Source organism: Coffea arabica, chromosome 1e, assembly GCF_036785885.1.
Source record: "Coffea arabica cultivar ET-39 chromosome 1e, Coffea Arabica ET-39 HiFi, whole genome shotgun sequence".
In the NCBI taxonomy this organism is placed as follows: domain Eukaryota; kingdom Viridiplantae; phylum Streptophyta; class Magnoliopsida; order Gentianales; family Rubiaceae; genus Coffea; species Coffea arabica.
In genome coordinates, this window is record NC_092311.1 from 41,959,612 (window position 1) to 42,031,518 (window position 71,907).

Genomic DNA, 71,907 nt, shown 5'->3' on the forward strand with positions numbered 1-71,907 from the left:
ACTTTATCTTTAATTAGTCATTAGTAATCGTCTAGGCATTTCATTTTTTTTCTTATTAGTAAAGAGTAGTAATTCGTAATTGTTTTATTAATGATGCTATTAATAATGATGACATTTGTTGAATTAATAACAATGATTATGGCAAACTATTTTTAATGAAAAATTATGAATTTTGGTATACGTAGTATTATTTTGTGGATGTTTATGTGTATATATAATTAAATTTGCTTTCCTTGTTAAAATTTGCACTAATAAATTAATGTTTGTGTTGTTCAATTGTTGAGGAATCAATTTATATATAGTTAATGAAAATTAATAGTTGAAATAATTATTTTACGTAACTAATAGAAGCTGATTTTAAAATATTTATAAAATTAGGCAAAAATGTCAATGGACATCACATTGGTGATTCAGTTTTATTGAGAAGGTAAAATAGTAGAAACCAGAGGATTATTATGACCATCCGAGATTAGTGAAAGATAAAATAGCTATGATGAGTTAATGAATAGAGTATACACCTACATAGGGCTAGATCGGAATGTTTTCAATTTAAATCTATGATTTCAGAATTCTGTAACCCTAAGTATATTTGTTGAAGTGCGGTTGGAGTATGAAGATGACATTGACATGTTGTGCTATATGAAATTGATATCACTACAAATGACATGTGAGATACATGTGAAAGTGAAGCCACAAATCTACCATGAGCACAGTGATCGCAATACTAGGCAAACATTATTTGTCCAATGCGATTTTCAAGTAGAATTAGACAACATGCTTCCTATCCCTGCCTATGAAAGTAAAAGCATGCCAGCAAAATCAAAGTATGAAGGAATACTGCATGATAAGCCAAGTAGTAGGGAAGGCCGTATAAATCGAAAACTCGAACAAGGCAGAAGTAAAAGAATGCTTGACAATAGTTCCGTTGCTGAATTTCCTCTAATGAAAATTCACTCAATGTCCACCTTACCAAACATACAGGAAAGTGATGGCGTTGATATAGATCTTGACATAAAATCGAAACTTGATGGCAATGATTCTAACAATACTTGTTCAGAGCTAGATCGAGCCGATGAAGCAGACGTCAATCCGATTGGTAGGTTAGGTCCAAGTACATCTAGCTCATTCCATATAGCACTGCATCCACACGACCTCAAAGAAGTCAATACTTCACTGAAATTTGACCTAATTGACATGACAGTTGCAGAGAAATACAATGTGTGGGATAAGCTTACAAAGGAGTTTGGATTGGGAATGGTGTTTGAAACAAAGAAACGTATGCTGCGAGTATGGTTGTAATTGAACTGAGCTGCTCGCGAGTTGATTACGAGCAGAGTAGCTCAATAGAGCCAAACAAGTCGAGTTCGTATATCCAATAGCAAGACTTAAAAGCTCATCGAGCCTTATCAAATTTTTTAACTTTAAATTTTTAATATAGTATTATTATAAAATTACTCTTGTGCCCACAAGAGTCATTAAATTTACGAAATGTTTTAGGTTGTATGAAAATATTTGACGGGCAATAATGTCTTTTTGCTTAAAAATTGTCAAGAAAAATGAAAATTTCAAATCTTCCCGACTCAAGTTCGATAAGGTTCATTTTGACTCGAACCTATGCGAGTTGAATTCGAATTCTATGAGCAATACATTGAGCTTGAACTTGAACTCCAGCAATGCTACTCGTTCAAGTTCGAACTCGAGTTTCCTTCCTACAAGTTGAGTCGAGCGCTATACTAGAGATCGATTCGACTCGATTACATCCCAACAACAAATCATTAAATTGTGGGCAATTAATCACAATAGGAAGTACAACATGAGGAAAAATAAATCAATCATGTGATATATTCACTGCAAGTTCCACAATGCTTTTTCACTATATAATTGGTAATTCAGAACCACTTTGAAATGCACACATAATATATGAAAAATTGCAACATTTGTGAAAGAACACATATATGTAAAATGTCGAATATATTGGGAGGTTGTAGAATTTCATCTTCTCCAGGGGGTACTACGATAGTTTGGGATGCGTTAGCTGATAGCTGAGTATATTCACACAGACACAGAAAAGAAATTGCATCATTTATATCAATTAGGCCTTGCCGAGAAGAATTGGGTCTAGTAACTTAGTTATTGGATTCAATACTAGGAATGTCATGTTAAATCATATGTTCGAGACTATCGACCGAATTTGAACAGGTCTATGAATGAGTACATGACATAGTATCAAAATCGTATAGTCCACTACATTACACCTCTTGTTTCGCAATAGTCCTAACGTGACGGTCATCGAGAAGATGGGGAACAATTCAACTACTTGATAAATTATTACCTATTTATCTTTTCTTCTAACTATATGCTAATTTTTTGTAAAATAACATATAAAATGACTATAATATACAAAATTTTCTTCTTTTTTTTTCACAAGTTGATACTATATCTCGGATCGGATTGATCTGTAATAAGTACCTCGATCCCTTCAATCCTGAGCAATGTGTTTATCCCAATATTATATTTGTACGAGAGAAGACTTTTAGGACATTACAATACTTGAACTAAGGAATGCTAATAGCAATTGGTCCACCATTAATATATTGCCCTATCTATCTCTCGAACTGCCCCTTTCGAGATGCCTGTCGAGTATCTATCTAGACAAGTGTGTGGTAGGAATCAGGCAGGTAGGCGTCGCAAAAGGGTACTTTGACACATGATATTGATGTACTTGACACACAAGTTACGTAGGTTTCAACACATGTCAGATACGATCCATTTGTTGGCACTCAATTTTTTCACACCATAGTTTTCTTCACACCTTCTTGTGTTCCAACTTTCAGAGGTCATTTCATCGTTACACCTACTCCCATACCCGTATTCGGCTATACGTCTGCTACTGCATCATCCTTTGTTACACAATATATATCATTTCAACCCAATAATGAGTTCGAGGATAACCTCACTCATATCCATGACTTCCTAAGGATCTCGATAGACTTTTCACCTATTTTTCAGATGGACGCCAGCAATGTTCTCGTTCATGCTCCTTCCACGACGTCTACAGATCGTTCTTATCTCAAATGTGGTCAAACTCCCATGGTGGACCCGCGATTGATGATGAGGAGGACCAAATACATGAAGGAGTACATGCACTACTTCGAAGGTCTGAATGGTTACAGTTGCAACAAGATCTACCATACTGGGAGGGTACATTGGAAATTTGATTACTCTACCATTTCACATGATTAGGACAAGAGGCGCATTGGTGGATAATATTCAGATTTCAAGTTTTTTTCTTATCAAAACTCCTATTTAACTATCATAGAAGTTTTTATTTAGTTATTTTACATATTTAGTTTTGGATGCTACATTATTTATCATAGTTTAAATTAATTTTAAAACCAAAAAATTCAAAAAAGAATGGCTTAAGCATATTTTAATTTAATTTATTTCGTATTTAAAATTGGAACCTAAAAATCGTTTCTTACCATTTATCGATAACTAATCATCGGTTATGAAAGAAAAATAGCACAATTTTTAATGTAATTTTTGTTTTACATAATATTAGATTTTAGGGTTCAAGGGTTTATGGTTTAGGGTTATTATTTAGGGATTAGGGATACAAAAATTTAAAATATTTATTTAAAAACTAAAAAAAGGTCGTTGTATCTAGCTCGGATGCGACGATGACAATTTTTTAAAAAAATTTTGCCACATGTCATATGGCACGTCGCGAAACCTTTTCAAAAATTTTTTATTCTTTTTAGTTCCTCCAGCAGGAAAAAAAGAGACTTAAATCAATTTTTCGATGGCGCTTCAATTGCCAATTGCGTCGACCCTTATATTAGCACCTTAACTCAATAAACACCACTTTTGTGATGATTTCTTATTTGAACAATATCTAGAGAAATTCGCCCATTCTAATTGGTCAAGTTAGAAATATCACCAGAAAATGGAACTTGGTTTTTTTGGCTAGGAAATAAAATCCTATTTGAATGGGAAACATGTTTTCATTTGCTTCTTTCCACCTTTTGTTCCATTGCAACTGATGTACCCACTAGATGATTTTTGTGGAAAATTGTTCGGTCAAATTACAATGTAACTAATTACAAAGTAATCTTTATTTTTCCTATATTTTATGGCTTGCCCGAAATTCACTAGTGAATAATCGTCACGAATGGTGCGACTAATAATTATTTGCTGCTATAAAATGATGGTGTACCAATTAATTCACATCCCAATTATTTTTTTCCATTAATTAGGCAACAATCGAAAACCCCCCAAGCCCTAGGGAAAAAACCAAATGAATAAACAAGTTATGAATCAATAAAATCAAGAAGGAACAATTGTTTTCTGTTGATAACAAAATCGATATTGAGGTGTAATTCAAAGAATTTGAGAAAATATGAATAAATACTAGTGGTAGTGGGCACCTTGAGAGCAAGAATGCTGTAAACCTTTTTACGCATAGCATGGCATAGTGGTTCTAGTAGTGGTGGTGGTTGTTGACGGCAATGGTTGATACTACAATAGTAGGATGTAGTCGACAACAAAGGTTGCGATGGATGATCTGCTTTCGATTGTTGTCCAAGAGGAAGTTTCTATTGAGGCCAAGGTTTTTGCCATCATCCATTATATGTATGCCAGGATTTTGATTCAATTCAATTCATTAATCCACTGCTTATGTTCGCTGTCAAATGCCACTGCCATTATTTGTTGTCCTTACCGCTGTTATTATCACTAATAAATGGGCCTTTGGTTTTTGTTTTAAGTTTAGCTTCACTTGCAGTTTCATTTAGGGTTTGAAAGAAAAATTGATTGAATATTTGGGAGAAAAAATTGATTGAGTAGGTGTTTTCAGTTTTGTCTCTATTTGGAAAAGAGAAGATGGGAAAAAATAGGTCATTTACATTTGGGTCGATGCTATAATTGATTTACTGAATATACCCTTTAAATTTGGAGCACGTGGTGGATTCAAGCACATTCCGATTAAAATTTACCAAAAAGGTATTGAAGGGCAAAAAATCACTTTTTTTTTTATGTTAGGGACTAAAATCGCTCATCTATATATAAATATATATATATATACATATATATGAAACTAATTATTTTAATCAGAATTGTTTCTCACTCTTACATGGCATATCTAATTGAAGAGAATTAATGGATTACGGATTACTTGGGTTTTACCCATAGTAAATCTTATTTGGGTTATATTATATGTTTAAAAATTATCTCTAATTTGAAAATAACTTTAAAAAATAACTAATCTTAACTTAATGATATTGTTTTAAAAAGACAACTAATCTTATCTTAATGATTCTGCTTTCTATCAAATTATTACATATCGAACTATAGTAAAATCTTTTTCAAATCACAATTATTAAAATCTTACATATCCCAAATTAATTCTTTAATCATATTGAAATCTTACATATCCCAAATTACTTGCTTTTACCATCATATCGTTGATTAGTATTCAAGTTATTCATCATTTCTTCCTTCAATTTTAAATTAATTTAGTGTAAAAAAGAGAATTAATTATTACACCGATAGATTTATCAATATTATTGAAAACTAAATATTTATTGATGAAGAAAAATGAATTGCTGAATTTTTTTCTACTTAATTAAGTATGAATATATAGTTCTAGATTTATGGTCATTATAAAAATTTAAATTATCTAAATGAATATTTGGAGAAAAAGAATATCTATCAAAATTTTGATATGGGATACATGATTTGATGTATACTATCATATTATAGTGAAAGTATGTAAATAATTTTTAAAAATTAGAAAATAATTGAACTTTTAAAATACATTAATTTTTAAAAGTAAATATTAGATGAATATGTAGGATTGTTGTTAATTTTTGTATTTAAATTATTTATATTTATATAAATTCACAATAAATAAAAAAATACTATGTTAAGGCATAGGCAAATTCTAACTTACATTATTTATAGGATTGTTGTTAATTTTTGTATTTAAATTATTTATATTTATATAAATTCACAATAAATAAAAAAAATACTATGTTAAGGCAAAGGCAAATTCTAACTTACATTATGAGAGACTAAATTTTATCAAACACGATATATAGGGGATGATTTGTATAGTTTTCCCAAAAAAGTACCACTAAACATATATTAATGTGCCCCCGGGTGTAGAGCGGCTGGCCGAGGGATGTCCTCTTTAGGGCCTTTGGTTGTGTGGTCGACTCTCACCTTGTTAACAATCTCTGGTTCCTTGGTGGGGCGGGGGCCAGACCCAGTAGAGGACTAGTCGGTTGCCAATGCAGTAGGATATCCCACTGAAGGAAAAAAAAAACATATATTAATGTAAACAATGAAGAATTGAGACAAAAACAAATGATTCTGCAATTTGGATGAATATAATTATCATTTGTCAACCAAAAAACATGTAATAAAAGAAGTAAATCAAAATGCATTCTTTTTTAATTGGACACATTTTATGAAATTTTTTAAGTTAGGGTGCGTTTGATAAAATTGAAATTTGAAATCTGAAATTTGAAGTCTAAATTCATTAAGTTATTGAATTATTAAGTACTAAAGGTGCGTTTGATAAAATTGAAGTCTAAAATCTGAAATCTTAGGTCTGAATCCATTAAATTATTGAATTATTAAGTATTAAATGTAACAGCCCCACCTTCCCCTAAGGCGAACCAAAGGGGTTAGCGGACTGCCTGCCCAGCTCTCGCCAGGACTAACGAGCAATTACACGCGATCTAAAACGTTTCGGGAAAGTAAAAGCGCGCTCGAACAAGCCACAAGAACCAAAACAAAAAAAATAAAAATCGAAGCCGCGGATGAACAGTACCAGACACGTCAGAATCCGGAGTTCAACCAAACATCAATCAAACATATACATACATTGACATTCAATCATTTACAACCAAATGGCATGCCAAAAACCATTCATCATGGATACACATGTTCGGTTTGCCAATCAAAAGATGAACCCAATACACATTAGGTAGGGTTTCATTCAAAGAGCCATACAAAAGACATTTACACTAGCTCTACTTGGCAATCGACTATCCAATCCAATCCCAACAGTAATTACATTCCTGTAAGGAAAACAAATGGAACGGGGTGAGCTAAAGCTCAGTGAGCAACTATCACATAATCAACAAAGATCACTTAAGCATAACCGTTCATTTCAAGTATGCAAATAAGAAGCAAAACAAAACGGTAAAAGGATACGGACGGCTCTCAAGAGCCCATTTCCACGCTTATATTCTTGATCCAATCTCATTGACTCTCCGTCAACGTTTATGAGTACCAACCGTAGAACCCACTTCACTCCCATCCCTTCCACCAAACATACCCCAACCGGGCCCGCACTCCAATCAGTAGCTTTTGGTAATACTCGAGTATACCGGAACCAAGAGTCTCATTATTACAAGATTCCCTAGTACAGTCCCCGTGGCATGTCAATTTTCACGACCAAGCCCTCGCCGGCTCGATTCAATTGACTACCTACGGGGTTGAGCTCAGTAATACAGTAAGGCCGTTGGATATTCGTCCAAACGACACCAAATCAGTTTTCCATGAATGGAATTCAATATCTCATATAGCAAGTGCAGTATTTCAGTAAAACGGTAATCAGTCATTAACGGTATCACAAGGGGTGAGGGCGGTCAAGTACACCCTCACCTCAATCAATTCCAATAGCCAAATAAACCTTCAAGGCATCAAAATCACATATAGCAAAGCCACATTGTAACATTCAAGTGAGTAGTATACTCACCACTCACGTAGGTGAGGTTTCAAGCACCGTCGTTAAACGAACGTCGTGCACCACCGTCACTTCCTAGAACATGCAAACAAGTGCAATGAGACTCGATAACGAGTCATAAAGCAATGCCAATCACAATCCCAATAAGGTTTCATATGCATATATAAGCATTATAGCAAACCAGAAATTTCAGCAATGCACTAACTCGACCTTAACAAAAAACAGTTTTCGTCCTCCTTTTGCGGTAATGGCACAAAATGATCTACGCTTATCGGATGAGGGTGTAAGACCCACCATCTCGAAGCTAAAAGACAGGGCTACAACAATGTAGAAGGCCACTCAGTCCAAATCCTAGCACAACTAGGTCAAAAATGCAAAATACCAAACCAGAACCGTAATTGCAGGTTTACAAATCACACTATCCTGTAATTAGTCCAACTCAGTCTATACAGGTCCAAATGCATTGATTCCAAAGGCATACGGTAGCTAAGACATCAAGCTACATTTCATCAGAAGACACCAACATCCAAAACCAAAGAAATTCCAGTCAAAACAGACGATTACAAGCGCAGTTCGCACATTCTGATCAACCCAGAACAGCAACAGTAAAATCGACATATCTCATTCTACACTACTCCAATTTCCTTGAAATTTTACAGACACCTCAAATACATTAATACCTACAACTTTCATGTTTTAAGCAAAGGCCAATTCAGCCTCTAACCATATGATCCCAAAACCGGACAGAAAGGGGGTTATGAAACCCTAACTTTTCACATTTCCTTCCAAACCCAAAATTGGTTGCAATTACCAATCATTTACACCTACTAGAGTCATTAACCATCAATTCCCATCATCAAAGATATCCATAACATCACATTCATATTAAACCAGAAAATTCCTCAATAAATTGAAAACTTCATCATTTCATCCAAAAGCAAGAAATAACTCACAAATTTCAGCACTTTAGCCATCATTAGGCACAAATTAAACATCATTAAGTGTAGGAGGAAGTGTAATCACCACTTACCTAGTAAACAAGAGAAGAGGAGTTGTAGACCACCTTAGCTTACTTAGAAACTTCACCAAACAACTTACTAGCACCTAATGGAAGGATTTTATGGAGTAGAAACTAGTTTAGGCAATTGTTTTTGGAAGATTTGAGCTAGTTGGAAGCTTGAAAATTGGAGAAGTTTTCTTCCTTCTTGAGCTTAAGAGAGTCGGCCAACATAGAGAAAGAAATGGTGAATTTTGAGTCAATTTTGAGATATTTAATCCAAGGGTAAGAAAGGTCAAAACAATGAATAGTTGTCTTAAGCTTCCTCCAATGGCAATGTGACACTTGTCACCCCATTAAATGCATTTCTATCCTTTTGTTTCCTCTCACATCAATCACATCTCATTCTCTACTTATCTCCTAACACCCGATAAATTTTACACAGTATCCGAAACTTAACCTTATTGGCTGAATTTTTCCGAACTTTTCGCACTAGTGGGGCCCACGTCCATAATCTATCCATAATTTTTCAAAAACTACCCAATGCTAGAAAAATCATCTAAAAACTATAATTACTCATAAAATCCACCAAGAAAATTTTCCTAAGCTAGAAAATGCAGAAAACATGCAATTAAAGGAAATAAACCCTAGAAAAATTATTAGGGGATTTACGGGTTCTCACATTAAATCTAATATATTTGAGTATATATCATATTTAGTGATAAGTGAATAGTTTATCCTTTAATTTCGAGAGCAAGTTTTGACTAGAAAATTCAGTGCTATTTAATTAATTCAGATATTCAATTTTTTGTTATCAAACGATCTGAATATATTAAGATCATAATCCATTAAATTTAAGTGATTAATTGGGTTATCAAATAGGATTTAAATCTAATACATTTGATTATATATCACATTCAGGCTTCGTTTGGGGTTGTAGTAATTTTGGTAAAAAAATACTTTTTGGTGCTAAAAATGCTTTAAAAGTGTTTGGTAAATATCATTCCATAAAATTAGAAGTAGAGTTTTTTATGTTAAAAACACTTTTAACAAAAACTCAAATTTGGTACTTTTAGAGTACTTTTTGTGATTTAAAAAAAAACATCAAATTTAATCATCTTATCTAATATTATGAACCAAATAAAGAGATAAACACTTCTAAAATTTTTTAAATTACACATTATCCAATACAATAAATACTTATTGAATTATATCTCTCAATATATTTAAAATCACTTAAGTAGTTGATAAGTACTTTTATTAAAAACTCTATTAAATAAGTACTTTTTAATAAATTACCACAACCCCAAACGGGGTCTCAGTGATAAGTGAATAATTTATCGCTTAGGATGCGTTTGATAAAAATAAAGTTTGAAATCTGAAATTTGAAGTCTAAATCCATTAAATTATTGAATTTTTAAATTTAAATCTAATACATTTGAGTGCATATCACATTCAGTGATAAGTGAATAGTTTATCACTTAATTTTGGAAACAAATTTTACTTAGGAAATTCAGTGCCACTTAATTAATTCATATGTTCAATTTTTTGTTATCAAATAGTCTGAATATATTAAACTCTGAATCCATTAAATTTAAATGCTAAACTAGATTATCAAACAGGGCCATAATTTTGGAAGCAAGTTTTGCATAAAAAATTCAGTATTACTTAATTAATTCAGATGTTGAACTTTTGATTATCAAATTGTGAATATGTTAAGATCTGATTTCATTAAATTTAAGTGATGATTTGGGTTATTAAACAGGACTCTAATGTCAAAATTCAATGATGCATATAGTCATAAAAATAATTGTAAAAAAATACCAAACTCGTAACTTTCATTTTTCCACCCCTTTAACGGAAAACATTCATTCATTTCTATCATTCTTTTTTTCTTTTGTAATTTTCTTGTAAGTGGGAGGTCTCAAAATTGAAACTTTTTACTTACATTATTTCCCCTAATATCACCCAAACCATTCTTTCCTCTATTAATCTCGTCACTCAATAAACCTATTTTTGGGATTTTTTTTCTTTCTATTTTCCCACCTTTTTTGGATGGCCTTATATATATATATATATGAAGAAAGAAATATTAGAGTAAAATATGAAGAAGAAGAAGAAGATATAGAAACAGTTAGTATAAATTCTCATAAAGAATTAATGGAAGCAGAAAGTAGTAATCCAGGAGAAGGAACTAGCAGAGAAAATTATAATCCAGGACAAATACCTAGAATACCTTATGGAGAATATAGAGAACCAACTGATAAAATAGCACCAAGAGGTAAAAGACAACCATTAGAATCAATAATAAAAGAAAAAACTATAGATGAAGGTAAAACCTTAATATTAATATCCTATGACCCACAATTAACAGATGATGTTATAGGAGATTGGAAGTCCAAAGTAGTTAGAGATTATATTAAAAAAGGATTTGATCATAGTGTAGAAAATATGTATACATATTTGGAAACATACTTAGGAGAAGTAGCAGCTGCAGCATGGGAAGCCTTTAAACAGATTGATTCCTTGGCTGTGCTTATTTTTAAATTTGGGTTTAAAAGTTCTAATTTACAAATTATTTTATCTTTTTCCCAATGTAGAGTAGGATTTTCCCCAAATATTTCTAATTTTTCTAATTTACTAATTAATTGGTCTATTTCATAATATCCTGTTTCTAACAAGTTATAGACCTGACTGTTTTCTAAAAAGTTTATGCATATTTCCAAGGTGTTATAATCATCTAATTCTATATTTAAGCATTGATAATCATTTTTATTATTACAATTACAATATTCTTCTGAAAGATCTCCTTTGATTATGTTATGAGTTTGTGCATTAATAAACTTATCATCTTTTATTTCTTTATACCAAGGATCGTTAAGGCTATGTTGTTCTATGTCTAAATTTGCTAAACACTGTTCTACTGAGTTTATTTGGTCTAATCTGTAATAAAAACTATAATATCCTTCGGGACTTTTGACAGTTTCAAAAGCTAACCAATATGCGTGCTCTGGTGTGCTTGTATAATTATATGGTGGTTGGTTATCAAAATTCATAAAATTATTCAAAAATATTCAATCTATTATATGAGGATTTGGTACTTTAAGAGAAATTTTTGAAATTATACCTTCCTTGTTGAGCTTTTTCTTAAAAAATCTCCGATTCTTTAGAGTTGCGAATCCTTTGACAAAGTTTTGCCTCACCCGATCTTCCCGAATGCCTTTAAACGCCTTCAACAGCTAACATGGCTTGAGTGGTACTACACGGTCTATTGGACTTTTTGGATTTCTCCCTTTGTCTAAGGGTATCTTCGCTCAGGGTATTTCTCTAAGTTTTAAGATTAAGCTTTCTAGGGTTGGCTGCAACTAATTTCTATTCTCTTGTTTCCCTTTCCTCTCTATTTTGATCAAGGATATATGAGAAAGATGTGCAGAAAAGTATATGTATTCACAAGAATTTACAAGATGATTTTCTTATGCTCAGGTTTCTCACAAGAATTCATCGTGTCTGATGAATGAGAACTCTGAGATATTTATAGCCTACTTCCGGACTTGAAATTCCAGACTTATGTTTCTATCTATACGGATTTCAATTATGTTGAATCCGTAAAATAATATGGCCGACAAAAGAAAAGATGCCAATCTATTCAACCAACGGATTTCAAATTTTTGAGTTCCGAAAAAGTGCTTCCCAGCGGTTTATTGATAAAGCCTGGTGTTTGTGTCTCACCTGTGTCTTTCTTCTTATCCTTCCATCTGATTTTCTAAATTATGGATTTCTTCTGGTCCCATGCTTTTAAAATAATGAGTTGTATCATAATCTTCTGGATCAAAAGAATCTTCTGGAGTGTTGTATGCCAAATAATCTTCTAAATATCCCTGGAATAATTCTTCATCCATCGTTGTCTCTTCAAAATCTTTTTATAGAAAATAAACATTTGGAATATAAATTTTTTAAATCCTATTTTCTGATGCTAACTTATAATGATTCCATTCTGCTTTGAAATGTTTATATGCTAGATTTAGCATTCTGCTTCTTTTAAGCTGTTCTTTTAATAATAAGGGACATTCAACAATATTTGCCTTTAATCTCTGTACTTTTTCTGTAGTTAATCTCCCTAGATGACAATTGCTGACTGTTAACCTTATTCTATGAACTGTTGGTGCCATGTCTAATAGTCCAATCCATTCTGCTGGGGCTGATATGATTTCAATCCTTACCCATTCTCCAAAGTCAAGTAATCTTCGGGCAAAATATCCGAGATGGGTCCCCAATCTGTATGTGTCTTCTGGATCATTTATCCAGATATTTTCAAGGAATCCACAGTCTAGTAGAAATTGAGGGGTGAAGACTATTCTTTCTTCATTGACATATAATACCGAAGAACTATGTATATCTATGTAATGTTAAAGAGGCTTTTAAGAAATAAAAATCAAGGGTATGAACACAATGATTATTTATTTTGCTATGGTTACATGGTTTTGGGTTATTTGGACAAAATTTGTGTGGGTTAATCCAATAAGAAGGGCTAAAACGGATTCTACTTGTTGGGCTATAACTTGTGGCTAGGTTCAAAAAATGATTTTGTACTGCTTGTATTTTTGAAAAATGTTGGGCTTGGACTTTTTGTCCAATTATTTCTACGATTGGATAAGGAAAAGGTTCTAAAATTGTGTAGGGTTTGAAAAATAATCTGGGCTTAAGAAAGCTTAAAGGCCTTTCATATTCAGGCTTTTCAAAATTGGGCCGGAGGAAGAACTGGCCATATGAGATGTTATCTGTGATAACCTTCCTTTTAGCTCTCCCAATTCTGATATTTGTGAGAAAATAGTGCCGCTTTGTGACCCTACAATCCCATGCATTTCTTTGAGTTGTTTTGTCAAGGAATCAATCTGAGTTTTTTGGGACTTAATCTCATCCTCGTAAACCCTGCATTTCTCATTTATTCTTCTAAAATTATTTACCATGCTATCACAATGCCTGCAGAATTGTAAATTTCTACTTTTATCAAATTCTACTGCATCTAAATAACTACTGCTACTTCCAGGGGTTTTAGAGGGTCCTGGTATTTTTGTACTATCCATGCTGGCTTTAGTATCCACATGAAATGATATGCCAATATTTTTTCTAGCAAATTCTAATGCTTCATGAATGTTATGAAAAGCTTTCAAAAGAGGGTTTTGAAAATTTTTAATTTGTTCTACTACTGAAATCCACTTAGAGTAAATTCCAGGTGTTCTTCCTTGTACTACTACATAATATGAAAAACTTTGTTTTGGAAGATTGCTAAAATAAAATGCTAAGGTATTTAACATTCTAATTTTTTGTGCTACATTAGTGCTATTCATGTTCCAGAGGTTATTTAAGATATCCTACTGGATTTCTTCTAGATTACCTTCTTCAGTGCTACGGAAATATACACTGGTACCTTTGGGATACTTTGTCAGTTCCCATTGTCCGAGCTTTATCCTGCTACCTTGTGCCATATTGTTTCTGAAAATCACAGGATTTATGATAATTGTCGGGATAAAAAATCAGCTAAGCTATTATTACTACCTTTAATATGTTCGAATTGTACTTTATACCCATTTCCAATTATTCTATCTGTAAAATTTAACCATCTCCTAGTACTACTTCTTTTTTCATTATAAGTATCATAAAACTTTTTTATAGCTTCACAATCTGTTCTAATAGTTATTTCTGGTTTATTTATAATAAAAAGTTTGAAGTTATCCAAGGCATATGCTACTGCTAATAATTCGGCATCAATGCTACTTATATTACCTTTTTCTCTATAGTTTCCGCTAGCATGTCTACAAATTTGTTCTTCTTCTTTTTTGCTATATTTGTGCGGTTTTGCTAATAAGATTGCCCCCCATCCTTTATTACTTCCATCACATTCAATAATTAAATAGTCTGTATCTAATGGTAATATTAAATCTGGTAGTTTATTAACAACATTTTTTATTTCTTGTACTAATTTTATATCTTCTTTATTAAAGAATTTTTGTCCTTTTAAAGATGTTTTACTGTATAATGGTGCTACTAAATTATTTAAATTTTTAATAAAGGGTCTAGCATAATTTAGTAACCTTAGAAATTTTTGTAACTTTTTTGTTTCTTCTATTTTATCTGGAAATTCTAAGACTTTTTTACAAATATGTGATTGTAATTTGATTTTACCTTGTCCAATTTCTGTTCCTAGAAATTCTATGTTTTTTTCTGAAAAACTGAGCTTTCCTTGAGCTAGTTACTATACCATGCTTAATGAATTCTGCAAATACTAATTTTAAATGACTTACATGTTCTTCTTTATTTTTAGAGAATACTAATATATCATCTATATAAACAATTACAAAACTATTATATTTTCTAAAAATATCATCCATTTTATGTTGAAATAGTGCTGGTGCATTTTTTAATCCAAAAGGCATTACTAACCATTCAAAATGACCTAAGGGACAAGTAAAAGCTGTCCATTCTATACTATTAGAATGCATTTTAACCTGCTAGAATCCTGATTTGCAGTCAAATTTACTGAAAATATATCTATATTAAATTCTATTTATTAATTCATTTTTATCTGGTATGTCATAACTGTCTTCTTAGTGTTATCATTTAATCTTTTATAATTTATTATCATTATACTCTTTCCTCTAACAATTTCACTATGTTTCTTAACTATAAATGCTGCACTTCTATGAGGGCTTTCACTTCTTCTAATTATTTTTAATTTGTTTAAGTCTGCTATATGCATTTCAAATTCTTTTATATCTTCATTACTAGCTTCTATTTTGGTTGTGCTTATTTTTAAATTTGGGTTTAAAAGTTCTAATTTACAAATTGTTTTATCTTTTTCCCAATGTAAAGTAGGATTTTCCCCAAATATTTCTAATATTTCTAATTTACTAATTAATTGGTCTATTTCATAATATCCTGTTTCTAACAAGTTATAGACCTGACTATTTTCTAAAAAGTCTATGCATATTTCCAAGGTGTTATAATCATCTAATTCTATATTTAAGCATTGACAATCATTTTTATTATTACAATTACAATATTCTTCTGAAAGATCTCCTTTGATTATGTTATGAGTTTGTGTATTAATAAACTTATCATCTTTTATTTCTTTATACCTAGGATCATTTAATGGTTCACCACGCTTTTGTGCAAACTCTGATAGATAAGGTGTAAATGATAAAGATGCTTCTCTGAGAAATTGTAAATTATTACGAGTAAGAATCATACCATAATAAGATTGTAAAATAAATGCTAATCCAATAATAAGATTAAAAGGAAATGTTCGAAGATAAATTTCTTCTACAAAATAAGGATGTGAAAAATTGTAATTTTCTTGTTGAAAAGACATATATATATTTTGTATAGATTTGTTATATTCAAAAGTTGTACCATCCATTTGTCTAGCTATTCTAATTCTTCTGGCTTTTTTATGATATTGTTGTGGTATTAATAATTCATTTATTATTATATTACTAGCTCCTGTATCTATTATTGTTAGAATATGTATATCAAAGTCTCCTATAATAATTCTAACCATTAATTCTACTGATGTAATCTTATTATATGTATTTAGTATTTCTGTATCATAATTATGTTTTAATATTTCTGAAGATATTTCTAAATCTGTATTTTCTATATCAATATTCTTTCTTTTTTCTGTATGGAATGTGAGAAGTTGTTCTTCTAAATTTTGTATTTTTTGTTGTAAGACTTCCTGTTTATTTTCTAAAATTCGTATTCTTCTTTCTCGATGATGTTCAACAGGTTCATCATTTTTATGTTTTTCTGGAGTTTCTATATTAATATGTGTAATATGGAAAATTTTTTCTAAACAGTATTTACAAATTTCTAAATAACACTTTTTACATTGAAATCTCAAATTTAAAGATGGATATTTGAAACAATTAAAACAAGGTTTATTATAGTTTCCTTTATTATGCTGCCAATCATGATTGCATTTAATTGTTTCTATTTCTACTAAATCAAAATTTTCTATTTCATCTAATTTCTGCCAGTCATTTTCTAAATCATCTAAATATATATTTTTTTCTGATTTTCCTAATATTTCATCTACAAATTCAGTATCCCCTTCTTCTATTTCTTTCTGATAATCTAGATCTTCTATTGTTGTTATACTATATATGCTTTCTGTTTCTGAGATATCATTATCTACATTTATTAAATCTTCTGCTAACTGTTCTATTAAATGAGCTTGTTTGTTAAACTTATTATTTTTATTTGGGCAATTAGTTGCCAAATGATTAGGCTGATTACAAATAAAACATGTTAATCTATTACCATAAGTCCTTTCTGGCCTATATCTTCTAACATGGTGTTCTTTTTTTAAGAATGGTTTTCTAGCCTGACTTTTTCTAAGATAATATATTTTTCTAGGATAACCTATTCTTTTCTTGTTATAATTATATTTTTTCTTCTTTTTATATTCTTTTTCTCCATATTTCTGTGGTGTATATATTTCTGAACAAAAACTATATTCTCCTTTTAACTGTTTTTGTATTTTAATAAATGTGCATTCTTCTACTAATCTTGCTATTATAAATCTTATTGCCATACTAACATTTTTTAATGTTGGATGAAATGTTAATGCTTTATATCCTTCATATATCTTTTTTCCTAAGTCATCTGGTAATTTAGCAAATAATTTTTCTATTATTCCTTCATCATAAAAACTTCCTGATAAGCATGCATAATATAAATAATCTTGTAAGAATGGTTTTATATACTTCCAATTTCTAATAGATAACTGTTCTAATTTTCTTATTGATTCTAATTGTTTCATTACACCTCCCCTATTCGGACTTTGTGCTAATGATAATTCTTCTACCCTGTTTACAAAGTTCATTGGATTTAATCCGTGGGACATATCTTCTCTTAGTTCATTTGGAAATTTCTGTTTAAAGGCTTCCCATGCTGCAGCAGCTACTCCTCCTAAGTATGTTTCCAAATATGTATACATATCTTCTACACTATGATCAAATCCTTTTTTAATATAATCTCTAACTACTTTGGACTTCCAATCTCCTATAACATCATCTGTTAATTGTGGGTCATAAGATGTTAATATTAAGGTTTTACCTTCATCTATAGTTTTTTCTTTTATTATTGATTCTAATGGTTGTCTTTTACCTCTTGGTGCTATTTTATCAGTTGGTTCTCTATATTCTCCATAAGGTATTCTAGGTATTTGTCCTGGATTATAATTTCCTCTGCTAGTTCCTTCTTCTGGATTATTACTTTCTGCTTCCATTAATTCTTTATGAGAATTTATACTAACTGTTTCTATATCTTCTAAGTTATCTTCTTCTTCTTCTTCATATTTTACTCTAATATTTCTTTCTTCATCATAGTATAAAATTTGTGTTATTTCTATGATTCCTTCTGATTCTAATTTTCTTTCTAATTCAAATAATTCATTATTAGTTAAATCCCTTTCTAATTCTTTAGGATATATAATTCTATCTATAATTTTTTCTCTTCCTTCCATAATTTATAATCCTATTAATTATGTGTCTATTTCATCATTATCACTTTCTATCCCTATATTTGTTTGTTCATAATTATGAAATCTAATACTAGTTTCCCCTTTACTATTATTACATATTATATTATTTTTTCGTATTATAGGAGTTTTTTTTCTACTAATTTACTAAGATTCCATTCTTCTCTTGCCAATATAGTTGGATCTATGGCTATTGGTTTTAATAATTTAATTCCACTGCTATGCATTGCTTCTATTATTGATTCTACATTAATTTTATATTTTGTATTACTACCTGTTGTTGTTCTTCCTAAAAATCCTATATTTATCATGAAATTTTCTCCTGTAAATTGTTCATAACCTTTAGTTTGTATTCCTACTTCTATTTGGTTTAAATCACTAATTGTTATTTGATAATCTGGTGAACAATAAAATAAACCTCTATTAGTGGTCATGTCTACTTCTATAGTTGCTATAAGTGCTTTTTTAACATCTGTCCATCTTTTATCTAAAAGTGTAATTAATACTTTAGTTCCTAATCCTGGTCTTGTTAGTCCTTTAATCCTTACTACTATTAATCCTAAATGCATATAATTATGTTCTCTTTTTATTTGCCTAATACTTTCTTTAGTTACTAATTTTAAAGTCCTTGTTCTGTAGTAGCTTTTATTGATTCTTCTCTATTACTTCTAAATAATCCTGTTCTGTTGTTAATCTATCCTGTTCTATACAAAGTTCTAGGATTTAATAAGTTAATCTGTTGATTTCTGTATATTTCCAAATCAATGTTTACATCTATAAGTTCTTCTAAATTATGATTTCTGTTTCTACCATTTGAACTTCTAATTCGATTTAAAATATTATTATTTTCTATTATAGTCCTACTGGGTCCTGAAAAAGAATTTCTACTTGCCATACCAATTCTGGGGTTGTAGATTTTTACCAAAAATCGTACTTCTTGTTCCTGCTTCCTTACTTTCCTTTCTTTCTACTGGGATATTTTTAAATTTTCGAGTTATTTCTTCCAAATCTTGCTCAAATTTAGATGCTTCTAATTTTTCTATTCTAGTGTGGATGTCATCTATTTTTTGGTGTAATTTTATTAGTAAGGCTATAATTGTATTATTTTGTTTGGGATATGTTTTATCTGATACTGATGATCCCCAATATTTTGTTAATCCTTCAGTTTCTGTATGATAATATTGTAATTCTTTTAAAATCTTTTGATAATCTGAGTAGAATTCAATTCTGGGTGCATTACTGGTCATTAACTAAGGATTATTTTTTCTATTTTTTCTAATAATCTTTCTACTTGTTTATAAGATTCTTTTAATTCTAAGGATCTTTCTTTAATTTCTTCTAATATTTTCTTATTTACTTTTTCTATATATACTTTTTGTTCTTTTCTAATATTTTTTAGTTCTTCAAGATGTTTAAAATTTTCTAATATTTTATTATTTTGTTCTTTTATATAATCTTGATTTTCTGCTAGTTTTTTAATTATTTTATTTTTCTCTCCTATACTGTTGATTATTAATTCTTTTATTCGAATATCACTTTCTTTATGCTTTTCCAAATTTTCTCCTAAAGATATAATTAAGTCTACCAGGCTGTTATAATTTTTATCTTCTATACTATGTAAGTGATGTTTATAAATATTATTAAAGTAACAAATATGTCTATGTTTATCTAATGTTACTATATTTCTAGATTTATTAGATATTTCTAAATTTAAGTATTCTAAATTTTTATCTATATTTTCTATTTATCAGGCCAACCAGATCGGTCAGCTTTGATGTACACAGCCAAAAAAGGTTATTCTTATTTTCATTACAAAAAAAAGGTTAATCTTCCATATGTTATCTATATTATATATGAATGGGGAACATTAAGTTTGATGTAAAATTTGTTGTCACTTTTTGAATTTTCAACTTTACCCTCACAATGACTAAATTATACTTTTACCATCCGATTGCATGTTGCCTGTATTATCAATCAATGTAATTACAACTAATTTGCACTCATAATTACCCATAATTGTAACCACCAAATTAATTAAAATTCTATTAAAAAACTTTTAAAAGATCAAAGTTTAATTTTTCATTTATGAAAATTTTATACTAAATTCTTTGGTATAAAATGTGATTGTTCCTCAATTGCAATTGCACGTACATTAGCTGTACCCTTATCACTAGTTATTCATTCCATAAATAGCACCGTCACACTTGAAGCACTCTTGAAACTTGACAAAGTAATACACATGTATAGAAACCAAAAAATGCAGCCCAATTTGGTAAGGCCCAAGCCCATGCTCAATGGCAACTGACTAAAACCCTAACCAGCGTAGAGCTCCTCCATTATATACTTTCAAGCTTTCTCTACTAATTCTAGGGTTTGTTTCATCGGCCGCTCATAGACGCCTCTGATTTCTCCTCCGATCCTCCTTTCCCGACACCGGCCGGCCAGCCATCGATCAATTCGTCCAAAATGGTCACCACCAAAAAAACCGTAAGAATTCCTACATTAATTTTGGTAATTGATTTTGATATTTTTGAAGAAAATATGATTGAATTCTCTGTGATGGTAATGAATTGCAGAAGAAGACTCATGAGAGTATTAACAATAGGCTGGCTCTGGTGATGAAGAGCGGCAAGTATACCTTGGGGTATAAGACTGTTCTCAAGTCTCTCAGAAGCTCCAAAGGTGAAATAAAAACTCTGTTATTTTGGTTCTAATTTGCAGTATATTTTTAGTATGAAATGATAGGATAGAAGTGATTTGGTTATATATGTAGGTGAGTTTGAGTTTTTATAGTTGTAGTGAATTTGGTTTTGGTTGGATCTGTTGGTTTTTTACTGGCTCGTGTGATGTACTGGTGCTAATGTTAAAGAACGAATGAGCAACTGTTGGTTGAAATTTGAGGGATTGAAGTAAATTTGAGATGTGTTTCTCTGTGGTTAGGTGTGGATTTGTGTATTCGTTGGCCAATAGTTTAATGAGTTTCATTTTCACCTTCGTGAGCTGAGATTTTAGTTATGAGAGATGAGTGAGGGGATTGTAGGTATACAGAATTCGATCTGATTTGAAGATGAAAAATGTTTTCCTGGTACTTGTTTGTTGACTAGGTATCAATATAGTTATGTGCATTTAGCAAGTCATTGTGTTTATTGAGGGCAACTTTAACATGTTTTTTGGTGTTTGTTTGACAGGGAAGCTGATTATTATTGCAAACAACTGCCCTCCTCTTAGGAAGTCCGAGATAGAGTACTATGCTATGTTGGCGAAGGTTGGAGTCCACCATTACAATGGGAGTAAGTACCACTCCGTTTAATGCCTTTTTTCTTGTACAAGGTTGTAATCAACTGTTCTTTCTGTTATTTGGTGCTCTTAACCTTCATGTCTATTGGCAGAAGTACTTGTAGTCTTGTATTTGTTACATCTTGGCTCACTGGATTGAATATTATCTCCTCTTCTAATTTTGTCATGTCTTCTTTTGTAATGTATGTCGCCGCATTATGACATTCTGCTAGTTAACGTGTGTGTGGTTTGTCAGTAACTTTTTCCAAAGATATATTTAGTTAGTAATCTTTCCCCACAAGTACCTGTATGTTGTGGGGCTTCGCTATCTGGTCGGCAGGATCAATTTGTTTCTGATCGACTCGTTCCCTTGAAGCAAAATTGAGTGTGCTGCTCTTTCTTAATCTCTCCTCCATCACCTTGCACATTGTGTTTGGAGAACACAGGCGCAGCTATACTCATTTGACATTATATATATATATGAAATCTTTCCCCACAAGTACCTGTATGTTGTGGGGCTTCGCTATCTGGTCGGCAGGATCAATTTGTTTCTGATCGACTCGTTCCCTTGAAGCAAAATTGAGTGTGCTGCTCTTTCTTAATCTCTCCTCCATCACCTTGCACATTGTGTTTGGAGAACACAGGCGCAGCTATACTCATTTGACATTATATATATATATATATGAACATAAGATATAGATTTCAGGTTAATAAGCTTAATAAATTTGTATTCAATTAAGTCTTATTTTTGGCTTTTTATTCTTTGCTGTTGGGGGTACTGAATAACAATGATGAGCTCTACAGACCTGTAATGATTTGCGAATATGATCGCAGTTCTATTTTTGAACATCTAAGGGACTGAGTTGTTTATCATCTATACCCTCCCTGAGAAGAGATAGAAATGACTGAATACAGTGCAATCATTCATTCGAAGTAGTCAACCATTTCAGTTGGTTGGGGGTTCCGAGGTGGGGGTGTGGGGTTGGAAGCACTTTCTCTGGCTGTATATGCTGCTGCCTTTACTTTCACTGCCACATTGTCTCACTTGGTCTGGAAATCTGTATTTGTAGTTTTTATTTCTGATAGTCTTATTTTGTGTGCTCAATATTCTTTTGTTCAGACAATGTCGATTTGGGGACTGCTTGTGGTAAATATTTCAGGGTGTGCTGCCTCAGCATTATTGATCCAGGTATACATTTGTTTACTTTTACAAGTGTTGTCTGTTATTTTATCCAACAATCTTCTGATATGTTCCAATTCATGATCATTTCAGGTGATTCCGATATCATTAAGAGCATGCCTGGTGACCAATGAGAAAGTTCTAGTGGGTAAAAGATATCACCAAGATAGGCAGTTGTCGGATTCTTTTGACACATTTTATATTTTTCTCTGATGGAAAAGCATTGCAGTGTAGATGTGGTTTGCCTCTTTTTAAGATGACCTCTGAGAAAGTTTTGATGTTAATGAGAACATGTTCCCTATGATGTTAAAACTGAAAAACTGAAATTTTGGTTATTTGTGATGCTTTGTGGACCGTCAGTTTTTCATTTGGCATTTAATTTTGGCCACGAACTTTCAAAGTGTTCAACATTAGTATATTCGTCTCAGCTGTCAAATGTCGACTTCCTGCGCATTGATTTAGGCGTCCCAAAGAATTGTTAATGCATTTTCACTCGCCTTCAAGGAGCGGTGATAGTTTGATTTTGAGGCAGCTGCTTCACGATCATAACAAAATGTTTAACGTGGAAAGAATTGCTGTTGCGCCCCATTGTTAAAAATAAAATTATTTTATAATAGAAAAAATGTATTTATTGATTTTAGAAAAAATGGATTTTGATTAATTAATATTTTATTTTAGAGGATAAATAAAAAGAAAGGATCTAAAAATGGGATTTAAAATATGTGACGGTTTTAGCTCAAAATAATCGTTTAAAAAGAATTTTATTTATTTAAAAAATGTACTTTGGGTGATTGGTACACTTTAATGCAACAATAAGTGGCGACTTATTTTTTACTTCAAGCCTCGACTGATTCGTGTTTAATTAGATCTATATGCATAAAAGCACAATATTTACTGGCTTTTGTTGTGCGATCCTGATTTTGGATGAAGTAAACGAAAATTTTTCATTTTATCCAAATCCCAGGCACATGTTCCAAATATTCGAAACTTCATACCAAATTGAATCGAGAATCTGAAGACAGCTTAATTATACCCGTACTCCCCATTTGAGAAAATGGGATATGTATTTAATTTTGGGGTTAATTCCACTTTGTCCCCCCAAACTTTGGACGATTACTCACTTTAATCCCTAAACTTTAAAATGAGATACTTAAGTCCCTATAACTTATAAATACCTCCCAATTAAGGAAATTTGTTAACAGAATCTTGAATGCCGTGGTGGTCGAAGTGTCCCATTTTATAAGGGTTTAGGGATTTAAGTGTCCCATTTTATAAGTTTAGGGACTTAAGTGTCTCAATTTATAAGTTTTAGGAATTTAAGTGTCCTATTTTAAAGTTTAGCGACTAAAGTGGGTAATCGTCCAAAGTTTGCGGGACAAAGTGAAATTAACCCTTAATTTTGTGAAGGATGGATGAAGATGAACATGGGATGGTAATTTTACCCCTACTCCCTGTTTGAATAAACTTCCGAAAAAGGGTTTGTTTTGTTGTACTCTTTATTTATATTTATATTTATACAACACAGCATAAGAGAGACCTTCAAAATTACCTATCAGACCGTCAACTGTCAAGATCCTCCGGCACTGTATAGATACTTCGTTAAGAAGGATCGAGCCTAGAACATAAAAACCAGCACTGCTGAATTAAAAGTTGAATTATTTTAAGATTTAATTTAGAATGTTGTTTAAAACTTTTAGACATGATTAGCATTTTGTTCGATATAAATCATTTTAACAACACACAGTTTGGTCTTACCATGAATTCCTTCGTTGTTACAGTCACAAAATTAACTTAGACTCATTTAGTGTAATATAATCTGTGGGTGAATCTAATTTAGTGCCTCAAGTATTACTATTTTGAAGAGTTTTGAGTACTCAAAGGGTTTGTGTACCTGCAACAGCAAGTCAGCAGCCATTGGCTACCTCAGCAAACCATCTCCAGCGACATCTCATCCCCGTTCCTGCAACAGCACCTCCAACAAGGGTGAAGACTCCTTTAAGTATTTCCAGAGGTATGATGGTCTTTTATTAGTTTTTTTCCCTCCCTTTTCCTTTGAAAAATTGTCTAGAATTACTGGTGTAGATTCTTGAAGTTGGATTTGAATGAATTTTTCTGGGTTGCTTTTGTTTTAGTTTGTTCTTACCTGATTAGGGTTACATTTGATATGATTGATGCTAATGAATTAATTTGGCTGCTGAGTATTAGGGGTTTTATGATTCTTGGAATCTGATTATTAATCTTAGCGCTTTTGTCTCGACCCTCTAACTTGCTCGGAATCCGGGTAGGGTAGGGTAGTGTTTTTCTTATAATCTGGTGGGACCATTTGTAAAAGTTTTAGTGAATTCATTTGAGTTTGTGAAGCCACGGGCTGATTCTTGCCATAGCTGCTTGATTGAAAAGGGAATATAAGCGTGGAAACACAGAAGGCTTTGGATATATTCCCAAATCAATGAATGTTTTGACATAGCAGCAAGCGAATCACCCAATGGCAATGACGACTCTGTCGTAAAATGATCACTCAGGTTTGTCGTCTTGGCAAATACAAGAAACCACAAATAAGTACTTTAATGAAGAAGATGCGGCCAGAAGTAAAACTGGACTTACACAGGACATAGTCTATATACATCATGGGGAACTGGGGACAAAATTACCAAAACAGAAAAAAGGTACTTGCTGGGTTTATCTTGTTGGGTTGTTAAGCAATGCTAGCTTCTATAAGGGCTGCACAAATCTTTTATTTATAGCAGTACTTATCAGCGTTTAATTTCAGATAGACTCATGAATTCCTTTGGTCCTTTTCTCGAGCAACAAATATATTGATGGAGTTCTTGTTGGTTGGCGAATTTCATAGTCTTCATTCACCGTCAAGGCCTGGCTTAGTAGTTCTCTAAAACGTCTAGATGATTTGGAAATGTTGCAGCACCTTTCCCTGTTTCTGATGATATCTCCATCTGTCCTAAATCATTTAATCTTATCATTTATCACATGTATCCTGCTTGCTCCATCACTTGACCTTATTTCCAAGTGCCAATTTCCAACTTCTAAAATAACGAGAAAAAACCTTATTCTGGTCCCATTTTGGCATTTTCAAGTTAAAAGTTTTTGTTTTTCTAAGGAGTAATACTTGTACACATTTAGCTGGGGTTATGTCCCTAATTTTAGAAGCATGTAAATCTAAAGTCACATTGTTTAGACATTTAAAATAATAAGTCTAAAACTTTTAGACCTGGACAAACAATGAGAGAGAGCACTTGATATTCCAGTGACATCAGGAAACACTAGCTTTCAGATGTTCTTTTCACATTGTGGGAAACTGGAACAGAGCCAGGTTCTAATTTCTATCTGCAGGGCTTTCATGCCCGAATGGATTTATCTTCATAGATAGTTGCTCTGATGCAAAAGCCTGCTGTAATTAAAGCTTCAAAAGAACTCTACATGCTACATGTTGTTATATAGGTCTAAACCAGTTTTTGCTTGACAAAATCTTACATCTTTTGTGTACAGAAAATGAGTTCTAGAACGCTAGAATTAGATGGGCTGTCACACTATTCTTTTGGTTCATCCAACAGGGACATTACTTGGGAGGATGAGTAACCAAGGAGACGGGCTGTTTTTTTTTTTTTTTTTAACTATATAAAGTACATGTATATGTATCAAATTAAATTCTTGTTACCAGTGGTCCTAAACAGTGCTGATTAATCTAGTACCAATGCAATTGGTCCAAGGGAGATGTCAGCAAATTAGGGGTCTCTATCACATAAGAGAGAGAGAGAGAGATAAAATGAAAGAATATAGTAGATGCTTTCTTTAGAAAAAGCAAGATATGGAGGTGTCTACTTTAATTTTTGACTGTTGTTACACATGGTATGCTACATATGAATGATATTTTGCCTGTTTTCTTGCGTGGGCTGTGACCAAATAAGGAGTAGTTACTCTTGAACTTGCAGCCACAAAGTCCTCTCTCTTTATGTTTGTCCACCAAACCCCAACCCCCCTTGGTTTTCATTTACCAAAAGCTTTAATTATTTCTAGTTCCTCCCGTAATGGACTACTGGTAGCTTCTTGCTTTCTCATTGGTTCTGGCCTCATTCTAATATCAAATATCAATTCAAAGTCCAACGCTCCGGCCCCCTCCCCACCCCCACTACATTTGACTTGCCTACTCGTACATGTGTATTTATGAATTTGTGTACTGGTGGTAATTTTCAAATTTGACATTTGATTGGCTCTTGACCATTATTGAATTTGTGTAGTTGGGTGCGATTGTGTGCGTATGTGTTTTTGTGTGTGTGTGTGCATGCGTGATTGTGTGCGATTGGGTCTTGACCATTAGATGGGCTGTCACATTATTCTTTTGGTTCATCCTTCAAATACCTTGCAATATGATTATAATGGATAGAAACTAAAAATAACTTGTAATGAGATGAATGATTTGAGAATAGAAAAACATTTGCAACATATCAACAAACACTAAAAAAAGGAAGTCAGAAAATATTTTCATTGACAAACCAAACACCGGAAAATTATGAAAAAAGGAATTTGGAAAATATTTTCACTAAATAACCAAACACTAGAAAATTATGGAGAAGGAAGTGATTTTCCAAGTAAATGACTTTGATGGAAAATATTTTCCTCCGTCCAACCAAACAGACCCTACATTTCCTTAAAAAATATTCTTAGTGCAACCAAACAGACCCTAATTACATAATAAAACACCTTCTGACTAACATTATTGTTAACAGGACAGTAGTGATACTGACAAGCTAAAACACTGACTGGTGTCAACTCTACTGGAATAGGACTGAACAGTAAAGCTTCTGCTCGCTTCACACTAGTGTACTGCTATGGCGGCCAATGCTCTTTTCTCTCAATTGCCCTCTATTGAATCAACAAGGGACCCATCATCGCTCTCATCAGCTTCCTCTTTCTATCCCTCCGGTCAATCTCTCCAACTCACTGGCGTTTCCCCGGTTAGCTTTCCATCAATTCGTCAACGAGTCTTCTGCCAAGCCAACTTTTCTGCTATTTCTTCACCTTCGTCTTCAGTGAACGGGAAAGGTCAGGCCCCATCGTTCGGATTCTGTAAAGATCATGTCTTCTTTTATGTTATTTAAAATTTGTGGGTTCTTCTCTGTTTGTAGAATATTTGGCTGGTTTTTCCTTTTGACTTGTATTTGAATACATTTCAAGCAATGGGATGAGGAGGAGACTTATTGCTCTTGATTGTAAGTAATGGGGTTTAAAGGTTTCTTTTCATTTTTTTTAAGATTTTAAAAAAAGGAAAGAAATCTTTTTTGCTCTTTAAGTGTGTCTGATGAATTTAGCCTATTAGCGTTTGGAGTTTTGAGTACATTCCTGAAAGCGTAGATTATTTAGTCGATGCTTTCATCCTTTTATTTCAGAATTAGTAGAGTTTATCCCCTCTAATTCAAAATCTTTATGCTTATGTAGTATGCTTCTTAACGTTACTTACCTGTAAAAATATTGTGGATAAATTCAATTAGCATGAATTTTTTAGTTCAGTTAACTCATTAGGAAGCATCGATAAATCATGAGTCCTCTAGAGTCTCAAAGTCTGTTTTGTTTACCTCCTGCTTTTGTACATTTGGACTTGGAAGCCTTCTATTTCTTTCCTCTTATGTCATTTTTATTGTTGAGTGAAAATCTAGAAAGATTTATGAACTTAATATGCTTGTTATTCTAAGCACCATCAGTTGGCCAATTCTCATTTCAAGCAGATTGTTCATTTTGTAGTAGGCCTTTACAAATTTTTATAAAAATCATAACTAAATTGATAGCACGTGATACACTACATTCTCTGAAATTGGATTTTCAAATGTTTAGAAACGTCCTAAAGTGAGTTAGATTGATGCTGCTAATCATGTCTTGACATAGATCTGTCTCACATTCAAAATTTGTCCAAATGATGGTCCAAAATTTTCATAGTTGTGTTCTTTTTGATATTCTGCTGTTCCAGCTAATTCAGGTCTGAAAGATTTTCTACACATTAATGATTTTGAGAAAGCCACAATTTTGAATATTTTGGAACGGGCAAAAGAGATCAAGGCACTGATAAAATCAGGGGAGAGGACATATCTTCCATTTAAGGGTAAAACAATGGCTATGATTTTTGCCAAGCCATCCATGAGGACAAGAGTTTCATTTGAGACAGGGTTTAACTTGCTTGGTGGTCATGCTGTATACTTGGGACCAGATGATATCCAGATGGGTAAGCGGGAGGAAACCCGTGATGTTGCTCGTGTTCTGTCTGGCTATAATGATGTCATTATGGCTCGTGTGTTTGCTCATCAGGTATGCTGGTGAGACACCTCTCCAAATTTTTTAGATTGTATGAGAATCTTCAATTTTCTCTGCATGTGGGAATTTTAAAGAAAAGAAAATCTTGCTCCACATATATGATAGGCATTTCGAATGACCCTTATGATCCTGCAGTAGTTGTTTTTTCTTTACATTGCTACTCCCATCTTCATCGAATGAAATTACTTGTTGAGCCAATTCTGTTGAAAATATGCAGACAGGAGATTGTATGTTCCTTTTTTTTTTTTTTATGTAAGTGGTAGGTCTCAAACCTGGGACCAGTCACTTGCACTCCCCCCCCCCCGGGGGGTACCACCCAACCCACTCCTCGCCCCTAGACTGTATGTCTATTTGACAACTCATAAGTTGATTTTCATCATCTTCCATAATATTTTGTCCATTTGTTGTGTGAATTTACTTTGAGGGTGCTAGTTCTGCTTAGTCTAAAATAATGTTTATCTTTTATACCCACATGAAAAGTTAAAAGTAAAAAGTCCGAACCAACTACATTCCCCCATATGTAGGAGCTCCTGGAAGACAGTGCAAAATTTTGAATTGGGTGATGTACAAAGCTTCAGTTCACTTATTTAGAAGGGCAATGTTGATTTCTGAATTCAATTATATACATTTACCTGAGTTTAATCACTCTGACTTCAGGATATTCTTGATCTGGCTAAGTATGCAACTGTTCCGGTTATCAATGGCCTGACAGATTATAATCATCCTTGTCAAATTATGGCTGATGCACTGACCATTATTGAGCACATCGGTCAGCTGGAAGGGACTAAGGTGTGCCTCTTCTATATGCTCTTTTACCTGGGCACTTATTTGGTTGTCAAATTAAATTTCTCAATAATCACTCATTTTGTTGGATAATTGAATATTCCAGGTTGTTTATGTTGGAGACGGAAACAACATTGTGCATTCTTGGCTGTTGTTGGCATCAATTGTTCCTTTTCATTTTGTCTGTGCCTGCCCTAAAGGTTTTGAACCAGATCAGGAGACAGTTAAGAAAGCACAACAGACTGGAGTCAGCAAGATTGAGATAATTCATGATCCCAAAGAAGCTGTTATAGGAGCTGATGTTGTGTATTCAGACGTTTGGGCTAGCATGGGTCAAAAAGAAGAAGCTGCATATCGCCATCAAGTATTTCAAGGATTCCAGGTATATAATCATGATTACTTACTGCATGACCTGTAAAGCCTGACAAGTGGACCACATTAGACCACAATATGAAGCCTTGCTACCATTTTAAGGCATGTTTTAAGACGTGATTGACTATAAGACTAGTCAAATTCCTAACTACCACCTGCAGGTGTCCATTCTTCTCAGATAAATGAGTTCTATGTTTTTGGCTTTAGGGAAAACATTAATTTAAGTACAGCCACATGGCAGAACTGAATAACTGGGAAAATATATTGCTAACTTAAAGTTATACAAATTTTTGAACTCTATGGCTTGGATGGCATTAACTGTTAGGGTTGCCAGGTAGCGGCTAAACTTTTCAGACGATACGATGCTAGGATGAGCTACTTAAGATAACAAATATGCGCTACTTGAGAGTGATGAGTGTCTTTTGCGACTGTATCTCAAAAAACAGCCACAGAAGCTCTTACAAATGCATGTGCATGAGGACTATGCAGCAGAATTGTTTTTGTATTTATCAGTCAAATGAGATGATGTTGATAAAACATATTGGCATAGTTAAATTAGTAATGTTGTTCGCCAGCATGTTTATATGATGGTCTTTCTGCAATGGCAGAGCTGCTGCCCTGCAGTCAGTGTGGTTGCCAAATCAACAGGGTCAATGTCACATGATTTAAGTTTTGATTATTACAAACTAAACAAAAGTGTGCACAAATATTACATTAATTTTGTTTGTTTCTAGATTTGAAGTTGTTGAAATTGTTTCTTGTTCAAGTGGTATTTTTACTTTTCAAATATGGTCGTGGTACTAGTTTTATATATTTATGGGTGGCAATGTGTGAGTAGGTTGGAATTTTACAAAATTTTTGTTGGTGCAAATGTGAGGCAAAATGAAGAGCTTTGAAAATTTACAAGCCTAATATTTTTGTGTGTGTGTGTGTGTGTTTTTCCCTGTGGGTGAGGGGGAGCAGGGGGTGTCGAGGATGCGAGGCGTATCCTCAACACAATGTGGCTTTGCATTTCTCTGTAGCAACTTATACTTGCAGCAAACACAGAAAAGGTAATGAAGATTGGACTAATCAGAAAACTAGCAACATGGATATTTCCAGCATTCCATTAAACAAGGGATTGTGTTATATTACTTTCGATAATGGTTGCTGTGAAACGGAAATAATCGGAAGAACACAGGAAGCATTTGAACACAAACATATACTTCATGCTTTTTCTGAAGTGAGCGAATCCAATGCAATGTACTTATTTTTGACGAGATATCTACTCGCAGGTGGATGAGGAACTGATGAAAGTAGCTGGGCCAAAGGCTTATTTTATGCATTGTTTACCGGCAGAAAGAGGTGTAGAGGTCACGGATGGTGTTATTGAAGCTCCAAACTCCATTGTCTTCCCCCAAGCTGAGAACCGGATGCATGCACAAAATGCCATCATGCTTCATGTGCTTGGAGTATGAATTTTTTTCTTAGTCAAGGGACTTCAATTGATCCATATCATTTAGTCGACCCTTTTTCCTGGTTCTTTCTTGGTGCAATTGGAAAACTTAGCCATGATGAGTTAGGGTGGTCATCTGCGGTTAGAGATTTTAGCTAACAATCGTGACACTTTTTCTTTTTTTCCTGGTTAAACTTTTCTGTAACCATATTTTATTGCTTGGATGATGAAATTTAGGGATCTTCCGATGTTGATTGTTGAGACCAAGAAGGTTAGATAACAAAAAGGGTTTCTTATTCACAAACGAAGTTGTGAATATATTTTAACCTATTAAAATTCATCTCCACGGTCCATCAATATTACTATGCATTGAAAAAAAAATCTAAACATTATTTGAAAAAATTACATAAAAACGTTTTTCAACTATCATTTTAATCTTTTCAATTAACTTTTTCTATCTCATATACTCCCTCCGTCCCATTGTTAATGTCATGTTTTCACTTTTTTGTTGTCCCAAAATAAGAGTATCATGGCAAAAGTCAAACAACTTTCACTACTACTTTCCTTTTATACCCTTAGTAATAATGACAAGATTTCATCAATTAATAATAAACAATTACATATGGCCCACCACAACACATGCACACTTTCACCATTTCTGTGACCTTTTATTTTTAGCTGGCTATTTCCGTGTGTCAGACAAGGAGTAAAACTGGAAGAATATGAAAAGTGCAGTCCACCATTTTACTGTGCATAAAAAGTGCTACTCCCGAAAAACGTCCCAAATTTTGGGACGGAGGGAGTACATTATAAAAAACCAACAATTTCTTGAGCCATTGGGAGATCTAGAGTTCAATTCTTATTTTATTATATAATTGCTATTTAATTGTGGCTGTCATTTTAAGTGGTTTTCTCTGTTAGTCCCTTCGTCCTATAAATTAAGTTAAAGTAGGTTATATAAATGTTATTATTGCGGCAAAAAAATGAGTTAAAAATAGAAAAGCCTCATGTGGTATAACTATTATACAGAAAAGTCTCCTGTGGTTTCATATCATACGTGTCGGTACCCTATGGTTTGAATTATTCTGAAAAGTCGATGGAAATCATCAAATATAAAGCGTTTGTATTAAACGCACTAGAAAAGCGCGTGTTTCTTGCGAAAAATAATTTTTTATCACAAACTTTCACCAGATATACCTATTGTACCCTTCACACTTTAATAAAAGGTCATGTTGCTAGGTTGTTCGGCCAAAAGCATTTGCAAGCCGACAGGAAATAAAATTCTGAGTAATCAACCAGAGGTTGCAAGCTAGCAAAGGAATTGTAGGAAACAAAGCCTTTGTACAAAATTGTACTTCTTCAACCTGAGCTTGCAAGCCTGCAAAGCATTTGCAGGAAACAAAATTGTACTTCGTACTTCTTCTCTCTGTATATATTTTGCCCCCAAAAAGAAGATGAAGGGCGCTTGATTTTTTTGCCCCTAAATTGATCAAAGACAAATAGCCAAACGAGAATTGCGGATGGCACCCACCATGAAGAGGTGATTTTTGACCAGACGAGTTGCTCCGGATATTTGGAGTGTACACCGGATTGGGGGAGTAGCTAATCGAGGATCACCTGCTGGGATGGTTAGATACGAGACTAGGTCCCCCAGTCTTCCTCTAAAGATTAAGTTAGTTCGGAGTAATGTATTAATGTGGGAGTAATTCTAGAGGGATTAGGCTTTTTACCAGAGATTCATCCTCCTCCTTAGTGGGATATTCTGCTATTTATAGGGGACAATTTGGAGGGAAGGACTATGGGATCCAGGTTCCTAGAAATTGGATTGAGACAGCATATCATCTTGATCTGACCACTCTGGGCAGTGGGCAGTATGTCAAAGCAGTGGACAGAGTGTTAGAGGTCACATCTACTACTATTCGGTTGTCAGATTCTTGGATAGGACCTCGGGTGTAGTACATCATAACACTGTCCCGACATGACAGTGGGATGGCAGGCACACCTCCGTCATCGAGATGTTGGGCAAGGCCCACGTGGTCGAGATGGATGGGACCATTATTCTGGACTAGGATGCGGCCTCGGTTTATCCGAGTTGGAATGACCATCCTCACACCACATCATTGTCTTGTCAGTGGTCCAATTTCTCTTGCTGACTACTCATCAGCAACTGTCTCCAGCTCCGCCTTCCACGGCTGTTTACACCATCGCCTAAGGCAGCGGCGATTCTCATTTTAACACTTTCAAATTCAGATTTCTGACAAGGAATTTGTATTCCACTGGGATGATCAAATCCATGAACCTTTTCAGCCTCCCTTAATAAGTCAGCAAACAGAGATTGATTAAAATAAATCACGGGCACAAGAACTCTGCACGTCTCATCATCATCTTGCCCCACGTACACAGCCAAATGCCCTTTGGGTATATTCATTGAATTCTTCGACTGAGATAACGAGTTCTTGACAGCTCTTATGTTGCCCTTATTGGATTTGGGGCAGGGACGGTCATACTGATGACCATCCCTGCACGGTTTAGGGCCAAGATTTGCCCTCAAAATTTTGTGCGGCTGAGATTACACCATGTAACTCGATTTCCTCGCCAAGTGTGGGGCCCACCACTATCTGTTCTGAAAATACATTCTGTGAAAAAAAAGTTACATCGTGTTTAACCAATGTTACGCGCAGTGCAAAATGAGGACAACCGGCACAAACGGTTGCACCTGCAACCGTTTATGCCCCGTATCCTGCCCTTATTGGTAAGGATAAGGAAAGAGGACTTCAACAACAGCAACAGCGGCCAAGGAATGAAAGTGCTAAATTACTTTGGCTATTTTCGCTTATATTATTAGGGTATTTTCGTCTTTTCACTCAGCTCTCTGTTTTAATGATTTCCGTCAACTTTTTAGAATAATTCAAATCATGAGGTACCGACGTGTATGATATGAAACCACATGGGACTTTTCTGTATGATAGCTATACCACAGGGCTTTTTTGTTTTTAATCAAAAAAAAAATACATATACATCACAAGAAGTACTTCAAAAATATTATTATAAAATTTTAACCCATCAAAATCTCCTGCCCTTTTCCCAACCTACTCTTCTTCGATTTGCTAACTGTATATCAACTCAACACTCAGAATAATGCCAATCCACTAACCACCAGAGAGCCGGAATCAAACATCCCTCAGCTCTTATTTACAGTTCACCTTCAAAGAGAACCAAAAAAAATCCCAGAAAAAGCGACATAAAAAATGGAAAAAGGCAGCTTTAGTGCGGAAGATCTATCAACAATTGGAGGGATTGCAACAGTCTCATTGCTTCACTCATTCATTCCGACCCATTGGCTCCCTTTCTCCATTGTTGGCCGTGCCCAGAAATGGACCCTTTCTAGGACCATTCTCGTCAGTGAGTTCTTATATTTCCATTTATGTTTCAGTTTTATAATGTGCGGATCTTTCTCGGATAATGCTGAAATTTGTTTTTTTTTTCCAGGATTGAATCTTTTTAGTACTGATGATAATGGGCTGTTCTTGATTTTTCCTATTTTTCAGCTTGGGGATATTATGGGAAGAGTAAAAAATGTGAGTTTCTTGCTTGGTGAGGAAATGGGGCATAGGGGTACGGAGAAATTTGATGTGGATTTTGAGATTTCAGAAATTTTCTATTGATTTAATGGGGTTTTATCGCTTTCAATTAAATGTTAAATTACGTGTAGAAAGGATGCTTGGTTTTGGTTTTTGTCCTTAAACTTAATTGTTTAGTTATTTTCAAGGTTTTTCAGATTCACGAGCTGCAAAAAAATGGATCTTGTCAAGGGCTAGGCATTTTTATCAGCAGAATAGCAAACAAGTTCTTATTATCAGTAAAGCTTTTTTTTTTTTTTCTGTATGAAAAAGTTCTTACCGTATTATCACTGATTCAAGTTGGCAAAAGCTCCTTAAGAATCAATTCTCTCACTTTATGGTTTTGTTCTAGGGGTAGCTGGATTGTGTTTGTTTTTCCCTAATCGCCCTGTTGATCAATGGTGCATGTTTGTACGTGCATTTTGCTTCATCCATGTTAGATTTACTGTTCTATCGCAATTTGATGCATGCGACATGTTTGAAATATGGTTGCAATCATTACAAGCTAATTTCGAAGAAAAATGTTATGTATTGATGTTTGGAAAATATGGGACAAGTCATGGATTGCATGAACTATTCATTGCTTCTTGTGGGAATAGATGTAGTAGCATGTTTATCTGCTTCTGGAATTCCAACAGAAGAACACTAGTGAATGCTTTGTATATTACCTTTCTTTTTGGTGGGTGATCAATTAACTTTAGAGGCAGTTTGGTTAAGCCAGATGAATAGTTCGCCGTATGAATCTTCTTGTAGAGCATTTGTAATTCTTGCAACTTTTTAGGGTGGTTTCACATACTTTTTCAATTGTTTTTAGGATGGTTTGACTAATTCTTACAAATTTTTAGGGCAGTTTCACGTAATTATTTATGGGATATCTAGTTACTGGAGAAAGTAATTATGACTTTGCTTCAATAATTGGGTGGCATCAAAGCTGCTTCTTCCACGTAATCTAGTATAATGGTGTATTTGAATTGATCTCTCTCAGGAAAAATCTTCGCAACGCATTTGAAGGGCAAGAATCAAAATAAATCCTGATATAGAATTGTTTCTGTACAAACAATTTTTTGAAGCACTTTTCTGGTTTAATTCTGAATTGCCAAAGCTATTAAAAGGTCAGAAAGTAAATTACAAATGAAAAACTGAGTTGTTCTTTGTAGCATTTTGAATTTTAAGCACTAGTTAACTTTGGCCACAAGTAATTTCTTCATTTTCAATTTGACAGGGCTTTAAATTTTTCCACTCTGAGTGAATTTCAACCATATTATAAGCCTTAAATGTTTAATGATTTATTTTACATAGGGGAAGTTTTGCTTGGTCTATTTTTAGGTAGCTGGAGTCCATGTTGAAGTTACACTGTCATATGTTTTATTTGGCTAGTACTTAGACATATGATTCTTTGGAATAGGGAAAACTTAAAATCATGTAGGATGACTACTTGCAACATTTTTTCTGGGTTTCAAATCAGTCCCTTGTTTGATGGTTGGGATTATTCAAAAAAAGTAATAAAAATGACAAATGAAGAAACAGCAAATCTGCTTTCTTTATGAAAATATACCCACAAGTCAACCACGAAAGGCACACTGATCAGATATCTAGTTTTATGAGCCTGTATCTGTGTTTTTCTACTTCTTATTGGTAATGGTGTTTTTTATTGCCTGTATCTTTGTTTTTCTATTTCTTATTGGTAATGGTGTTTTTTTATGAGTCATCTGTGTTTTATGGTTGAGTGGTATTATTGTTGAACATGGCCGTCGGTGGACGGTTTGATTTTACCTCAGATAAAAGCAAGATAGCCAGAGTATGTAGTGATAACATTAGGAGTTGAATGGTACTTGTCTACTTTATTTTGGTTTTGGGAATTGCAAGATATAGTTAGGATGTGTTAAAGAAAATTAATTCTTCATTATTTGATTGTTTCTATCATAACTAAACACTCTTGGCAGTTTTTTTCCCATTTTTTTATTGGAATGGGTTCTTGAGGTATAAAGGAAGCTTTTGGTGTTATTTTTATTGAGTTTGGAGGTCATCTGCCATTTTCCAGTCAGATTGGGTTGAATTTGGATGGATAAGATTTGGACAAAAACATTTGTGGGTAATGGTTGTCAGTGGCGATTAGTGGAAGTTACTGCATGTTTTCTGGTGGGGTTAGTTGGTAGACTGGAGAAATAAGGGAGTAAAAAGAAACAGGAAACAGAAAGAGAAAGGAAGAACAGCTATTTGATAACTTGTCCCAGAGTATTGTGAAATGGCATGGGGAGTGATATTAACACCCATTTCGAATGTTAAGCAAACATCATCTGTGATTTGTGAAATTCCATGTAAATTCCCTAGCACGTCATCTCTTCTTTATGCCATCTTCAGTAAGCAAATATGATTCAGTGGGCCATTGGACTAATTTGGATGAAGGTAGAGCAAGTGGAACTATCCTACAGTTGGGTTTTTTGACAGAGGATGTAGAAGCAATGTTTTTCAAGGCAGTTCATATTTGCTTTCTAATCAGCATATCATGCATCTTTTTGCAAATTTTCGCCTGTAATTTGGATGAAGGTTGAGGAAGAGGGACTATCCTGCAGTTGGTTATTTGACAGAGGATGTAGTAGGAACCTTTCCAAGGCAGTGGATATTTGCTCTCTAGTGAGCATACCATGCATCTTCTTGCAAATTTTGGCCTGTAATTTTTATGAGCTCAATTTATAAGTATTGATCTCTATATTGGATGCATACCCGAGACCCAGTCTTTGATTATATTTAAGTTTCAAAATTCTTATCTTTAATTGGATGACTTTAGTATGGTGCAGAGATTTGAGAAGAAATGCGTATGTTCATGTAGTTTCTTATTATGGTCTACTACTTTATTTATGCAGCTGCATTTGGCGCAGTTCTGCATGTAGTGTCCACATCCCTTCTTGGCATAACAGCAGTTACCATATCCAACACCATTGCTGGAGAAGAAACTGTTCACAAACTTGCTTCGCTCTTGCTCATATTTCTTGGTGGTAGCTATGTCATCCTCTTCCTAACTGGGAAGGGTGGTCACAGCCATTCCCATAATCAACCCATGGAGAAAATGGCTGTTGCTGGGCTTGTCCTGGTTCCTGCATTATCTCCTTGTGCAACCACTCTTCCAGTTTTTCTTGCTGTTGGGAACTCATCCTCCATGATGGTACTTGCTATCATTGTTCTGCTTTTCAGGTATTTGTTTGCTCAGTTATTTTTCTTGAGATTTTCTCACAATTGGGGTGCTTTCATCCTGGTACAAATTGATTTATAGTTTGCTTGAAAAGCTATTTCTTTACTTGCCTCCTGCATTGTGCATACTGGATCTTGTGGCTATCTATAGTTTGGCTTCTGTGGGCCAACTAAAATGAATGAAGCAACTTGCCTTAATGAGGCTTTTGTGGACCCTCAATTCTCTGAACAAGTGGAAACATGTAACTGGAAAAGCAGGTGAAAGCAGAAAATTAATAATGGCTTAAATCTTTGATATAGCCTATAAGAAGCTCTTTCTTAAGAGCTGTCGCTTTAAATATCCTTTTAGAGTCTTGGATACTTTGTGATTAAGGAAACAGATAGCTATTTTGATTTATGATGTTATTTATCATAAGAATTGCTTGTGATGATGTCCGTGTTGGCTAACTGAATTTTTGGATCTAAGAATGAATCATGGCTTGAACGGTTCCCTGCCTTTACATTTGTAACAACCATAAGTACCTTTGAATTTGAATGCTTGTTTTTACAATCATGTGGTCTCACGTAAGGTGATCGTGTTGAATGTGCAGTACCATAACCGTGATGACCTCCCTGGTGGCTCTCTCATTCTATGGTGCAAGTCAGCTGAAGTTCCATTGGGTGGAACGCTATGACAAGCTCCTTGTAGGTTCAGTGCTTTGCTTAGTTGGAATGTTGACTCTCATTTTCCATGATCATCATCATGATGGAGATTTAGTGTCAGGAGGAGTCCATGACAGAAAACTGATTGTTTTATAAGAATTTCCTTTAAATCTGTAGGTTTTTTTACCGCGAGTTAAAAATTTCACATTGCTTGCTTATCTGTATCTAGTCAAGAAATGGCAAACTTATGTTCATTGTGCCATTTATGAGCATTGATCTCTGATGCCTACCACTGCTTGTGGCCCCTTTGGTCATTTCCTCCTTGTACAGAACAGCAACATTCTGGGGATATAATTGTTTTGGCTTCCATGATGATAGGGCTTCTGTGTTCTTGGTCTACTTATTGTACAATTAGTCTTCCTAACATTTGAATGTTCTTCAGGTACTTCCAAGTTACATACAGCTGAGTCAAGATATTCTTTAATATGACAAAAATAAGAAACAAGAGATAAAAGGGAATGAATCAAGTAAAAATGACCCTGTGGGGTTTCTATCCCACATCGATTGGGGGGGTTTGGGTGTTGGGTTTATAAGTCTCCTCAGTACCCTCACTAGTTACCATGGCTTTTGAGGTGTACTGTGGTCTTAGGTTTGTAAAGTCAATAGTCAAGTTTCTTGAAGTTGACAAAAAAGACAGAAACTCTATTCCAGGGAGGGCTTGGGGTCTCTTTAGGTCTTAGCAGCAGGGCACCCTGTGGGGTTTCTATCCCACATCGATTGGGGGGGTTTGGGTGTTGGGTTTATAAGTCTCCTCAGTACCCTCACTAGTTACCATGGCTTTTGAGGTGTACTGTGGACTTAGGTTTGTAAAGTCAATAGTCAAGTTTCTTGAAGTTGACAAAAAAAAAAAAAAAAGTAAAAATGAATTTTGTTCAACACCTCTTTATACAGGAGTTGGCAATGGATTTACAATAAAAGAGATCTGTGGGGAGTCAAGCCAATGGACTGAAAGCTGGAAAGATTATGCAGTTCAAGACTCCCGAGCTTGCACTTCAGATGCCAAATCTGTTGCTTTTGAGAACCATCAATCTATAGAATGGATTCTTACATAACTTCCTGACGTGTTTTACTTCTACAATCCATTTACTGGTAACAAGAGAGAAGATAATATCTGTTTCTGCAGCCACTGAGGATTGACTGAATTTTGTGGAACTTTTTTTTTTCCGAGACGATAATTGTTGTATAATCTATTCTATCTTATACTAAGGAAAGGAGGCGGGCCTAAAGAGGTCGAAGGGTAATCCAGAGGGGATTAAATTACCACCGGACCAGATAAGTGCACAATTTTTTAAGCAGAGTCATTTAATGTGGCAATTGATAGGAGGTAAGGTTTGAATGCTTGACCTCCTCCCACCCCATCAAATTTTAATGCTTTGATGGTGGTCATCAGCCCAAAGGCTGGTGGTTGAATTTTGTAGAAGTTGACTTTCCTAAGAAGTATTAAAATTTACAGACAAGGAGCCAAAAAGAAAGGTTGGGGGCCCCTTTTGCCAAGTGCAGCCGACTCAATTCCTGATGGAAGGCAAACGAGCCCAAACCAACCGTCCAGGATGCACAATCTCCTACACGGCCAAGCCCCATCACCACCATATTTATTCATTTTCTTCTCAGTGTCACCCTTGAATCCTTGTTTGAATTGTGATTTTTTGCAGAAAATTTTTTATATTTTTTGTGAATTTTTTTCAATCATATTTTTATTTCATATGCATCAAATTGTTATAGTATATGTTTCTACAACAACTCCTAAAAATAGCAATCTAAACGGGTAGCTTCAAACTCTCCTTTATGCTTGAAGATTGTCATCAGTCTTTCTCTTATTTTTGAACCAAAAAAGAAAGAAAGATGAAAAAAGGGAAACAAAATGATGCTAAGCAAAGTCACAAAACCAAAAAGAATCACCAGGGTTAATCCCAAATCTTGTAGTACCTGTCATATTCATCATTTGCAAGGTTTAGAAAATAATTTAACTCATTTTTGACTATGGAAGTTGATTTCGGAGCAAGAAAGTAAAGTTTGCATGCCTATAATTTTGAATGTTTATTTGAATACTTGTATAAAACCATAGTAATGGGTCTTAATCACCAAGATCCTCAAATGTGAGAATAATTTTCACTATATTTTTTGACAAACACTGTACAAGGAAGGTAAATATATTTATTAATGCAAAATAAATAAATAAATAAACGGAGTGGGTTAAAACCTGATCTCCACGAATGAGGAAAAGTAAACTAGGAGTAGTAATTTCTTACACTTGTCACTCTAATGGACGGGTAATTTAATCTATCTCAAGAAATAAATTTCTTAGTTTTAAGAGGCAATTTGCTTAAGAAAAAAAAAAAAACAAATGTTGACCAGCAAGGCAAAGGGAGGAAGAAGTAAAAGAGTCAGCAACCGCAAGAGGTGTCAAAATGGGTGACTTGGGCGGGTTTGGGTTGGGTAAAATGGGTAATGGGTATAAATGATTCAACCCATTTATACCCATTTAATTAGATGGGTATAAATGGGTAAGTCAAAAAATGAATTGGGTAACCCAATTACCCATTTATAACTCATTTATTTTAATTTTTTGTAAATTTATTTAAATTCATTTTTGCAAACTAAGTTAACAATTTATACCGCTCTTTGTACCCATCATTAGTTTTAAATATTTACTTATAATGTTCAATAAGCTTAATTACCAAATTTTTTTCATTTATACTCTATTTCACAAAATTACATATTATTTAATAATTGAATAATAAGAATATAAAAATTTGAACTAAGTACTATAAAAGTTAATATAAAAATTTAATCCAAAAATTTTTAACCCCTAACATTTTTTCCATATATAAATTTAAAATTTCATTTTAGAAAGATAAGAAAAGAGGCTCAAATTTATCATAAATTGGTAATGCCAAAAAATGAGCAAGTTAACAAACTAAGAGAAAACAAAATAATAAAATAAAACCAACAAATAATAATAATAATGAAACAAAAGTAGTTAATATTATGACAAAATGAAAAATCTGAAAAAAAAAGTGGGTGGGGAAAAGAAGAGATTTAGGGAAAGAGAATTTTAAATGGGTTAATTGGGTTTGATGGGTTACCCAATAATACCCATTTATTAAATGGGTATTATTGGGTAACCTATTTATATCCATATACAAAAATTTAAGATACCTATACCCATCTATTCATGGGCAGGTATGGGTAAATTTATTTAAGTGGGTTGATTTGCCACCTCCGCATCTGCCTCACCATACTCGTGACTAATGAAGCATGAATCTCATGAAGGAAAGTCCGAATCCTCCTGAATACGTAACAAAGTGAGAGTAATTCACTTAACTAGTACAGATGGGAAAAAAAAAAGGGAACAAAAAATGGATTCAATTTATTTCATTTTCACGTTGAAATTTTGGCATTTGTCTGGATTGCAGTTTTCCAAAGAAAAATTTTGTACATTTTTCGTGACTATATTTTCCGGTTACTACTTTTTTTACTTTACATGCATTAAGTCGTAACATTTTATTCTTTTACAAAAAAAAAAAAAAAACTTCAAAAAATAGCAATTCAGACGAGTTTGAAGTTATATATTTCCAAACTTATAGTCAAATGCTGATAACATTCTCTTACAAAATGTTTTGCTGACTCCTTGGATTCTTGTTTACAATTTCGTAAGACATCCCATGTGTGACGGTCGATTGTTATCCGCATATAGTAATTATAGTATCAAAACTTTAGAAAATAGCAATTTTTTTTTTATCGAAATCGATAAATAACACACACACACACGTCCATCTAATTTAAACAAACGCAGGAGTTAATCGAAGAACGGCCCTAAATCAATCTAAAGGGGACCCACAAAGAACCACTATTCAGCCAATTGGTTAGAAAATAGCAATTCAGACGAGTCTGAAGTTGTATATTTCCAAAATTTCCCGTTTGACAAGTGAGTTTTTTGGGTATTTGTCTAAAATTTTATTGTAGCTTACTGTAGAAGTTTTTTAAAAAAATTTTGAAGTGTGTTTTTTTTTTTGAATATTTTGAAGTGTATAGTTCAAAAACTTTGAGAAATTTTTTGAGGTTACTGTAGTTAAAGTTTTTAAAAAACTTGTAGCAGATAAACTTGACAAAAAACTTGTCTGACAAACAAGGCCATAGTCACGTGCCGATAGCATTTTCTCTTCCAAAATGTTTTGCTGACTCCTTGGATTCTTGTTTACTAGTATTTTGTAAGACGTCCCATGTGTGACAGAGTCATTGTGATCCGCATACAGTAATTACAGCACCAAAGGTCCAATTTATTACAAAACAGAAGGACGAAAATCATTTCTTATCTGACCATTGTTAAGTGATAAAGCTCACGACTTAGTGGTGATTTGAAAGATGTCGGCTACATTAGTCAAGATTGGAATTATTCCAAACAGGTGGATAGAAAATTTTGCACTTGAAATTTGGACTTAATCTTTTGCTTCAATAGGTATATTTTGCAGAAGCTTTTAGAATACATATAGCCTTATAGGACTAATTTTGATTGAACGTTGATCAATTTAAGCTTTGTTTACTTTGTAGGCGGTGAATTCCTTTGAAATATATACATTATTTTCAGTTATTTATGCTCGAAAAAATGTGAAAAAGACTTAAATCTATAGATGATTCATAGCTCTAGGTAATGTGTCAATTAATTTAAACTTTTTCATTTTTTTTAGGCAATCAATTGAAACTCAATTGATGTGGATTATATACCCTTAAAAAAAATTCGCCAAACAAAATCTTTAAAGCTCAATATTTCACACAAACTTAACAATTTTATGTTAATCCATTGATTATTTTTGTGATCATTTTTGTTTAGTTTGTACAGTAAATTTCATATCCAAAATTTTTCTAAGGACAAGAGTAGCTTTCAAGTGAGAAAAAAAAATGCACATTATGGCCAACCCTCCACATCTTGGCTCATGCAAATGCTCATCAAGAAACTTCTTTATTCCATGTGAGTGAGAGAAAGTGACATAACATGCAAACAAGAAGGTCTCCTTCATTTTTCTAATGTTTATGTGCTTTCTAACAAATCCATTAGATGCTTCCTTGGATGCATTTTAAATTTTTTTATTTGGAAAATTACATACCCAATTTAATATAGGAGAAAAGAAACAAAAGAGGGGTGGCTTAGAGCCTTAAAGAATTCTTTGGCAATGGCCAGTCATGTGGTCTTGGGGATCTTCCAACGCTGATATGAAGTCATAATCTAGAAAGTTTCTATATTAAAAAAAAAAGTGTCATTGGAAGAAACTTTTTTTATTACTAGACATGTATGGATGTTCAACTAAAATTTATAGTTTTTTCTTGTTGAATTTAGAATTCTGACAAGCTTTCGAATCTTGAACATGGATCCATGCATGAATGGATTTGTAAAGAGAGTCTAAAATCGAAGAGGGTTTTCTCTCTTTTTTTTTTTCAATTTTTTACTGCAAAATTAGGTAATGTTCACCAAAGAAAAGATTTGCATGATTAACAGAAAGACTATTGCATTAATTCATTTCATCAGAGTTTGAATCACATTTTGATTTTGTTAATTAGTAAGATAATCAAATGTGAATGAATAATACTTATGAAATCATGGTTCGGCTCTCTAATATATTCTCTTGTCTATTCTTCACCATAAGGTTTAGGGTTTTAATAAATAATGGTTTATTTAAAATAGTTTCAAGTATTAACTTTGTAGTAAGAGTAAAATTGATTTGAAAAAGTGTAAATTAAGTATACTTTTAAGTACCCAAAGGCACTAATTAGAAAAATCCAAAAACAATTAACCAAAATGGAAAAAATCCTAGTGCACAAGATTCTTTAGATCTATTATGTTGTAGCCTTGGACCACTACTGACTGGATTAAACATCAAATTTCACAAAATCCCTGAAGGAGGAGGGCTGGAACGGTTGTCAGAGACAACCGTCACGGCCATGATTATATCAAAAAAATTTGTGCGGCTCAAATCACTCATTGTAACTCGATTTTCACGTCGTGTGGGACCCACAAAAATATTGTTCTAGTGTTACTTGCTGTTATTGTATTGTTACACCTTGTACAGATAATGTTACACCGTGTGCAAATGATGTTACACCTTCCGGAACGGTTGCTCTGGCAACCGTTCCAGCCCCGAATCCTTGAAGCATGGGGGGTTCTGAGCAGGATATGATAAGATCTGAGAACCATCTTGATAACAAAAATAAAATAATCACCAACCTCAATATGTGAGTTTGATTTTACCAGGTTGGAAGTATAGGGACAAGAGCCAAGTCCCAAACCCCCCACCCCCACATACACAAAGACAACATAGATACCTTTCCTTAGAGGATTGATTGCCTTTGGACATTTCTATTTGGGGGGATGGATTGCAAGGGAGGAAACTCAGTAAAGAGTTTAGGCTACAAAACTCTCAACCTTCAAGTATAGGATGTGTAAGATTTAACGGTAATAGTTTATATACTTTCAGTGTATATTATATAAGATATAATCTAACCTTTATTATTAACATATATTTTTTCGTTTCATAAGTCATTTCCAAATTTAGAGTTTAGATTAAAAAAGTAGATATATAAAAGTTATTAGCCTTTTTCACCCTAGCTTATGTTGCAACTAAAATTCATATTACTGTTTGGAAATATTTTATTATACTAAAATGTGCATAGGATTACTAGATTTCCTAATTTTGACGTGCCATTTGATTGTTATTTTTTTAAAATACAAGTCACTATAAAAATAGATTGTGGTTAACAATATTTGAAGTGCCAATATATTACCTATTTTATGAAAAAAAAACTATCTGTTTGATTAGTTAATTCTTTGGAAAAATCGTTGGTATTATACCTTAAATACAGTTTTCAATCATCTTTTATATCTCACTTCGTGAATAATTAAATAAAAATTTTTCAAATAACCTTCAATCCGAATGTACCCAATTCTTGGAAAAAAAAGGGTAAGAAATGTGCCCAAAACCTTGATAAGAAGTGAAAAAACTTTGCAAGATCAAGATGAGATCAGAATCCGGAAAGGTTCCCCCAATTAAAGATGCGGTTTAGACCTTGTTTAGATTATTATTTTTCACAGAAAAATTTTTCATTTTTTATAAACACGTTTTTCAATTACATTTTTACCTTACATATATCAAATCGGTACAGTATATTTTTCAAAAAAAAAAAAAACTCCTAAAATTAGCTAAAGAAAGGGATGGGCAATGGCAAGTGGTCGCCACCTTCTAGTCACTTGTAAATGCACGAGAAGTTGCAAGAGAACATTATTCAAGAAGAAAGTAGTAAATGGATTTCCTTCTCCGATACGAAAATGTACAGGAATTAGAATAGAAAAGGATTCATTGATTCCATCAGCATCGTATTCTTTGTAACTAACCCGAATTTAAGTATTTGCCAACTCCTACTGTTAAATCCAGAATCCTTCCACCAAATCCAATTCTTCAGTTTTCAATCCCTAGATATCACCGAAAGCGACCTGCACATCAAAATAGTATACCTTTTTCTTTCAGAAACTTATAGTGTACTTTTGTTTACTTGTCTTGTTGCATTCTACTTCTTGATAAACTTAATACAAAAGCAGAGAAAGAACTTAAATCTTCCATCTTTTATTTATTGTGTGTGTTTGTTTTATTTCACTATTTCTTTCATAGGGACTTCCTAACCCTACTAACTTTTGATCTCTTACTCTTTTTTTTCCCTTTACTCCCTCTGTCCCATTATTATAATCATGTTTTCACTTTATTGATATCCCAAAATAAAAGTCATCATTTTAAATTTAACATATATTTTTCAATCTTGTCATTTAAAAAAGTAATATTTTAAAATTTCAATACAAATCTATCAAGAGAATGTTTTGAATTCAAAAGATACATATGTAAATTCACCAATGCCACACCATCTAAATATAATGATTACCATGTTTTTATAAAAGGTTGAATTTCCAAAAAATGACTCTAATATTGGGATGGAGAAAGTAAGAAAAAGGCTTGAATGGCATAGCATTCATATTGACAGTGAAACTCGAACACATAATCTTTTTATAAGAACGTGATCCATTCAAATTGATTGAAACCAATTTTATTCTCACTGTACTAGTAATTGAAGGAAGCTTGCGTTGTTACTAGACTTGGTACATTTAAGTAACGAAAGTGATCTACAATTCTACACAGATTTATGAGGCCAGTGATAAATACAGGGACTCATTATTCCAAATAATATTTCGCTTGTATCATAAATATATTTTCCAACCCACCTTTTTATATTCTCAATCACCTTTTTATCTCACATACATTACATCACAAAAAGCATTACAATAATTATTTCACATAATATTTTAAATAATACTCTATCGAAACCTGGGTATTAGAATTAACACCCTACTATTTGAATGTTTCATTTTTTTAGTGTTAATTTTAATTTGAGGATCTTCCATGTTTTGTTTGTGGGTTGGGGGTATTTGAAATTTATCTGTACTGAAAAATTACAAATTCCAACATCTTGCGACTCCTCCCGCCAGGTCTTTTTTGTTCTTTTATTCTTTTTTACATATGCCACGCATATAACTCTTAGTGTAAAAAAATTTTACACTACTAATGTAGAAAAACTAGTCCCAACTTACATGCATATTAATGCAGCTTAGTGAGATATACCATGAATTACAGCCAAAAAAGAAAGAAAAAAAAATACTAGTTAAACTCTTTATCTTCTACATATTCCCACTAGACAAAGAAGGGAAAAAACTAAAGACCAAAATCTTTACCAATAAGATGTTGGTAAAATCTTTAACAAAAATTGAAATGCCACTAACAATTCGCTAGATATTATTGATAAGAACTGATTACTTTCTCACAAAAAATCGTGTATTCGAATCTCAAATAGATAGAAAGGCTTGGCCAGAGCTACTTCGTATATATGTTTGTTTGCCACTTCGAGGCTCCTCTTCAAGGCGACGTGAATATCGTGTTAATAAATGAGTAGTACCCAAAATTTATTTTATTAAAAGAAAAAAAAAAAGAAATGAGTCAAAGCTTTTCCAACAGCGATCGGTGGTCCCTGTCACATTTATTTATTGAGAAGAATAGATCTAAATAAAACAAAGACTAGTCATACGAGTCGGACACTTCATTTTCTAGCATGCTTTCCCATAACCTTTTCCAACAGCCTGTCTAATCCTTTCTTGAAGCCTAAGCAGCCAATCCAGCCACCGATATTGATCCTCTGATCCAACTTTCTTGCGGCTGCTCATTAGTCCAAAACTCGTTTCTGTTGCTTACACCTAAGGTTGCGTTAAGATTGCAATTTTTTGAAGTTTTTATAGAAAATATATTATAGCGAGTTGATATATATGAGGTAAAAGATATATTTATGAAAAATGTAGAGATTTTTTTTTGTAAAAAATTCCTTTCCAAACAAGGTAGCATTTCAATTAATTATTCCTTTCAGCAATGACTTTGTTTGGATAGAAAATTATTTAGAAAATTTTGTAAAAATATTATTATAGCACTTTGTATAATGAGATATTGTAAAATAAAAGGGTGATAAAAAATTTTTTTTTAAAAATATATTTATGATGCAATAGAATTTTAAAAAAAAATGACAATCCTAATTTATTCGTCCAGTATAGTAAATTGATCGGCTACCCTCAAGCATAGATTACAGTAGTGTATTTTTACAAGACCCATACCCTTGGCTCTCTGCCCATCTCCATGCATATTAACTATCCCGCAGGACTTGTAACATTTCGGTTTCTTTTCCACTGACACATCTTGACTTAATTGGTAAAGTGGAATTACATATTCATTAGAAAGTCTTGTGTTGAAATTTCACTATCGATATATAAACTGTATTGATGAATAATTTATAAATATTTTAGTAAATGACATATGATTTTGAGAACTAAATCCTAACCCATACTGATATCCTTCATAAGCGTCCTATGATCTTACAAATCATCCTCAGACCCGTATTGGTGAGATGTGAGTAATTTATAAATATTTCCATAAATAACATATGATTTGGGAAACTATGTTCCCACCCATAGTGGTATCCCTATAAGTAACTTATGATATTACAAGTCATGCCTTGATATATATTGGTGAGAGATGAGTAATTTATAAGTATATCAGTAAATGCCATATGATCTTAGGAACTATACCCTCACCTATAGTGGTATTTTGTAGGTGAATTGTGATCTTGCAAGTCACGCTGTAGACCTGTATTGGTGAGAGGTGAATAATTTGTAAGCATCTCCATAAGTGACATATGATCACGTGAATTGTATACTGACCCTAGAGATATTATATAAGTAGGTGACTCATGATCTTACAAATCATGCATTAGACCCATATTGGTTAGAGGTGAGTAATTTGTAAATATCTCCATAAGTGACACACATGATCACGTGAATTGTATCCTGATTCGTACTGATATTTTATAACTGATCTATGTGCATTGGTAAAAGGTGAGTAATTTGTAAGTATCTTCACAAATGATCGTATAATCTGGGGAACTATGTCCTCATCCGCAGTGGTATCCCTGTACACTTACGGCCTTACAAGTCATGCCTTAGATCTATATATTGATGAATTCATTGAGAGGTGAAGCTATGTCTGTGACTATAGTGGTATCTTCGTAAATAACTTATTATTAAAATTTTTTTTTCATTTTCTCTGTCAACTGCGTCGATATAACGCGTTATCCCAAAAAAGAAAAAAAAAAAGAAGAGGCGGAATAAAAGTTATTACTACCAGTTAATAAATTAATTGCAGTTGCTAAAATGGAAGTATTCTTTAGTGGGTTCCACACTCCCACCGCAGGCCACGTCACAATCCTTTGGCCTTTCTTGAACCTTTTTCGTATACTTGCAAATTTCCGTTTGGGCTTTTCTGCATGGAAACATTTCAGTACAACTAAACTTTTCCTCATCACCTCTTTCTTTCACTTTATATCCTCGTTGGCTTTGCTTCTTTCTAGCACTATTACAACTGTATATGAACATGATGGGTTTATCTCTGTTTTCTTTTTTTCCTCTCTATTTAGTTGGATTATTGAGGTGATTTTATCAAGTGGATTTGCTCTGATTTTCAAGAATTTTACAGGGTCTAGTTGAATTGCTTTGGATAAGCCTATCAGGTAAATGGGTTTATGACAAAGACTCAAAAATTGGACTTTCATTTGGTGTTTTTTTTTTTTTGTTGATTTTGGTATTTGATTCTGGATGTCGTTGTTTAATTTGCTAGTTTTGCTATATGGGCTGATTTAATTTCAGTGGAACTTGTATGATCTTTGATGCTCAATTTCCTTCCTGATTGAATCTTGATAAAAGTTATGAGTTTTTGAATTGGATAAGAGTAGTTTAGGAGGATTGGATTCGAATTGAATTGGATGAATTTTTGGAGATTTGGATTTTTGGGATGATTTTGTTTTCTGGACTGATTAAAGTGGCATTTGTATCTTAAGTTGGTGTTTTGACTGAATAGGTTGACTGTTTTGCTTTTGTAGATTACATGTGTTCGTTCCCTTTCATTAAAATCCTCTTATCGATCTTCTGATTCGAAATTTTCTGAATCTTTTTGTGGGATTTTATGAAACCTTTACCAAATTTTATTGGGTTCCTTTTTTGTTAGAGGTAGCTTTAATTAAAAATTGAAGCTTTTGAGTGTGCATTTTGCTGTGGGGTGGTTCTACCAATTTGAACTAAGATCACTAATATTTTTTTTTATCTTTTGCTGCAACTTTTAGTTGCTCTATTGCTGATTGTTACCATATTGATAAAAACTTCAGTGCTTGATTGGTGTAGTTCTGCCTGCTATTTGGTGCTGCAGCTACTGTATAACACTGATTTGTGGTGCTCTTTTGGGTTCAATTTAATCCTCCTCTTTTCTCCCTCTCTTCTTTCCTCCAAAAATTAATTCGCCTTTGTTTGGATCTTTGGTAGTGTCAACACAAAACATTTGTGTCATCATTGGCTACTGGTCAATGAGATACAACTGTACGTTGTAATTAGTAGTTGAGAGGGATTCATTGGGAAGAATACTGTTGAATGTGTGTGTGATTTTTTTAAATTTAAAATTTTTATTAATATCTCGTCCGCGTGGAATATTCAGAAAATCACTTATATTGTGGCTAATGTTGTAATTCAGGATTTGTTTTTGGGTTGTCATTTTAGTGCCTGTAAATTATTCTCGTGCCTATCTGGAGAATAATTTAAAAATCAACTTTGTTTATTCTTTTTCTGTGTGTAGTTTATTGAACTTGTAATGTATGAAAATCAATGTCTTTTCTTATGTTATCTTACTGATATGCTGCACAATACATCTCTGTCAGGAGGGATGCCCCTGCCCAGATGCTTTTATGACGATACAAGATTGATTCTAGGATAAACTACTGGGGACATAAATCATGGGGGCTTCAAACTCTAGAATGGAAGAAGACAAGGCTTTGCAGCTTTGTCGAGAGAGAAAGAAGTTTATTGGACAAGCACTTAATGCCAGGTGTTCTTTAGCAGCCAATCATATTTCTTATATCGAGGCATTGAAAGTTACAGGAACTGCACTGTCAAGATTTGTCGAACCTGAAGCTCCAGTCGAATCTTCCATCTATACATCTACTAGTGCAACGCCAGAGCCACATGTGCTTAATGAAAAGTCTGCCTCCCAATTTTCATACTCTTCTCCAGCTTTTTATCAGCTTGCAGATGCGACTAGGAATATCTCACCTTCTTCTTCACCACCAAGCTCAAGGCACTACCGGGAAAATCATATGAAATTTAGAGGAACATTCTCCAGTAAAGTTGAAGAAAAACCTTCGATTCCTCAAACATTTTCAGTTACTTCAGCTACCCCAGAAAGCACCACCCCTCGTTCCGTTGCAAGGCCCGAAACACTGCCTTTTGAACCTCCTCCTCTTCCCCCTGAAACTCCACCTTGGGATTACTTTGGTCTTTCTCATGCAGTGGATAATCACTTTTCTTCCCTAGAACAGACAAAACTTAATCAAGAGTCAAAATATGCTGCTGAAATTAGGCAGCTAAGAGAGGAGGAAGGAATTTCGGAATTGGGTGGTGATGAGAAGTTTTCCTCTCCAGGAAGGGAAGAGTCACTGGAATCCGAAGATGAGTTTGATGAGCCTTCTGCAGCTACACTAGTCCGAAGTTTTGAAAATGTTAACAGGGCAGAAGAGAGTATTGCCACTAACAACTCACCTGCCACCCCTTCTGCAGAAAGCATAGCATCTGACTCCAGGGTTTTAAAGCGGTTGAAAAACAACTCTCCAGACTTAACTCCATTAAGAGCCACATCTGAAGCTGCGGGTGGAAATGACATAAAGACAACACCAATGGAAGATGATGACAACACAAACGTTGAAGACAGAGTTGCTCCAAAGGACTTCTTTATGAGCATGAAAGACATTGAATATCTATTTGGAAAAGCTTCTGAATCTGGAAGAGAAGTTCCTCGGATGCTTGAAGCAAATAAGTTCCACTTCCGTCCGATCGTCCCTGGGAAAGAAAGTAATTTCTCCCTCCCTTTGTCTTACTAGTATTTAACAGGAATGGTTTGAACATGTATTTGTGCATGGTACTGGATTGTTTTAGTATCTTATGCTTTTTGCATGTTTAATTAAATTAGGAGCCAGTCATTACTTCCCAAGTGAACTATCTGAGGTTGAAAATGATATTCTCTTTTTCTGACCAAATTAGTTTTGGATTGTTGAAAACTGTGTTACCTGCCCGGTGCGTCATGGTGCTTACAAACCTGGATATGATTTCACATTGAAAGGTTGAATAGAAATATGCAGGGCTAGTGTTGGGTGCATGATTTGGTAATAATCTTTCTGCAAGTCTATGTAACCGATATATAACTCTACTTGGGTCAAAAGAAAATCCTGCAAGCCCTAGGTTGGTCTTGTAAACTTCTTAGTACTTTCTTTGTGACTTATGTTCTTTTTAAGATAACTATGAATTTCCCAATATGTGTTGCTGAAAATCAAACTCAAGGATTCTTTCTGTGGCAGATGGATCAATGACTGCGTCATTCTTGAAGTCCTGTTTCTCTTGTGGGGAAGATCCAAGCCAGGTTCAGGAAGGTAGGTTTGTCACTTTAAATTGTTTTAAAGTACTTAGTTTCACACAAGCTGCCAAGTTTTATTGTGGTGAGGACCATGACTGCTCTTTGTTTTTGACTCATGTTTGCTACATAATAGTAGTGTCGAGAATATGGTGCATTGATCTTTGAAAGCTCTGAAATATGTATCATACAATTTCCAAACAAGTACTTGACTGTTAGTCATTTGTTAATGGTAACCTACTTGCAATTTTCCTAATACATTTTATTCAGTTATCTCTAGAAGTGTTTACTTATATGATGTTCCATTCCTAGTGTACTCTCAGCTGTATAAAGCGGGTTTTAAGTTGGTTCATGTGGCAGGCAAACTAGGCTTGTGCATACCCATTTAACTAATCAGTTATGCAGCGGAAATGCATTACCTGTATACTTTCAGAAACCCTACTTGGGAAGCAAGCTTCTTCCAAATGTATAGTTCTTTCTACCTGATTAATATTCAAGGGGGAAAAAGGGTACAAATAGAATTATGATGTGATTCGCTAGTAATATAGAATTTTAGTTATCGAGAATAAAAGGATTTAACTAAAAAACCTTCAAAATTGGCAAGTTACCATATTGAAAAGCAAAAACTGGTAATAATGAATGAGAGAATATTTTCAGATCCAAAAATAAAATCACTAGCTTCAGTAATGAAATTAATAATACAATTTTCACAAGATAGCTTTATATGCAATTGAAAGATGTGGTGATCTAGTTATTATCCTTAACAATAAACCTGTTCCAATGTCACAATATTTTAACTGGTACCCTAATTGATTGTGATATTATCAGATAGAAATACCTGAATGAGATATATAATTTACGATCTTCAGGTATGAGTAGTTAGCATCTTGTCCGAATAATTGTATATGCTACAATAAGAAGTGCAATATAACACCAGTTACCGTCCTTAAGAAGTGTTCACCCTTGGATGAGATGAACTTATAAATGCAGACCTGTCTCATTGCTCTAGATATGGTTTCCATATTAGATATCTGAACTTATTTTGCATGCAATTGCCGAAACAGTGCACTTGTGATTGCATAGTTAGAACTCCTTAGCAAATTGATCCTCCTAGACCTTTATAGGAAACGATTAAAAAAAAAATAGCTGAATACTCATGCTTCTCTTTAGATGCCAAATTAAGAGAATTGCAGATTTTGGAAATTACTGCCTTCTGTTGCATAATCAACTGGCAAGTTGTTGTTTAGAAAATGATTTTGACCACATTTTGGTCACAGACAATACACTTAATATTCTCGGCACCAAAATTATGGTTTTTTGCACCATTTAAAAGGGGGGATGGCCGTGTGGGAAAATGGTTTTGTAGATTCCTCCTAAAATTCATTTTGTCAATATGTTTTTAATACCTTTGGACCTTTCTGGTATTGCAGTAACTGACTTTTTCATTGGCACTGTCTTTTCTTTAAGGGCTTAGATGATGTAAATAGTCCTTACAGGACAATTAAGACCAATTGGAGGATACAAAGCATATGAGTAGGTAGCCATTTTTAGGCATCTTATAAACTCATTGTCCTACTGGCAGTGAAACTGTAAATCCTTTGTGGCTTCCTCTTGGTTGATAGTGGTCAAAACTTGGTAAAATGCAAATGAAATTGATGTTGTTGTTGTGGTACATCCATGATGTGGTATGGATAAAGGTAATTTGTTCTCATATTAGGATATTAACTTAACTTTGATATGTGCTAAAGAGAGGAATTAGACCTTTTGGTGCAGCAAGTCTTTTGTATGCTAGCCCACAACCTAGTCTTTTTCATTTTTCTTAACCATGTGCTCCAAAAAGGTCCTGCTATATGGATAACTATTAGAGGTGAGGATTTGATGCCTCAACATTGTTTTCCTGGAATTTCTCCACATCTTACCTTAAATATGAGAAACAAACTAGTATTGCCTTTTAGAGTGCAACATACTTTAGCTTCTGAGTAAACTCAAAGGTCATCTCGCCATTATTGACATAAAGGTATTGGAGCTCAATTCCAGCTTAGTTGGTTCTGTGGATTTCATGGTACATATCATGCTTTGGATGTCATTATTTTAGAAAGAAGCAGTGGTCAAAGTAGGATGTTCTGAATCCATTTAAATGTGGCGTGGGTTGACATGGTAAATTTTTGAATTCATGAATAAAAATAAAAAATAATAAAGAGAATTTAGAAAGTAAGCCTGCGCTATCATGGGTAGTCGAAGACATTATATAGTCATCAGCTAATTGTGTAATTTCTTAAGTTCATGAATGTAAACAAACAAGAATATCTGCAAAGATATGTGTGCCCTATTATGCGTCTTTTGCATGGAGTCTTTAACAGGCTTCCACATCGATACATTGAATTTTAGCATTTACAGATGATGCTTGCAGTTTATTCTTTCCGCATTAGTTAATTTCTTTACAACATGCTGCTGTAATTATGTTTTGGAGTCGCTGTCCCAACATCTATATAAGCTATGATTGGTAGATAGCTAATTTTATGTTTTTATGTTTCCATTCAGAGCCTCCCCAGACAGATGTGAAGTACTTAACTTGGCATCGCACAACCTCATCTCGATCCTCTTCATCTAGGAACTTACCTGGTGCAAACTCCATTGATGATATTGAGGATCTCACCAAAAGTCTTCTTGATAGTTTTAGTATGATCTCTGGAAGCCATGCCTCAACTATAGATCGACTATATGCTTGGGAGAAGAAGCTTTATGATGAAGTCAAGGTATGCATGTTTTTGATGCAGTTAGTCTGGTTGTATATTCTTTTGTCTGTGGAGGTAGGATACGATTACTGATGTTTCATGGCTTAAAAGAAAGGAAAAGACTGTAGTTGGTGCCATTCAAATCTTTTGCCTTGCTTTTCTTTTGCATCATTTTGCTGATGGCATTGAGGAACAACAGAGGTTAATCTAATGAAGTCATTAGGAAAATAAATATCTAAATTTTGACTATAATGTGTTTGGCTTTGAGTTTTGTTGGCTATATTTTTCTCTTTATACTAGTTGACAGTTGTTATTACTGTTCTCTGTCATCTTAGGATCCATCATTTTCAAAGCATAATTTACTTTCTGGTGATAAAACTTTAAATGACAACACTATCAGTTTTTAACAGGTAAAATTGGTGATATTGGAAAGGACATGGAGAGAAGCTGTTATAGGGCAGCCAAAAATAGATTTTCAAGCTTTGAGTCTGACTGGTGGCTGTGTCATTGATATGTCTAAGACGAAGAATTGTAATGTTCTTCAAAAGTAGTAAATCAAATAACTGAAGCAAGAATGATTTTTTTTTTTTGGGGGACTATTGTGTTTTTCTACCAGTTGCGTAGTGTGACAATGAAAATAGGAGGGACATCACAATAATAATTTATAATAGGGCTCTTATCCAGGTAGAAAAGATTCCTTAATTTTCTTGCTGAAAAGTGGAATGGTGGTGACCTCGAGTTAGCTGTAGCAGTTGTGGTCTTTAACTTTGTTCCACCTATATCTTTTTGGTCTGGGTTTTGAAGAAGGGGGTCATCGGAGAAGACCACCGGTTTTTGTGGCAGTTGTACGTTGCAAATGGTGGTTGAGTATTGGTTACTTGCCTGCCCAATGGAGTTTGGCCAGCTTTAAGTGATTAGTTGTTTTGTGAAAAACTTATTTCCTGCTTTTAAGATGATACAACTCCTCTAAGCAAATCTGATTTCGCATCACTCTTGATTGTTTTAGTTTAGTCAACTACAGATGCTCAATGGAAGGATGCTTGCCACACTAATAAGTGGACACAAATTCATATTATTTTAGGCTAAATGGGGGACAAAAGTTATTTTTAGAATTTTGCAGCTTGACTATAGCTGCAATATCTGTTGTTCTTTAATTTTTTTTTCCTTTTTGTTAAAATTTTGCACTTGGACGCTATTACATTGTACAGTGGTGTTTATGTCAGGTAATTTTATTTTACGGCTGTCTACATGTCAAGTATTTAGGATATCATAGAATATTCAGGACAGCTCTGGTTTCTAGTAACATCACCTGATGCATCTTCATGCAATCCAGGCTAGCGAACAGATTAGACGGAAGTATGATGCGAAGCGTAAACTTCTTAGGCAGCAAGAATCTAATGCAGAAAATGCATCGAGGGTTGATAAGACACGTGCTGTTGTCAAGGATTTGCACTCAAGAATCAGAGTTGCAATTCATAGGATTGACTCAATATCCAAGAAAATAGAGGACTTAAGAGACAGGGAGCTACAGCCGCAACTGGAAGAGTTGATTGGAGGGTATGTTCTTGTTAATTCCTTCAGCTATTGTTTGACGCCTTTCTGTTGGAAAATCATTTAATGATGGCTATAATGAAATGCGAAATATTTTGTCACAGAAACAGTGTATACATATAGCAGTTGTTACATTCACAATGTAATTTCACATAAATTACTTTCTTGGCGGTTGAATTAGAAAAGGAACTTTCAGTGTATCCTAAATTACTTCACGCATCACATACAGATAAGATCATATTTGCAGACGCACATTTATTGTGGCAATGCAATAGACTGCAAGTACTGAAGTATATGTTTTATTAAATGCTGTAATTGACAAAATTGGACTAATAGCTCATGTGTAGTTTCCGTGCCAGTATATTTGGATGGTAAATAATGGTCAACATGAAGTCATTGCTGGTATGTGGAGGGAATTTCATCCAAACACCCTTTCAAAAGTGCTAGAATGTGTAAAACTGTAAATCTTCATTTGAATGCTATACAAGGGCTTTGTCTTTCCAAAACTGCCTCCTCAATTGTTTGACTCATAGCAATTATCTGACGTTTACTTAAATTGGGAAAAGGGAGAACTTTTCCAAGTCTGGACTCGAGCTTTGCCATGGCTTCTGGGAGATCCCCTTGCATGATGTTCGTGGTTATAAAAGTATTTTTTTTAACTGCACTTTGCTTCTTAATTCATCTTCTAACACCTCTCTCCTTGTTGATTGTAGGTTAAGGAGAATGTGGGGAGTGATGTTTGACTGTCACAGGCTTCAATTACACATAATATCAGTGGCTTATACCCCCGGTAACACCAAGATCTACATACACTCTGACTCACGTCGACAAATTGTCATCCATCTGGAGAGTGAGCTGAGCTCTTTATCCTCCTGCTTTACAAAGTGGATGAATGCTCAGAAGACATACGTTGAAGCGATAAACAAGTGGCTTTATAAATGTGTGTTGCAGTTGGAGAAATCTTCGAAGAGAAAAAAGAAGATTCAGCATCCACCCCTTAGACAACATGGTCCACCTATTTATACTACTTGTGGTCTATGGTTGGACATGCTCAACAATTTGCCTACTGATTCAGTTGTAGATTCAATTAAGAGCTTAGCCACTGAAGTTGCTCATTTCTTGCCCCGTCAAGATAAGAACCAAGGAAAAAGTGCAAATCAGCCTCATTCAGCATCAGGGCAAGATGGTGATCTGGGTACAAAGATGTTAGGAGATGAAGCTGCAGAAGACCGGACACGAGGACTTGATCAGTTCCGTGTAAGTTTGGCAGGTTTCCTTCGTAAAATGAGTCAATTTGCAGAATCTTCTGTTAATATGTTTACAGAGCTCCAAAAGGGAATTGAAGATGCAAAGAAGAGTTATGAACAATCAAAAGTCCCAATAGAGAAAGTATAGATTTGGAAGATTATTGGCAAATACTGGATGAAACACATCTGACAAATACAGGATGAAAAGACAGAGAAAGATAGGAGTGCGAAGGCAGGAAAATTTTGAACTTGTACATTAAGTAAAATAACAGAGATAAAGCATATTTGAGCTTCTTCCAGTGTTCATATCACCTTGAATAAAGAAGATCAATTTTTTAGTGTTTTAGTACCATGTATAAGGTGACATTGAAAAAAAAGATGGGAATTGGTTGTTTTGAGACAGCTGAAACTTTTACCATATGTATACTTATTGAACTGAACTTTTGTATACATTCTTTCAGTAGTTGGATTCATATTCTCTCATGATGCTTTGGTAGGTTCCAATATTGACTGATTGTCTCAATTCTTGCAGTACAGTTCTCTGTGCTCGCAGGATAACCCTGCATTTTCTAAGGCGCTTGGTTGATTACTCTACTATGATCTTTTCATGGTACAAGATTATGAATAATAATGGGATTAATTTATTGGTCATGATTGTATAATAACCACCAAACCTATCTCTAATTAAAGGCTCTGAAATAATAATATGGTAATTAAACTCATGAAAGTCATACTTATATGACTAACACAACAAATTCTAACTTTGAGATAAATGTAAATAGAAGGCAATGGCATTTAAAGACATGTTTGCTAATCTGCTCGCAGGAAATACTAGTATAAATCTTTATGAGCTCATTTCCTCAACATATTCCAAAAAAGCAAACTTTTTTTTTTGTCAAAATAAAAGTAAATGTGATAAATAATAAAATACATGTCTTTTTTACGTTTTCAAATTTTTTATTTTTTCAAATCTTATTTACAAACAGTAAAAATTTCCAAATGAATAGGAGCATGTTAAATTTCATAATAAGAAATACACATTCCTTTTTCTTGCTAATTATATGCATGCCTCTCAATGATTTTAAGATCCTATTTATGTATGGCATAGCAATTAATCAAAAATCACTAAAAAAGATTTTAAAAAAGATAACCAAAAAATTAAAATGCCCTTTTTTCTTGCAAAAATCTCTTCAAATTTGTCTTCTCAAATTCCAAATACATATCCCTTTTTCTTGCTAAAGATGGAAATTCCTTTCAAAATTCTTTTGTCCGATCTTAGTTATGTAAAGCATAGAAATCAACAAAGAATCACTAGAAAGTATCAAGATTTTAACAAAGAACGAACAAAGATTGGAATTTTAACATGTATACAAATTACAAAACTGCAAATTATTTGAGTGATTTTGTATTACAAAAATTATCTTTACAAAATAGCAAAAAGTCTCCTAATCATATCATATTATCAGTTTCTACCATAATTTCACACTGTAATCACAATCTTTGGAAACGATCTTGGACTGCTGGTTCAAAGCATCCACGGCCACGTCACACTTAACCTTAACGGTGATCTTCCAAGTCTTAACGGAGCCAACCTTGATCTTAACGCGAGCTTTAATGTTCAATCTAAACGGCACGTTCCCTTTCCTCAGCTCATTGGCCATGGCCAATCTGACATCGTCAGAAAGAACGACGTCGGACCCCTTCAACGCCGTTTGAAACACCGTTACATTCTTCGACGGCTGATAAAACACCGGCAAAGCGCCGTTACTTAATCCAACGTCGCCGTGAGAGACCTGAATCTCGCTCCCCGATAGGTAATATATCCCGATTTTCTTGTTTGGGTTTTCAGCTCGGATGCTGACGTCAAACTCCGGCGACATGGCTGATGGTGACGTCAAGTTCAGTCCTCGTATTGCCACATCTAGGACGGCGTACTTCGGTGCTTTTGGCCGGTAAACGAGGTAGAGTACACCGGCGGAGATAGCCGCGGCAACGATGACAAGAAAGAGGACAAAAATAGTGTAACATACACAAAGCCGGCAGCAGCTCCGGCGAGGCTTCCGGCTAGAGAGCTTCTGAAAGTTGTTGGCATTCTCAGGTGGTGGGTAGCTGAATATCTGATCTTTTGGAACCTGGATGACATAAGTTCCCGGAGGTGCGGGCAACGGCTTCTCAGCTGGCGGTGGCGAGGACGGTGATGACGATTGCGCCGATCCTGCAGGAAGTAGTGGCGCTTCAGATGATTTCTTTTCCGGCCTCTTCACCGTGGTGGCCATCGCTGGCTGCTCCAATGACGACGATGATTCTCCGGCGGGGTGAACTTTATGGTAGTCGGTTATTTTTAGTTTTCACGATTTACGCTGTCAGTATATAAAAAAATCGATCCTTAAACAAAACTAAACATTAAAGCATACACTCAAAAAGTATACCAAACTTTAGGTGCTTTCTCTTAGAATGAGTGCGTGTTCTGCGCGTTTTTTCTGGGCTGGGAAGTGTGAACTTTAGTGTGTTGTGTGTGTTTTTTTCTCGACAGTGCATGAGATGAATAGACGTGAGAATATATATATATATACACACACATATACATATAGATAAGGGGAGTGTAGTGTGTAAGGCCGTGTTGCGTAAAAGCGTGTGAGGCAGAAATCTTGAATAAGCCCTGTCAACAGTTGTACTATTATACTTAAAACGTGTTGGTATTTTCTTCTTTTTCTTTTATTTCTTTATTTTGTGATTTTCTTTTTGTGGTTAGGTATTTTGATTTGATATTTGTTTAATTTCCAATGAAGGGTTTAGAACGGCATTTAGTAGGTTAATTAATTAATTAATTTGGGAGGCCTGCATGGGCATTAGAAGGGATTCAGCACCTAGAATAAACAAGATTGTGGATGAAGTTTGAACAATTTTTGTGATAATGACAATATATTTAGGATAAAATAGTGAATTGAAATTTGAAATGGATGATAACGATTGAGTAAATTAAAATTGAATCTGTAATTCAAATTGTCTCCGTATATAAACAAATATAAATGACAAAAAAGTTTCAAAATGGATAATGTTAGGGAGAGTAAGCCATTAATTAGTACCTTTAAGTATAATGGTTCTAGTTTATGAGTAAGATTTTTTTGACAACCAAATATACGACACATTTATGTAGATGCTATTGGTTGGTTTCCTAGAAAATAAATAACACTCCCTCCGTCCCACTTTGATAGTCCTGTATTCCTTTTTCATTTGTCCCTAATTGTAGTCCACTTTCTAATTGAAGAATGTAGTTGTATTTTAATTTTCCTAAAATACCCTTATTCAATGTAAGTAGTTGTTACTATAAACTTACTCTATTTAATGAGAGTTGATTCTTTTTTTACCATCAATTCAAGTTCCCATAAAATTGTACCATATTTAATGTGAGGGTATTTTAGGAAAATAGCAATCTAAATTTACTTTTCCAACAAAGTTAACTACTTTTTCTTAAACTGTGTGAAAAAAGAAATAGGATTATCAAAGTGGGACGGAGGGAGTAGTTTGTTTTAGTAATGTATATATACATGATACATTTGGTGAAATTTAGATGTATTGACGAATACCCTCATTAGAAAAATTCAATAAATAAATGCAATGAATTGTGATTTTAAATATTTTCAAACAATCATAATATATTTTGAACCACAAAATCACGTAATAATTCGTCATGATGCTAGAATATGCATGCATTACTATGTCAACAGTCATGAAAAAAAAAGAGAGAAATATTTGGTCAACATAACATTTATTACGTAATCATTAAAGAGCTTTAGTAAACAATTTTATGGACAATGACACCAGCATTTATAATCTTGAAATTTTTGGCTTTTGTTAGCAAGTATTATGATGGCCAATTGACTATGCCTTTACTTCAAGGAGATTGTTGCCAAACTAATTGGTTGGTTAAATCGGCACTATTTGTCCTTTTACACTATTCTATATGAAGGTTTCTTTCTTTCTTTTTATTGTTGACACTATTATTCATGAAGGTTCATTACTGGTAAATTGGAGAGTAAGAGGGATTTTTAAATATGGGAAATCCAAGAAAAATACAAAATTTGAAATGGTAAAGAATTCGAAGTATTGAAACAGAAAAAGAGAAAACATAGGAAAAGTTCAAAGGATGGCCGTTGGGTATCTTGGAAATGGAATCGACAAACAGAGAAAAGTCCTGGAAGCCTGTATTTAACAAAGTCGCAGATTTGCATGGAGAAGCCAACTATGGAATACCTAGTCACATAGTGGGCTCCAACCAACCAACCAAAATAGTGAAATGCCCCAATTCCAGCAGCTCATGGATACATTGAGATAATTTACCAGCTGTTCATTCCCTTGTTCTCGTTCATGTATAGGCATAATTCTGAGTTAATCTTATATACACTGATAGTATATACATTATCACGGTTGAATATATATATATGCAAATTTTATATTTTAAATTTAAATTTAAATTATGTGTCATGTATTTAATGGTAAAAATTAATCCTAATTCTATCCAGGGAAAGACATTTTACCACCTTTTAAACTCCAAAAGTTTGTCGACTAAAAGGACATTTAAGTTACCCACCCCATTCAATAAATTTTAAGTACAATACTAATATTGAGGAAAATTGAACTTGTTTAACCTACATACTTGAGTTTTAGACATTTTATCACTTCAAATAATGCAAACTTGGCATACATATTACATGCCAAGTGTTGGATTTGAATCACATATTTGCATGATCTTGACAAAGTGTATCACTTGTTTTAGTAAATGACAACTATTATTGACTGGTTAAGACTTAGCTGATGGATCTAAAGCACATTGATAATAACATTAGTTAATGGCCTTTTCTAGTAAGGCTATAACCTATAATAAGTACCTAAACAATTCAATTAGCCAAGGTTCTTCACTTCCTACTTCATTAATCGTTGTATCATCAGTGTGCATGAGGGTAACTCATTTGTAATTTGAGCAACACAGCTAGCCCTTGTCAATCCTAGGTCATGACTTCATATGTAATAGTGAATGTTTTTAACTTGGCAAAACAAGGTTAATTAGTAAAAAACTTAACCTAATTGACCGACCATGCCTTACTCCAAGTTGCTTTCGTGTGTTATCAGATAATTAATTAGAGAAATCAGTAGGTCGATTACGTGAGGTTGATTTTCAGGACTAAAAAAGGTTAATTTTAAATGACTTGCATTCTCTCTCACTGCCTAAACTTTGAAATTGACAAACATGCCTGAATTACCATTTCAACTCTGTAGAAGGTATCAGTTAACCCTACTGATGATCACTTAGATCAGACTGCGTGATTGTCAATGATTATCAAATTTTATGCTGACATTTTAACAAAATTGCAGATGAAATTTATGTAACATATTTGGTACATGCATGACATATATGAAAAACGAGCTTGGATCAAATTTAACATCTAAGTGCAGTGGAACAAAGATGAAAAGTAAAAGTATGAATCATGTCTAAGAATGTGCAATGACTTAATGTATATTTTGAACTACAAATCACTTAATAATACGTTATGATTTTAAGAATATGCATCATGGAGTCAGCAGTTTTTTTAAAAACAATAAGATATATTTGATCAAACATGATATTTACTACATAATAACTAAAAAATTTTAGTCAACAAATTGATGGAAAACGGCAGCAGTGTATTCTTGAAACAGTTGGCTCATGCTTTTGTTAGTATGTATGCTGGCCAATTGACTATTCCTTTACTTCAATGAGATTGTTGCCAATCTAATTGCTTGGTAAAATTGGCACTATTTGTCTTTTTACACCATTCTATAAGAAGGTTTATTTTTTTTAAGCACTATAAGTTTATTATACATGAAGGTTTATTATTGCTAAATTGGAGAGTAGAGGGACTTTTCAATAGTGGAAAACCAAGAAAAATATCAAAGCTGGTATGGTAAAAAAAAAATCAAAATAATTTAAAGAAAAAGCAAAGGAAATGTTCAAAGGATGGCAGTTGGGCATCTTTGAATCGACAGCTTTGTGTTGCTAAAGAAAGAAAAGTCCTAGAACAAGCCTGTATCTAACAAAGTGCAGATATGCATGTAGAAGCCAACTATGGCTACCTAAGCCTCAAAGTGGGATCCAACCAACCAGCCAAAGCACTCCAGTTCCAGCCATGTTTAGCATGTTGATGCATTGAGATAATTTTACCAGTTCCTTGTTCTTGGTATAGGCATAATTCTTTGTATGTAAGGCACTAATTTTCGTTTGACCTTACATAACTCTAAATCTAGGGAAACACATTTTACCACCTTTTAAACTCCAAATTTTGTCGACTAAAAAGACCTTTAAGTTTTTAATAAAATTTAAGTAAAATAATATTGAGGAAAATTGAACTTGTTTAACATACATATTTAAGTTTTAGACAAACACAAAATTAGCACTCCAACTTATGGGCCTATTTGGAACCTGAGTTTTTTGGGAGTTTGTCTAAAACTTTATTGTAGTGCACTATAGAAGTTTTTGAAAAAATTTTATAGAAGTTTTTGAAGGGGAAAAACTTTTTTTTCCTTTTCTTTTTTTTTTTTCTTTCTTTTTCTCTTTCTCTTTCTTTTTTTTTTTTTTCTTTTCTTCTTCTTCTTCTTCCCCGTTACCTCCGCCACCCCCAGCAGCCACCCCCTTTTCTTTCTTTTTCTCTTTCTCTTTCTCTTTCTTTTTCTTTTTCTTTTTCTTTCTTTCCTTTTTCTCTTCTTCTTCTTCTTCTTCTTCTTCTTCCCCGTTACCTTCGCCACCCCCAGCAGCCACCCCTTTGCCCAGCCTTATCCCTCTGCCCCGCCACCTCCCTCCCCCCGCCACCCCCTCTACCCCGCCACCTCCCTCCCCCCGCCACCACCTCTGCCCCTTCCCCCTCTGCCCCGCCACCCCCGCATCCCCCTTCCCCCTCTACCCGCTTTTCCCCTCTGCCCCGCCACCTCCCTCCCCCAGCCTTCCCCCTCCCCCCGCCACCCCCGCTTCCCCCTTCCCCCTCTGCCCCGCCACCCCCCGCCTCACCTGTTCCCTTTCCTGCTTCTCACCATCTTTCTTTTTTTTCTTTTTTTTCACAGAGAGGTGGGGGGGAAATGGTGGAAACGCAAAGAGAAAAAAAAAAGACAAGATGGGAGGATGGCAGGGGAGGAAGAGGGGGAGAGGGAAAAAAAGGGGAAAAAAAAAGAAGACCGGCACCGGAAATCCGGCGACGGAGGAAGTGGTGGGGGAGGAAGAAGAAGAAAAGGGGAAGAAAATTTTTTTTTTTTGTGTTTTGGATATTTTAAGTGCGTAGATAAAAAACTTTGGAAAGTTTTTTAGAGTTTCTGTAGTAAAAATTGTTAAAAACTAGTAGCTAAAAAACTTGGTAAAAAACTAGGGTGCCAAACAAGCCCTATATTTAATGGTGGACTTGGATCACAAGGATCTTATGTCAATTGCCACATATTTGTCTAAATGGTACAGACGTGGCATGTATACCACGTGTAAGATTAGTTGATGTTATAGACGTGACAGTCATTTAAATTAATCATTTTTTTTTTACCTTACCATCCAACCTGACTCTTTCTCTGTTATCCATCAGTTAATAATTAGTAGCCTATCGATTTAAAGCAATTGCTACAGTAACATTAGTTGATGTCCTTTGCTAGAAGGCTATAATTAAGTACCTAAACAGTTCAATTAGCCAATGATCTCCATAACTTACTTCATTGATCGTCATATTAGTAGTGTGCATAAGGGTAACTCGTGTCTGATTTGAGCATCACAACTATGAATTCCTCTGTCAACGCTAGATTGTAACTTCATGTGTGTTAGTGAATGTTATAAACTTGGCCAAAACAAAGGTTAAGTTGTCACTTAACCTAATTGACCGACCATGCTCTACTCCACCTTACTAATGTTTGTGCTTTGTCAGATACTTAATTAGAGAAGTCAGTTGTTCATTTATTCTCAGGACAAAAACGATTTAAGTTAAGAGTACCCTTCTGAAACTTTCCTCCGATGACGTTTTCTTTCTTCTATAATCAGAGAAATTGAGGTTTCTTGAGGTAGCAAGAAAGAGAAAGAGTCAGCAAATACTCGATGAGTACATAAAACTATATAGAGTTGTTAGCTGGGATGAATTTTCTTTGTCTTGTTTTACTTTTTGTTCCTAATGAAAACTATCTCTTTAAACAAAATATGCAGTCCATTACTTGGTGTCAAGATCACGTAAATTTTAGGAAACCGGTGGAAGTAGACAAGACAGAGTCAAAGGCTTGCAAGAATATGCTTCTTTCGTTGTCGCATGCACTGATTAATTAATTAAAATTGTAATCTATTTATTCAATCTGGCGTGTTTGCTGCTGGAATGAGAATATTTGAATTTCTTCCAAATCTGATTGCTTCATATTCACATTTCTGCCGTTATCCGCCCTCAAGAATCTTGTCCTTTGAGCTAATCAACTGGCGGGTGCTAGCAGGTACGAATAATGTGTACACAATTATTTATTTATTTATTTAAGTAAGGAAGAGATAAAATTTTAAAAGCAAGAAGAACGAATATAGATTAAATTTTAATTTTGGATGTGAACTAACATAATAATAATTTTCACAAAAAATAAGAAAATATCTACCAATTGCCATTTGGATTAGTTATTTTTGGTGGTGTTTTTGAAAAATTTTACTGTATCAGAGTTTTTAGAGTATATTTTGGGATATTTTTAGAAAATATTTTGAAATATTTAAGACTAGTAGAGTTTTTAAAATATATTTTGGGATATTTTTTAAACATTAAAAAAAAATTAGACTACTTTTTAGAGTACCTTTTAGAGTACTTTTTAAAAATTTTTATAGTATTTAAAAAACTAGTTTTTGAAAAACTAAACGATCCAAACATAAGTTCTACATATGCTCTTATACTTTTTTTTTTTTTTTTTGCCTTGTTAACTGGATAGATTCTAAACTAGCTAGAGACTTTAGGTCCTTTTCTTTTTGGCTTCTTGTTGCAATATGTCATGACATTCATGATTCATAATTATATTCGGCAATTGGGCAGGTTGGATGAGTTGATATTGGATTTTCACTTAAATGGGTTATATACAGCTCGCCAAACTTTAGATTAGATTGATTTTGGGTTGGGTCATATTGGATTATTTCAAACCGATGACCCAAATATGATCCAACATATTAATTAATACATTTTAATACATAAACCTTCTCACATACATTATTTTCACAAAAAAGATTTTTTTATAAAAACATTTTCACATACATAAATATATTTTCACACACTCACTTCTTAAGCTCCTCGAAAACACATCATAACTAGTATAATATTTTATATTGCTTGTATTGTGAATTTTAGATAATAAATTGTACATTTAAATAGATTAGCTAAAAAAATTTGTTGACTTTATACTTTTTAATACTACTACTTGATTGAAACTTATTTTTGTCACAACTTATTTAACACGTTTACTATTCATATCTGCTTTATTGTAAGCTATTATATTCTATGTATTTAAATTATTGAATGCTAAATTATATTATGCTTGAAAATGTAATTAATAGACATATAATTGTTGTATTATAATATTGATGAGGAATTATTAACAATGAAATAAACAACTTAGAGAAAAGTAAAAGAATGCAATTAGAATAAATTTAAAACTCTATTTTACGTACACGAAATATTAACAAACAGAATCAAGTAACAACCTGAGAACAACAACAAAAATAAATAAAAGAAAAAAAGGGAGGAAAACAACAAACTCTTAAAAGGCATAATAAATCATTACAGAAGTTGAGCAAGTTTAATTACTGTTGTAAAAGTAAAATAAGCATGAGTTTTTTTATTTCAAGTTTCTTTTTTCTTTTAAATAAAAATTAAAAAATTGATTGAAAACATATATATGAGAATTGTGAATATAAATTGATCAATAAATTGTTAACACATGTCCAAATGCAAGTGGTTGGGCATATGTGCATTGAATCTTGTATTTTTTGTTTTGAATTATTTTTAAATAAGTTGGATTTTGGGTGTCCAAATAAAAAATTTAATCTATCCAATGAATAAGTCGGGTTGTTCTTACCCAACCCAACAAAATTCATAACTCAATTGATCCAACCCATCATTTAAAATTAATGGGGGTTGGGTGGATTATTGGATTTTGAGTTTCTTTGCTAGCTCTATTCATAATTCTTCGCTTCTATTTGGTAGTTTCAACCCAAAACATTTCCTTTCACTAATACAACTTTCATAACATGATTGATATATTGTTTATAGAAACCCAAAAAAAGAAAAAAAAGAAGACACCAACTAGAAGCTTAGCCTGTTTAGATGCCCATAAGTGATTCCATTAATGGTATTTTTGTCTATGCGCTCCATCAACAATTGACCACTTCGATTATTTTCTTGGGTGGATGTTGGATACCACCGTCCTTGCCTCCAATTGCGGATCAAAAGCCTCTCTAGTTGGTTTCTATCCAGTTTGTTCCTCTCGAAGTATTTCTTATAACTTTCAGTTTGTGTTTGGATTGTAAATTATTTGAGATAATTTTGCGAAAATGTACTATAGTACTTTTTTGATATGATATATGTGAGATAAAAGGTGATTGTAAAATGTGTTGATGATGCAAGCAAATCAGTGTGTATAAATAAGGGGTAAATAAAGTGTAATTTTTTACAATCCAAACATTGTATTTTTTTTTTTTTATGAGGGTTTATGCCCTTAAACAGAACTACTCTAGGAGTAGTCACACCTTTTAAATCAGCAGCTAATACACTTCTAATGGGCTAAGAGGGAGATGAGAAGATTGTCTTCCCTGGCTGTAGTTTAAGACTCATCTTCGCAAGATGGTCAGCACATTGGTTGCCTTCCCTCCATTGATGTTGTAGCTTGCAATCCGAGTTCGTATTCATCTTCTTTCTGATTAGCCATTTGAGGTTGTAATGGGGACTTTCCTTTGGGTTCTTGTCAATAAGTTCAATGCTTGTCTTGGAGTCTGTTTCCACTATGACTTTTTTGAAGTTCAAGTCATACAATTTTGATGTAATTGTGATTTTTTACTTCAACTTAATTGTATGAGTCGGTTTTGTACCAAATATTGTATGGTCATGCATTTGCCAAAAGAATAACTGCAAATTCGAATTGGATTTCTTTTTTTTTTCCTCCCCCGAATCCCCTATTCCTTCTCTATGCCAAACCCACCAGTTAGGATCGAACCCTGTTCTATCATGTGGGAGTTCAAGTTTCTGGCCACTAGAAAAAAAAAATCTACAATATTAATATATTTGGCCTCCTACTTGTTATTCAAGCATTATTTGTAAAGACTTTGCGATGTGAATTTCATAATTCGGATATTAGCTGTTATAAGTGATGTATACACAGCCCAAGATCCAAGTTCGGATATGAATTAACATAAGCACAATTTCACAAAGTAAAAAGGTCTACTATTTAAATATATCACCAGTATCCGTAAAGACTCATCATTGTATATGACCCCTGTAAGGATTAGTCCCCTGCAGGGGATTAGTCGGGTCCCGTAAGGATTGACCCGGACACCCCTGTGTCGACAAAAAAAAAAAAAAAAAAAGTATATGACCCCTGTTGGCTTCATGAACTAAACAAGATTGAAACGAAGTTAAGCAAGAGCTATTTGGAATGTACACTTTTTTTTTTTTTTCGACACAGGGGTGTCCAGGTCAATCCTTACGGGGCCCAACTAATCCCCTACGGCCCGGGAGAGGAGGCCCCACTCTACACCGAACACGTTAACAGCAGGACTCGAACCCTGGACAAGCCAGGAAGGTCGCCATACCCTAAGGAGGGGGAGCGGACCGCTCGAGCTACCCCGTGGGGGCAAAGACGAGCCACGTAGAGTGGCAAGTTGTGGGAGTCAACCCCTGACCTCCAGCATCCCAAAGAAGGGGATGACCACTGGACCAAATGGCCAGTGGCATTTGGAATGTACACTTAATTGGTACAAATTTACGTAAGCTCGTATACCTTTTTTTCATACAAAATTTGGTGTATTATTAGCACAAGCGATGAAATAGATTATGAACGGTATTGATTTTTGAAAATAATTTTTTAAATTAATTTTACTGAAGTATAATGGAGAAAAATTCTTCTCAATGCAATGGAGAGAAGTCTAGTCTGATTCTAAACTAGCTAGAGACTTTATGCCCTCTTCTTTTTGGCTTCTTGTTACAATATGTCATGACATTCATGAATCAAAATCCTTAGCTTCTATTTAGCAATTTCAACTCAAAACATTTTTTCTCACTAATAAAAATTTCATAACTTGATTGATACTTATATTGCTTATGGCACAAAAAAATAAAAAAGGCACCAACTAGAAGTTTAGATGCCTGTAAGTGATTCCATTTTGTCTATGTGCTCGACCAACAATTTACCCCACTAGCCCCCATGGGGGTAGTCCAGTGTAGGGATTCATGCGAGCCGAGCTGCTCGCGCGGTCAATGACTTGGTTTGAAGCCGAGTCTCGAGTTGAGTCGAGTTCGAGCTTGAATTCTTGCAGCTCGTCGAGTAGTATAATTTAAATAATATATATATATTATAATTATAAAATGACCGTTATGAGTATAATTTATACTGAATTTACAAGATTAATCAAAAAGCTCGATTGATCAGTTTATTCGACTCGATAAGGCTCGACCTTGAGTCGAGTCTCGCGCTTTTAAGGACTCAACCGAGCTCGAGCTCGAGCTGAGATTCTTGAGCTCGAATACACCCCTAGTCCGGTGGTAAGCGAACTCTTAAGGACTCATTTTGTCTTGGGTTCGAATTTTACCCTGGACTTGAACCCCGTCACTCGCCCGGGGTGTGTTGCGTGGGGCCGTGGCATACTCTTTTGGTTTGGTGTATCGGCTCGGATCCTAAGTGGTTCAAGTCGCGACATTTTCCAGGTTATCAAAAAAAAAAAACAATTGACCCCACTGATTTTTTCGGATGGATGTTGAACACAGCCATCCTTGCCTCAAATTGCGGATCAGAGGCCTCTCTAGACGGTTTCCATCCACATTGTTCTAGTTGACACACTTCTTACAACTTTTGGTGTAAAATCGTACAGTTTTGATGTAACTACGATTTTTACGTCAACTTAATTGTAT

At 33.9% G+C, this 71,907-nt stretch overlaps 5 protein-coding genes, 1 long non-coding RNA gene and 1 other non-coding gene across 10 annotated transcripts; 5 read left to right on the forward strand and 2 right to left on the reverse strand.

Annotated features, from left to right (window-relative positions):
• Positions 1–6,856: 6,856 nt before the first annotated feature.
• On the reverse strand, positions 6,857–12,644 carry LOC140009963 (uncharacterized). The gene is made up of 3 exons (XR_011817263.1): positions 11,881–12,644; positions 7,769–7,831; positions 6,857–7,085 (listed from the first exon to the last, which is right to left on the reverse strand). It is a non-coding gene; the product is annotated as an uncharacterized lncRNA (long non-coding RNA).
• Positions 12,645–20,622: 7,978 nt separating this feature from the next.
• Positions 20,623–23,085, forward strand: LOC113704120 (large ribosomal subunit protein eL30). Its single transcript, XM_027225792.2, has 5 exons — positions 20,623–20,781; positions 20,871–20,976; positions 21,483–21,584; positions 22,691–22,759; positions 22,844–23,085. Exons 1-5 carry the CDS (start codon positions 20,761–20,763, stop codon positions 22,882–22,884), a joined length of 339 nt encoding a protein of 112 aa, XP_027081593.1. The 5' UTR covers positions 20,623–20,760; the 3' UTR covers positions 22,885–23,085.
• LOC113719388 (small nucleolar RNA SNORD25) lies at positions 22,352–22,438 on the forward strand. Its single transcript, XR_003454875.1, has one exon. It is a non-coding gene; the product is annotated as a small nucleolar RNA SNORD25 (small nucleolar RNA).
• Positions 23,086–24,284: 1,199 nt separating the features above from the next.
• LOC113704128 (ornithine transcarbamylase, chloroplastic-like) lies at positions 24,285–31,912 on the forward strand. 4 transcript variants are annotated; one of them, XM_027225809.2, is made up of 6 exons: positions 24,285–24,761; positions 27,493–27,808; positions 28,737–29,062; positions 29,726–29,857; positions 29,958–30,233; positions 31,498–31,912. In XM_027225809.2, exons 2-6 carry the CDS (start codon positions 27,595–27,597, stop codon positions 31,678–31,680), a joined length of 1,131 nt encoding a protein of 376 aa, XP_027081610.2. In that variant the 5' UTR covers positions 24,285–24,761; positions 27,493–27,594; the 3' UTR covers positions 31,681–31,912. The 4 variants fall into 4 exon arrangements, with proteins under 4 accessions (XP_027081610.2, XP_027081608.2, XP_027081620.2 ...); XM_027225807.2 differs by having other exon boundaries at positions 27,550–27,808; positions 28,728–29,062; XM_027225819.2 differs by having other exon boundaries at positions 27,550–27,808.
• Positions 31,913–34,744: 2,832 nt separating this feature from the next.
• On the forward strand, positions 34,745–39,481 carry LOC113704138 (uncharacterized). Its single transcript, XM_027225837.2, has 3 exons — positions 34,745–35,060; positions 38,143–38,470; positions 39,058–39,481. The coding sequence occupies exons 1-3, from the start codon at positions 34,907–34,909 to the stop codon at positions 39,263–39,265; spliced, it is 690 nt and encodes a 229-aa protein (XP_027081638.1). The 5' UTR covers positions 34,745–34,906; the 3' UTR covers positions 39,266–39,481.
• A 10,582-nt stretch (positions 39,482–50,063) lies between these two features.
• LOC113704145 (uncharacterized) lies at positions 50,064–59,260 on the forward strand. The gene is made up of 6 exons (XM_027225846.2): positions 50,064–50,308; positions 51,503–52,688; positions 53,192–53,263; positions 55,786–56,000; positions 57,313–57,536; positions 58,244–59,260. The coding sequence occupies exons 2-6, from the start codon at positions 51,578–51,580 to the stop codon at positions 58,923–58,925; spliced, it is 2,304 nt and encodes a 767-aa protein (XP_027081647.1). The 5' UTR covers positions 50,064–50,308; positions 51,503–51,577; the 3' UTR covers positions 58,926–59,260.
• Positions 59,261–60,151: 891 nt separating this feature from the next.
• On the reverse strand, positions 60,152–61,331 carry LOC113704151 (NDR1/HIN1-like protein 13). Its single transcript, XM_027225857.2, has one exon. It carries the CDS (start codon positions 61,051–61,053, stop codon positions 60,247–60,249), a length of 807 nt encoding a protein of 268 aa, XP_027081658.1. The 5' UTR covers positions 61,054–61,331; the 3' UTR covers positions 60,152–60,246.
• Positions 61,332–71,907: the final 10,576 nt, after the last annotated feature.

Excerpts from the sequence above, each read along its gene's own strand:
- LOC113704120 (XM_027225792.2), top strand. The coding sequence starts at position 20,761 with ATGGTCACCACCAAAAAAACC. Across the intron at positions 20,782-20,870 it reads TGGTCACCACCAAAAAAACC|AAGAAGACTCATGAGAGTAT; the intron begins GTAAGAATTCCT and ends AATGAATTGCAG. Across the intron at positions 21,585-22,690 it reads AGTCCACCATTACAATGGGA|ACAATGTCGATTTGGGGACT; the intron begins GTAAGTACCACT and ends TCTTTTGTTCAG.
- LOC113704128 (XM_027225807.2), top strand. The coding sequence starts at position 27,595 with ATGGCGGCCAATGCTCTTTTCTCTCAATTGCCCTCTATTGAATCAACA. Across the intron at positions 27,809-28,727 it reads GTCTTCAGTGAACGGGAAAG|CTAATTCAGGTCTGAAAGAT; the intron begins GTCAGGCCCCAT and ends CTGCTGTTCCAG. Across the intron at positions 30,234-31,497 it reads AAGTATTTCAAGGATTCCAG|GTGGATGAGGAACTGATGAA; the intron begins GTATATAATCAT and ends ATCTACTCGCAG.
- LOC113704138 (XM_027225837.2), top strand. The coding sequence starts at position 34,907 with ATGGAAAAAGGCAGCTTTAGTGCGGAAGATCTATCAACAATTGGAGGG. Across the intron at positions 35,061-38,142 it reads TTCTAGGACCATTCTCGTCA|CTGCATTTGGCGCAGTTCTG; the intron begins GTGAGTTCTTAT and ends TTATTTATGCAG. Across the intron at positions 38,471-39,057 it reads ATCATTGTTCTGCTTTTCAG|TACCATAACCGTGATGACCT; the intron begins GTATTTGTTTGC and ends TTGAATGTGCAG.
- LOC113704145 (XM_027225846.2), top strand. The coding sequence starts at position 51,578 with ATGGGGGCTTCAAACTCTAGAATGGAAGAAGACAAGGCTTTGCAGCTT. Across the intron at positions 52,689-53,191 it reads GATCGTCCCTGGGAAAGAAA|ATGGATCAATGACTGCGTCA; the intron begins GTAATTTCTCCC and ends TTTCTGTGGCAG. Across the intron at positions 53,264-55,785 it reads TCCAAGCCAGGTTCAGGAAG|AGCCTCCCCAGACAGATGTG; the intron begins GTAGGTTTGTCA and ends GTTTCCATTCAG.
- LOC113704151 (XM_027225857.2), bottom strand. The coding sequence starts at position 61,053 with ATGGCCACCACGGTGAAGAGGCCGGAAAAGAAATCATCTGAAGCGCCA.